The following is a 72,089-nucleotide window of genomic DNA, read 5'->3' on the forward strand; positions in this document are numbered from 1 at the left end:
TGCATGGCAAAAGCTCATTTCCACTCAAATATGGTCTATGAAGAAGGCTGAAGTGAAGCCTTGCCTTGGTTCTTTGTGAATTATGATTTGTAGCATGATATCATCCTTAGAATAAATGTGAAATAATGTGATTTTTAACCATGATTCCTCTTGCACAATTGATTCAAATGATGTCATTTTTAGATGCCTTGAACATGAGAAGCACTTTTCAAAAAGAATGAACCAATTTGAAGCATTATATCAAAAGTTATGCCATTTTGAATTTCCATGCATACTTTGTGACCAAATGACCATAACTCCTCAACCATCCATCATATGGACATGAATTAGAAATTTTTGGAAAGGGAAGACAAAGATATACAACTTTCATGTCCACCACAACTCCATTTGAAACTTCTTTGAAATTGAAAAGTCAAGTTGAAAGTGGGCCAAAAACTTGCCAAATTTGGAAACTTTGAATTATAGGTCATTTTCCATTTTTAGTAACTTTTGCCATGACCTTTGAATCTTCAAGATAGATGTTTAGAATGATGAATAAACCCCTTTTGAACATGATTGAGGTGTCTCAACTCATTTCCCCACCTCATAGCCCTCAGTTGACTGCACATTTGACTTTTGGTCCTCAGATGACCTTGAAATGCCTTGATCAACTTGAACCTCTGCCACTTGGTGAAATTGCTTCAAAATGAAACCCTAGCTCATGTAAGCTCCTTATAATAATCATGTGATCCTCATACCAAGAAAAATACCTCATCTCTTTGAGAAACCCTAGCTGGAAGAACTGCATTGATTAGGGTTGACCAGAGGTCACAACCCTAATCCAGAGGAACTTGAGGATAAACTCTGAAACCCTTAAAGATGATAGAACCATGATGATGGTGACATATCTTTGCAGACAAGATGATGCTCAAGACCTTTGAAGAATCAAGAAACCCTAATTGGAACCCATACCCTCAGATGGTTGATGAACAATTCATAAAGACCCTCAGGCTTGAATCTCCTAACTTCTCCATCTTTTGAAAAGACCTTGGAGGATGATCTTCTTATTTTCATATGAGATGCAAAATGCAATGCCTAATGCCCTAAAACATGAAATGTAATGCCCCAAACTAGTCTCAAGAAGAGGAGGGAAAATTTTGAGGTGTTACAGCTGCCCCTATTCAATCAACTGGAGACCCGAAAAGAAGATAGCAGCGGCTTTCGCACTTTCGAGGTATCAAGGGATTGAATACAATAAAAGCCTGAAAATTTGCACTGGAGTGAAGTGAAGTAACAATGCCTGTCAGAATCGGCAAAGAGGTGGTCTTGAAAGAAGAATCCGTCTGGTACGGAGAGAGTAGGTCTGAATACCGAAAAAGAATGTTAACCGGGATACCAAAATAAATGGTACACAGAAATAACCATGACCTGAATGCCGCTCATCAGTCTGAATACTGGAAATGACTTAGATCTGAGCATCGGACGTTATGAGATTATTAATATCGGTCTGAACACCGAGAGACTGGCCTGAATGTCACTTCAGTCTGAATACCTGAAGAATTGGCCTGAATGCCACAAGTTGCATCGACCTGAATGTCGGGAACTTCTTCGATCTGAACATCGGAAAATTGGCCTAAATGCCACTTCGGTCTGAATACCGGAAACCTGGCATGAATGCCACAAGTTGCATCGACCTAAACGTCGAAAACTTCTTCGATCTGGACATCGGAAAATTGGCCGGAATGCCACTTCGGTCTGAATACCGGAAACCTGGCCTGAATGCCACAAGTTGCCTCGACCTGAACGTCGGAAACTTCTTCGATGCTGCCCCTATTCAATCCACTGTGAACCTGTCGATATGAACAGCCTCGGCTTTTAGATGATCAGGGTGAAGATTGATTGAATACCATACCCTCAGATGGTTGATGATCAATTCATAAAGACCCTCAGGCTTGAATCTCCTAACTTCTCCATCTTTTGAAAAGACCTTGGAGGATGATCTTCTTATTTTCATATGAGATGCAAAATGCAATGCCTAATGCCCTAAAACATGAAATGCAATGCCCCAAACTAGTCTCAAGAAGAGGAGGGCAAATTTTGAGGTGTTACACCACTCAATTCCATTCTAGATCTCTAGATTGAGAGAAATCAGAAGTGGAAATTCTGTGGTGTTCATGTGAACTTCATGATTTTCAAAAATTGAAAGCATAGCAATGTTGCCTCTATGCAGAGGACTTCAGATCACACAAGAACAAAGCAAATAGAGCAATATACAAGCTGGTTCGAAGCAAATAATAGTTGAAGTAAACCTTTGAATTGCAAGAAGTTGAGTCAAGATCTTTGGATTCTTTTGCAAACAGTAAGCACTATGGATCAAGTAGAGAAGGTTTAGGAACTTTGAGATCTGAAGATTGATCAATGAAATCAAAATTCAGATCTGAAAAATTGGAAGAGAAATTAAATAGTTCCTTTAGTAATGGCTAGGATTTCAATTCATCAGCAATTGGGGCGCCTTTAGGTTACCAAAATGAAAGGCCAAGGCATTGTATTTATAGCTGAAGCAATGCTGAATGCATGAATCAAAACTTGCATGAATGGAAAGGGCCTCCATGCATGGGCCTGTACAGGCGCATGGAGGGCCCAATTCCAACTTTAAATGAAAGCTTATGCATGATGTAAGTAGAATGGACGTGCAGATTGGATTGTATGAGCTCATGCATGGCAATTGAAATGATTTTCACAAAATGCACTATTACATTCAAATCTTCAAAAATGCCATGTCCAAAATTGAAATGCAACCTTACAAAGCTTATTGCATAAGGAACAAATGTCATGTTGATCAAAACTCCATTTGGGCCTTGGAAATTAGTGAAAATTGAACTTGAAGTGTAGGGTGCAAAACATGCATATGTGAAATTTTCAAAATTGGCCAAAGTTCAAGCCCTTCTGTCTCAAGATTTTCTAAATGACAAAATCTTCAACATGAAAGTTGTATATCTTTTCAAGGAAATCAATTTGGACTTAAATTTTGCATCATTTGGATTTTCAATGAAGAAGTTATGGGCACTTGAAGTTGGACATTTTCACATTTCAATGCATTTGGTTCAAAGTGACCTATAATGTTTTGCATTATCACATGTATTTATTTTGCGATTTTGCAAATTTGCTAAACATAACATTTGAAGTAGACATCTTAATATTTCCAATTCATTTTGTCTCACTTTAAAATTAATAAAAATGAATGAGTTATGTCCTTGGGAAGTTGACCCAAAATTAGGGTTTCAGTCAAAATGGCCTATAATGTCTTGGAATGGATGATGACCTTCCAAGATTCAAATTAGGGTTTCACTCAAATTTTGATGAACATGAAAGTTGTTCATATGGTTCTTAAGAACATTTTTTCTCTTGGGGTCATATCCATTTGACCAACACATAAAAAGTGAGGTCTCAGTGTTTTTCCAAATAGTCAGATGAATTGATTGATCAACTTCTCAAGTCCAAACCTCATACCTTGATGAAAGGATAATTGAGGACACTCAAATAAGTTCAAATATGCATGAAATGGTGAATTAAAGAACTTCACTTGATTGTATTTGACCATGGGCTGAGGTTGCTTCATGAGCAAGGCACAGTTGATGAATAGATGAATTAGGGTTTCCTTGGGAAACAAACCTCAAACCCTTTGATTTGCTTTGATCAAAATGATGAACTAAGATACTTGGGAGGAATATTTGATGGATGAGAGCTTTGAGAACCATAGCCATGCTTGCCTTCATCTTCTCTTGACCATATCAATGCATATAGGATCTCCTAGAAGCTTTTGACCTTGTGACTGCTCAAGCTACAAACAAGAGATGTTAGTGACATATTTTTGTGCTTTTAGTTAGTGAATAAAAATGAGAAAAGAAATAATATACAATTCAAGAATGCTTGGTGATCTCAAACCAACTCACAAGAGGTTCCACCCAAAGGTAAGAAGCCAAGATGTTTATGATCCTTGAGGCAATGTGAATGCAATGCTATGATGTCATGAGGGATCTTAGGGTCAAAATTAGGGTCTTACACTCGGAACCCAAGTCGACTAATTCAATCTACTCTTCGAATGGCTGAATGGCTTTTTCCTCGTGCTCAAGAAGACGAGACAATTCACCACTTACTTCTTCATCACTTTCCTCCTCAGCCTCAAACACAGGGAGTTCAAAATTTGGAGAAGGAGAAGGATCATTGTATTCAATGGGGTTAGAAACCAACCTGCATAATGATTTGATATTTTGATTTTAGAGAAGTGAATTGTGACCAAATATTATGCAGATGGACAATTATATTATTTATTTATGTTTTTTGTGATTACCATTTTCAGAATAAAGCAAAAAAAAAACATCATAGATGTGGATGAATAGAATTATATTTTAGTGATGATCAACTTTGAAAATGCCCAAACAATATTCACTTCTCCCTTAGGCATAGGAGAAGAATTTTCAAAAACAAATAAAAGCAATTACTTAGATTGATGCACAATAATAGGAACATCAATACTAGTCCAATTGTTGCAAGCTTTTCCATGCGTCACAAAATTGGTGCAGTCTTCATCTTCATCACCCTCTAGCACCACAACTAAGTGTTGTTCATTACCATGAATAAACCCTTCGCTACGGAAACTGGGTTGTGCATCTTCGGATCTAATCACAGATGAACTTTGTTAGAAACCCAAACCAGTTCTGCTCTTGTTGTCGGAGACCTCTACCATCTGTCCCCACTGATCAGACTGACCCTCTTCAACAACTTTTTGTGCATATTTGAATAAGGACATGGGTGCCCTAACTCTATTTTCTTATAGACAAGGCTTGGAACAGAGTTCCAACCTCATCCTCAGCTTCTACATAAGAGAAAGATGACAGGTGGCTGACCAACAACGCCTTCTCCCCACCAACAATAACAAGTTTTCCATTCTTAACAAATTCTAGCTTCTGATGCAATGTTGAAGTAACGGCTCCTGCCTCATGAATCCATGGCCTTCCCAATAAGCAGCTATAGGCCGAGTGGATATCCATTACTTGAAAAGTAATTTGGAGGTCACTCGGCCCTATCTTCATTGGAAGGACCACTTCACCGATCACGGTCTTGTGAGAATTGTCAAATGCTTTGACGATCACACCGTTATATCTCATAGGCACTCCTTAGTATGACAGCCTAGACAAAGTTGACTTCGGAAGTACATTCAATGAAGACCCGGTGTCTACCAATACATTCGACAGGGCGTCATCTTTGCAATTCATTGAGATGTGCAGAGCCAAATTATGATTTCTGCCCTCCTCGGGGAGTTCTTCGTCACAGAAACTGAGATTATTGCAGGAAGTGATGTTAGCCACATTCTGATCGAACTGATTCATCGTAACATCATGTTCCATGTAAGCTTGCTCTAGAACTTTTGGTTGTGCTTCTCCTAGCGCTTCTGAATTCATTAACACAGACAGTAATGAAACCTTGTAGGGAGTTTGGAGCAATTGCTCCACCATATTGAACTCGCTCTTCTTACATAAGGCCCCCTCTGCCTCCCAACAGATACTGCATTAGTCTCTGCTTCCTTCTTCTTACCAAAACTATTACCATACCTTTTGTTGGATGACGCTTCCTCCTTAGATAACCGTCCCTCTCGGACACCTTCTTCTAGCCTCATCCCCATGTTTACCATTTCGGTAAAATCACTAGGGGAACTGGAAATCATCCGCTCATAATAAAATGAGCTCAGAGTCTTAAGAAAATTTTTGGTCATCTCCTTCTCTTCCAAAGGAGGTGTAATCTGAGCAGCAAGCTCCCTCCATCTTTGTGCATACTCTTTAAAGGTCTCCTTTTCCTTCTAATACAACGACTTCAACCAATCCCTATCTGGGGCCATATCAACATTATATTTGTATTGTTTCACGAATGCTTCTCCCAAATCATTGAACGTGCGGATGCTTGTACTATCCAATCCCATGTACCACCTCAGAGCGGCACCGGTAAAACTGTCTTGAAAATAATGGATCAACAACTGATCATTATCAGTTTGAGTACACATTTTTCTGGTGTACATCACAAGATGACTGAGTGGACAGGTGTTCCCCTTGTACTTTTCAAAGTCAGGCACTTTGAACTTCACCGGGATCTTAACATTTGCAACTAAACAAAGCTCCACAACACTATTTCCAAATAGTTTCTTACCCCTCAAAGTTTTCAACTCCTTACGCAGCTCAAGGAATTGGTCCTTCATTCCGTCCATCTTCTCATACACATCAGGGCCCTTAGACGACTCACAATGATAGATGGTGTCTTCCATACGGGGCAGAGTACGTACAACTGGTGGCGACACATACATGACCAAGCTAGATGCTGACATAGAAGCAAATGTAGGCACAAAACCTTCAGGCACAAAATTTGACGGCATTCCCCACGGGAATCCAGCAGGCATGTTGGGTGCAAAGTGAGCAGCAGTTGCAGGAATGGTAGAGGTAGCAACCTCGGAAATAACAGTCCTTTGAGGAGGAGGAGTTGTAGGCGTCGGAGAAGACTGGCTCTGAGCGGCTAGCACTAACTCTATCATGACAGTCAGACGGGCGATCTCATCCTTCAAGTCTCTGTTCTCTTGTTCTAGATGCTCCATAATCTTTGACTTATTGGTGCGGGTATTGTATCGATGAGTCAGCTTGGATGAAGCACAAAAGAAATACCAACAAGACATCTGGCGAAAGAGAAACCTGCTTATGCGAATGATGCATGAAATGCAATGCTTGATTGTTCTTATTTTCAAGGAACTTACTATTTTATTTGCGAATATATATATATATATATATATATATATATATATATATATATATATATATATATATATAATATATATATATATATATATATATATATATATATATATATATATATATATATATATATATATATATATATATATATATATATATATTCAACAATAATTGCAACAATTTGATATGACCATAAAATCTCTTTTATTTATATAATTGGAAGGATTACACTAAGTACAATTTCAGAAACCAAAAATACAAAATACAAGAGAAAAGGAGATTAGTCATCCTAAGGATCCCTAACAATAACATCAGAAGATCTGGCTGCATGCACGTACTTCCTTCGAATGCGTCGGATCTCGATCTCAAAAGAAGCCTTCATCTGAGTCTTCTCAATGACAAGCTGGTCAACAATCCTCTTCCAAGCACTAGGAGGCTACTAGAGGAAAATGAAACCTCTGGTTCTCTCTGTCTCTTTGTTACTCGGTCTTCAAGTAGCTCAATAAGTGCATCTTTGTCTTTAGACTCAAGTTGCAACTCCTCATGCTTTCTGCTCAAAGCATGGAATCGCTCTTCCCACATATCCTTCTCTTTTTTCATCTTGGCGAGTGCGTCTTCCAACTCCTTTAGATCTTGGTTAGGGAGAGTTAATGGCTCAGCCACAACCATAGACATAGGTCTTTCGCAAGCATAAGTCATCTTCAACTCCAAAGCTCTCTTCTTCACCCAAAGAGTGTAAGCTTCCAAAGCTACACAATTGCGCGGACCAAGCTCAGATCTTCTTTTCCTATGCACAATCTTCTGCTTCAAATGTTGGGGATCTTTACCCTCTTGATAGAAAAGACCTTCTAACAAAATGTTATTAGGTTTGTCTCTCAAGGGGAACCCAAGTTGTCGACGAGCCAAAGCAGGGTTGTAGTTGATTCCTCCTTGTGTACTAATGAGGGGCACATTAGAGAATTCACCATAATAATCAACAATATCCAAACTTCTCAATGAAGTATCATACCAAACTATATCATCATTAGTGAGAGACATAAGTCTGTGAGACCACCGTAGACATTGTTTGTTCTCCACAAAAGCAGGGGTCTGAGGCAAGTGCGAAATAAACCACTTGTACAGAAGAGGAACACATCACACAATAGTCCCACCACCTTTAGAATTCCTTAAATGCAAAGATAAGTACATATCTCCTAACAGAGTAGGCACAGGATTCCCAATCAAGAAAATTCTAATGGCGTTAACATCAACAAAACCGTCAATGTTAGGGAACAAGGACAAACCATAGATGAGCAGCACAAAGATAGCTTCAAAAGTATCCTCACTACCGGCTTGAGCAAAGGCAGTAACTTCCTTGATGAGGAACTCAGAAGTCAACCCAAACAAACCTCATTTCTTCATCCAATGAGCCTCTATCTCAGACTTCTTCAAGTGAAGGGCTTCAGCAATAATATGAGATCTGGGAATCTCTACAATCCACTAAAAGGCACTTTGTTAGAAACTGGTATTCCCAAGAGATGGGCATACTCCTCCAACGTAGGCACAAGCTGATAATCAGGAAAACTGAAGCAATGGTAGATAGGGTCATAAAACTGAACCAAAACACTCAAAAGTCCTTCCACTACATCAGTAGATAAAATAGATAGAAGCTTCCCATGACGTTGCTTGAAGTCCAAGGGATCTAATACAAAAGACGCTAGCTTCCTTAACTCTTTCAAATCTGGACACCTGAAACTATACTTCTTAGTGTTCCTTCGTTCACAATCCATGGTCTGAAAATATTTGCAAATAATACCTCAGTTCCTTGAAATTTTGTGTGATGAATGTTATGATGCGCATGAATGCATGAATACAACAGTCACAAATAAGGGATCATACACAACGCAAACAAACAGAGGTCAAGGGATGAATCAAGTCATTGTCAATATCAATCATCCATTTTGGTGGATTATGGTTTACACCTTATCAACACCCAAGTTACATTGATATTGACAAGACTTGATTGGATCAACCAAGAATCAAGGGTTTATTGTGAGTCACGAGCATGGAGTCTGGGTAAGAACCATCCCAAGGGAGTGAACTAAGGATAAAAACCTTTAGATCATGTTCTAAAAATTTCCCAGAGTCTCAATTCCATCTATCGGATATTATAGGTTAGGATGATTGACTTATCGACCCATAATATTCTCAAGAGAAACCCGCTTGAGTGTAGTATCACGTAACAACTGTTATCAAGTCTACACTTGAACAGTCTCCGCATTACGTCCTAAATAGGCCAAGAGGGGTTAAATGTTCTATGATCCTCAGCTTCTCGGATCCCAAATCAGAGATAGTAATGTCGTTCAGTGTTGCAATTTGGGCAGTTGTTCAGTGATGCTTCAATGAAATTCATTAGACACGAAGCTGCCAAAGCAAACACACACGTGGTCACGGTGTTTGACCGTACTAAGGTTGGTACAATGTTGTTAAGTCCATGGATTACAATGAAGGCATGTCGATGGGACAATACATAGTGGAACTAGATAGAGGTTGGTGCGACTGCGGAAAGTTCCAAGCCTTTCGTACGCCCTGCTCCCATGTCATTGCGGCATGTTCAAAGGTTCGAAGGGATCCATCCTATTTATTATCTGACGTTTACAAAGTCATAAGCCTATCAAATATTTACAAAATTAGTTTTTCATTAGTGGCAAAAGAGGATTACTTGTTAGAATATCAAGGGGACATTGTCTGGCACAACGAAGTTATGCGAAGAAAGAAAAAGGGTCGCCCAAATAGCACCCATATTCGAACCGAAATGGATATACAAAATGGTTAGATTATGTAGTTCATGTTGTCAGTCAGGTCACAATCGTACTAACTGTACTAGTGTTGGAACGAGCACAACATGATAAATTTACATGTACCTCTTTTGCAATATATAAAAGATAAAGTTTATTTCATATGATAAGTTTGTGAGGAAATACCATCACAAACAAATACAAGACATTCAACACACAAGCAACACATAAACAACAACACAAACAACTAAAAAAAATTAAAATACCATTACAATAACTAAGTGATTACAACCATCAAAATAATTTTGAACATATTATGCATCATCCTATGAACGTCTATGTCAGTCTTAATATCCACTCATTCACGCACTTCTCCATTTTGGTTGAACGTGGACACAAGCCATTGGATTCTTCTAATCCTTTCACCATCTCCAATTTCTCCATCTAAGCAACGGTTCAACGTCTGATTAAGACGTTCAAACAAATCTATATTCCAAAGTCGAATCTTTATCGGAGACGTGACGACGGAAAAGATTAAATTGGCATTTCTCTTGTGAATGTCTTCAGACATGGTTAAAAATCAAAAATTTGAAGGAGATTGAAGTAGAATGAAAGAAAATGTGGGTGGGGTAAAAATTGTGTGAGAAAATCTGGGTGAAGGGCGAGGTATTTATATAAGAACTTTCAAAATGCATGCGCCAAAGGACTAGGCGCCACACATCTGATGCACATGCATGCGCCAGAAGCATGAGCAAAAACACATGCATGCGCCAGCAACATTGACGTCTCCTTGCATTGCTTTTAAAGCATGCATCAATAGTGTTGGCGTCTCCTCTTCCTTTTAAATAGATGCGTACGCATCTGTTTGAAAATATGATTATTTCGATAATTTTTTTAAAATATTAATTATTTTAGAAATTAATTTAAAAAATATGATTATTTAAAAAAAAACTCGAAATTCCCGAGTTCAATGCACATATTTTACAAGATTGAAACTAATAATAATAGTAATAATAAATTAATTTAAATTAGAATTAACCATGTGTGTTAATTACAAACCACGAGATCATGCTCACGCTCTAGTGTATAGTATAGTAAACCACCGCATTTAAGACGGTTTCTCATGAAACGTGTATGGTATATCTTAATTACTCGCAACAATTTCTATTTCTCTTTTCTGCCGCACTCTTGCTCCTCTCTATAGCTTGTGCTTCAAATCAGGAAGAATAATTAACAACAGCATGAATAATGTCACCATTGTTGGTAGTGGCAATTGGGGCAGTGTTGCGGCAAAGCTTATTGCGTCTAACACCATCAACCTCAGATCCTTCAATGGTATTCATTTCCTTCTACCTTTTTATTTATTTTATTTAGGTCATGCATGCAGTGTGAAGAAGTATTGCTTTCGAATTGGTTGCTTCTTGTGAATCAGTGTGGTTTCTGAATGTTGAGGGTATAGATGATAACCTATAAATACAAATTATAGCAAATATATGAACGGTGTACCTTTTAGAATTTTAAAGATTGTCGTTGAGAGGATCAGTCTCTCATTGTAGTATATTAATGTTTAATGTTGTAATCTTAAATAGCGAAATGGTTGAGGATAGAGACGTCTCATTGGTTAAGAGAATAATTCAATTCATCACGTTCATTCACTCAAATAATTGATTCATAATTAGAGTTTAATAAAAATTCATCATAATATAATTAATTAATCTAAAATACTATTCACACGCAATTATGATTAATTGCATGAACTCATCCATGTTTTTTTTAACCCTCATATAGAAAATAAACAAACTTTTGATTTCCTATTTTAATAGCATGCTTGAATATATAATCAGATGAAGTTAGAATGTGGGTATATGAAGAAACTTTACCAAGTGGGGAGAAGCTCTCAGATGTCATCAATCAAACCAATGTAAGAACTAGCCATGCATTTCAATTCAATGAATATTAACTATTATTATGAAATAACAACTGTTTCTTCATGCATGACAGGAAAATGTGAAGTATCTCCCAGGAGTGAAGCTTGGTAAAAATGTAGTTGCGGATCCAGACCTTATGAACGCAGTGAAAAATGCGAACCTGTTGGTATTTGTAACACCGCATCAGTTCATGGAAGGAGTATGCAAAAGGCTTGTTGGGAAAATAAGGAAAGACGCGGAGGGGATTTCGCTTGTTAAAGGGATGGAGGTTAAGAGGGAAGGACCATCCTTGATCTCTACTTTAATCTCCAATCAATTGGGAATCAATTGTTCTGTATTAATGGGAGCCAATATAGCAGATGAGGTAGCTAGAAGAATCTATGAACCTTTTTAATCTAAAAGAATCTTATATCATATACTCATTGATTGTTTAATTGTACAAATTTTTTAACAGATTGCGAAGGAGGAATTTAGCGAGGCGACTGTTGGATACCGTCGTGACAAAGCAGCTGCGGAGAGATGGGTTCAGTTGTTCAACACTCCTTATTTTAGTGTGACGTCTGTGAGTAGTGTAGCATAGCCTTTTCTTGATAGTTACATATTTAAACAGTTAAGTTAGGAATGCTGAAATGAACTATAGGTTTATGATTTTTGCTTTATTATTTAATACAGGTTCAGGATGTTGAAGGTGTTGAAATGTGTGGAACCCTGAAAAATATAGTGGCTGTAGCTGCAGGTTTAATTGATGGCTTGAAGATGGGAAATAACACAAAAGTAAGCATAACAGTTTTAAATTGCAGTTTGCAATATAACAGTTTTGTAAGTCTTTGTAATAGCATTGCAACCGCGGTTGCGGCTGCAAATTGTCTGCATTTTTCCACAATATACGGATTTTAAACCATGATGATCTTTACTATGTGTAGGCTGCAATCATGAGAATTGGTCTGAAAGAGATGTTAGCATTTTCGAAGTTGTTGTTTCCATCTGTTAAAGACAGTACCTTATTTGAAAGCTGTGGTGTAGCTGACCTTATCACAACATGCTGTAAGGAAAATGATTTAGATAATCCTATTTTTTTTTTCTCACTGGTTTTCTTGGTTTGATTAAGACAATGACTTATTTGTGGCAGTGGGTGGAAGAAATAGGAAAGTTGCTGAGGCTTTTGCACTAAATGGGGGAAAGAGGTTTGATTTTCTCTCTTTTGTCCACAGTACTTGGATGCAACTTTTTACAAACCATCCTGAACTAGACGGTTGAATAGAGAACCGACCAATTTGTCGGTTTGCTTGATTCTGGTTGTCTCAAAGTTGATGTAACTATTTTTGTGTTTCTTTTCCCTATAGGTCTTTTGATGAACTTGAAGAACAGATGCTCAAAGGCCAGAAATTGCAGGTAATATACATTAAACCAACATACTGATAAATCCAAATGTGTATATTCATAAATAACTCTGATAAATTCAATGAGTATAAGGAATCACATATGAATAGAGTCAATTTGTATTGATCAAAATCCAAACAGTACTTATGTAAATGATTCATGAGTCATCATTCATCAAATTTTGTTGAATATTGAAGGGAGTTTTAACTGCAAAAGAGGTTCACGAGGTTATGGTTACTCGCGGATGGGTAGATATGTTTCCTCTCTTCAAAGCAGTGTATGAAATCAGCTCAGGTTTCCTTCCACCAACAGCTATAGTTGAGTTCAACAATAACATCCCCCACCATATAAAAAACAAGCTGTAGTTCTCCGTCAATCATCATCATTCGTGGACGCCTCAAAGGTCATTGCGACTCGGCTTTATTATGTCAGTTATAATTTGTTAGAATTATTTTGATATTGATTTAAGGTAATTTTAGTTAATTATAATCTATGAAGCACTGACACCTCTAGGAGTAGGTGTGTCGCGGTGTCCAACACGCGTCGGTGTCCGACACTTGTATGACACCCGTACGACACGTGTTGGAAAAGTCAAAGAAGTGTCAGAAAAGTAAAAAACATGAGTTTTTTCTTTGTTTCAACACTCTTTGAATCAATGGTTGACATTCGTATGACATTCATAACACATGTTACACAATTGAGACAAATATTTCAAACAAAAATTTATTTATTTTGGTCAAATCTTATACAAATTTAAATTTGTTAAACGCGTATTTATGCAATATTATCAATAAAGAATTAAAAATATTAATTTTCATTAGAATAGATGGCTAAATAAAGCTGAAATACTCTCTTATATATAACAGTATAACAGTGTCACTGTCCTATGTTTTGACATTAGCGGTGTCGGAGGGTCTGTGTCGGAGTCCATTTCATAGGTTATAATTAGTTTCTAGTTGGCTATTTTAGTTACCTTAGAATCACTGTATAAAGTGCATTCTACACATATTATAATCATTATTTCATTCTATCAATTCTATAATCAATATTTCTCTCATTTTATTCTTCGGTTTGTTGAAAAGCTCTTTCATGCTTCTTAATACATAATTGAAGTCCATAGATAGCTGTTCCCTTTGAAGGCAGATGAAATCTAACTCTTGTTGTTTGAAGTTTCATGCCGGGACACACATTTTCAACTAATGGATGCAATATGCAATAGACTTAGATGTATGAAACAGTCATTTGAATCCCTCCATTAACTATATTTACCATTTTTGAGAAAATGTTAAACACACAGAAAGAGGGTATATGATCTGAATGAAAAGTGCATCCATTGTAACATCATGCCAATAGTTACCATATCTGACATAAGCCAAAGTATAGTATACTAAACAACCAATAGACCAATATATAAATAAATAAAAAATAACAAAAAAAACCAATACCGCGTCCCCAAATATAATTTGAATACAACAAGAATTAACCAGTTCTTATTCTGTCGAGTCGGTCAACACTCTTCCTTCCTTTCTCTAATTGATGATCAATGCTTTTTCGAGACTTCTCATGACAGTCAACACTTCTTCGAGATCTCTCTTTATGATCAAACGTCATTCTTAATTTCTCCAACATATCTCCGCCATTACTAGAAGACAAGTTTTTGACCTTCTCTGGTTTGTCTGTGCTTTTCCTTGGCTTTTCTCTACGGTCGGTGCTCTTTCTACTCACTTCGAAAATATCCGTACTCTTTCGAGGCTGCTCAAACTGCTGGTCTGTACTCCTTCGGAAACTGTATCGTTGCGACGGAGACTTCTCAATTGTTGTTATGAACTTCTTCAGATGCCTAATGTACTCTGGAAAGAGCTCCAAATCACAGTGGTTACCTCCTTTGAGCCACAACGGTTCATATTTCTCTTTACAAAGTTCCCAGAGTTGCTTACCGTGGGAGCAATCTACAACTTCATCTGAAGTACCCTACAAATGAGATGAAGCTATGTCCATGAAACCAAGATACAGTTGCAGTTTACATAGCATAATATACATATTTGAAGCATACTTACATGAACTATGAGAACTGGACAATTAACTAGTGGAATTTTGTCGATATTCTGCATATACAAACACAAAACAACATCTCATGAGATTCAGGAACTTTATCGAAACTCTGCATGATAAACAGTAACGATACCTTAAATATGTCAAACCAGTATGAACGTTTTACTGGATACATGACCCTTAAGCCAGAAAGTATTGGACTGTGCAAAACAACAGCTCGTAATTGAGGCAACCGAGCCGCAATTTCCAAAGTCGGGCCACTTCCAACAGATTGTCCGTAAAGGATTACATCTTCCTGCTTAGCACCATAACTTTCTTCTAGACACTTGTATACAGCCTCAATATCTGAATATGTATTCTGCTCACTTGGCTACAGCTCATTCAAAACGGTGTTAATTGATCAGATCTATGTATGCACGATGCAACTTGAACACGCAATTACATATAAAACACAAACCTTTCCCGATGATTGCCCATACCCAGAATAATCATACCTGCAACAAATTATAACTTCAGAGTAAGAAAAAAAACTACCATTTTTCACTCCTATGCATGCTTCCATAATTTTTCTTCACAAAGGGTACTCAAGTGTCAGAAACATGATAAACTTGAACAGAAGACAAAATGCTTAAAACTAAGAAGAATATACAAATTGGAAAATGCTAATGATTGCCCCTGAGCACCGGTTAACTGCACTGAAAACCAAAATAATCAACTTTTTAAAAGAATATTGTGTGTATTCAAATGCACAGAACATAAAATAATTAACTGCAATGAAAAATTAACAAGTTTATTGTTAGTAATACAAGCCCAGAAAACAGCATTAATCCCATATTCATGAAATCCAACAAAACAGTTTATCATAAACTCCATATCTTCCAATTCATACTTCATTTGAAAAATTAGATATACATAAATAATCAATAACAGAACACCCAAAATTTGAACTTATCTAATGACATAAGCACTTCTGATACTGTTGGGAAAAGCTTTCAGAAACAACTTATGATGTTATAAGTTGGTTTCAGCTTACTTCCAATAGCTTATGAGAAAACAACTTGCAACTTATAAGAAAATAATTTCCCTGAACTTTATCTTTTTTTTTCTTTCTAAAAATAGCTTATTTATAAGCACTTAATTGAGTTGATTATCCAATCAAAATCACTTCACCAAAAGTTCAAACTTTCAAATCACCCATGAATCCTCATTTCTCACTCTAAGCAAGCAAAAAACAAAAAACCCAGAAACCAAAAACCAAAAAGAAGCAAAATTTACAGAAAGCCAAAAAGCAAAAGAAGTTGAAAAGAAAAGTTCCAAAAAAGAGAGAGATAAGATACCCCATGAGATTAACGCGCAAGTGGATGCTAAGCTCAATGAAAAGCTCATACATCTGACCAAGATCAGCAGCGTTTCCATGAGAGTAAAGAAGAGTAGAAGTAGCCATTGGGTGACGAACATAAACCGCCACAATCTCCGTTCCACGGCGCGTAGGAAGCTTAAGAATCTCAACGTTTTCACGGTGAGGGAAAGGAGTGATGAGAAGAAGAGAAGTTAGTTCGTCTTTGACAAGATTGTATGATGGTGGGCTTGGTGGAAAGAATGCAAATTTTGCTGCCATTGATGAAGTAACTCCACCCATGACACAAGACAGAGAGTGTTTTTGTGTGTGTAATTTGTATGATTAAGTGTGTTTTTGAATTGATTCAGATCTTGTTGTTGTGTGAATTTCTAGAAGATGAAGAAAAAGGGAAAGATGGTGACAGTGAAAGAGAAGTTATTTGTTTCTATGGTGGGAAGGGAATGGAATGGATCATGCTATGCTATGTATGAATGATTATTGTGTTATGTTATTGCTTCTTTCTTTTTTTTTGAGTCAGAGTGCTTTATTTTATTACTTTTTTTTAAAATTAAACTTAATTATTTGCTTTATTGGTTCATTGGGCCACTCTTGCATCCTATTGCCATTCATATAATTTGCATAACTTTTTTTCTTTTTCTACTTTTTTTCATAACAAAAAAATTTATATGAATTAGCTTAAAATTCATAGAGCTTTTTCGCATTTAATATAAGAGTTGAACACACTCTTTTACTGGACTTTTTTTTAAATAATCAAGTTTTTTAAAAAAAATCGAAAATAATCAATTTTTCAAAAAAAATACACCAAAATAATCAGGTTTGGTAGAGGATGCGTCAGATGAATTGGCGCACCCACATACCTTTAAGAAGAGGCGCCAGAAGCATTGGCGCACATGCATTGGGCCTCATGAAGAGGCGCCAATGCTTGTGGCGCTTGCATTGGCCCTCAAAGAGGAGGCGTCAATGCCTCTGGCGCCTGTGTGTGTTTTGTATGGTGGGTGTATGCGCCAATTCATCTGGCGCATACACCCCCTCCTAGTATTTTTTATTTTATTTTATTTTAATTTTTTTTAGTTATTTAATTTTTTAAAGTATTTTTTGTTTTTAATATTTATTATTTAATACATAATAAATAATAATAAAAAATAAATAAATTCATTAAATATGTAACAATTGGTTACATTAGAAAGACCAAAAACCTAATGACCCGCCCGATTATAACGTCTCCCGGTTCCATATCCCAGTGCGTTAGTTTGTCTCCGAGGTCTCCCACGATTTTCTTGAGGTGTTTGTGGTCTTTGGGTGCTGACCTGATCGAGTGATGGCTGGTTGGAAGGTTCGGCGGAAGTTCCGGCGGTATTTGACAGATGTGTCATCATTTGCTCCCAATATCCGGAGGGGCTCTGGCCAACGACGCTTCCGTCGGACAATACTATACTGGCATAATATTGTTTAAGATATTTTAAATTTATACCTTGCTCCCTTGCTTGACCAGATGTGTCTCCCTCAGTTTCGTCGTCTAACAAAGGGGCACCCAATAATCCATTGCATATATTGTTGTCTTGGTTAACTTGCCCATTCACCGCCTTTCCGTCTATACGAAAACCCAACAACATGTACACGTCCTCAAGTGTGACGGTACACTCACCAATCGGAAGGTGAAATGTGTGGGTCTCGGGTCTCCACCTCTCCAACAAAGCCAGAATGAACTTGTAGTCCACCGAGTACGAAACAATGTTTAATAGATTTCCAAATCCGCATCCTCTAATATATGGTTCTATTAAAGGATCGTGGGGTACATATTCATGTACACGGCATCTAAACCGCTTCGGATCCTAATAACAAAAAAAAGAAAATACAATTAGAAGAAGAAATACATACTCAACAAACACACATCTATAAGAAGTAATCCAAAAATAGAAACTAAAAAGAGAGAGATTACAAAGGTATAACACAAAGAAGATATGTATAAGAAGTAATCCTAAAATAGAAACTAAAAAGAGAGAGATTACAAAGGTATAACACAAAGAAGATATGTATTAGAAGTAATCCAAAAATAGAAACTAAAAAGAGAGAGATTACAAAGGTATAACACAAAGAAGATATGTATTAGAAGTAATCCAAAAATAGAAACTAAAAAGAGAGAGATTACAAAGGTATAACACAAAGAAGACATGTATTAGAAGTAATCTAAAAATAGAAACTAAAAGAGAGAGATAACATACAAATGCCGAGATATTCTCGATTGTGCCTTTGTGTTCATCACCCATAGTCAACAAAGACATGATTTGAATTTGCAAAGCTTGAGTTTGGTAGATGAAAGAAATGTGGTAGAAGAAAATACTTGAGTATTGATGAAGATGATTTGATATTGTTGATATAAGAGAGTATTTATAGATGAATGAGTGAGTAGGTTTGGAACCTAAAAAGAGTGTGATTGGTTGCATGGAAAGGCAAGAGGAGACAAGAGAATGACAAAATTCAGCATGGAAGAGAAAGCTAGCATGTGAGGAATCTTCTTGGCACATGTGAAGAAAACACATGCAAGGGAAGAGGAGCCCTTGAGTTTGGCGCTTACATGTGATTTCTCACATGCAAGGAAGAGGCGCCCTTCTGTCGCATCCGCAAAAAACAACCGGCGGGAAAAGACACAAACAAACAGAGCCGCCACCGTGCGTTATTTATCCCAAAGGAGGGAAAGGAAACGCTCGAAGTAAACCTGGAAAGGAAATGGTCTTACGACCGGAGATTGCAAGGATCGGGAGTCGGTTACGCAAAAGGAAGGTATTAGCACCCCTCACGTCCGTCGTACTCGACGGATCCACGCTCAAGAGAATAGAATAAGGTTGCTGAATAACTGCTCAAAAGAATGCACGCACACTGGAATAAAACACAGATGGAAGAAGAGGGGAACGGGCTCGCTAGGATATCGCATCTTATGCCTACGTATCTCATCTGGAATGAGAATCAGAGCTACCGTAGTTCGGCTAACGCACGCCGAAACAAAACACACGCAAAGACGCTGAGACGTCAAAAGAAACTCGCAAATGGAAACAGACTGCCAATGGTTGGCCTTACGTCCGACTCCAAACAAAAGAAACACCAACGGGAAATCGAATGCCAATCGCTGGACTTACATCAGACTCCAAACACACTACAAATAGGAAACCGAATGCCAATCGCTGGACTTACATCAGACTCCAAACAAGAAAACACACACAGGAAACCGACTGCCAATCGCTGGACTTACGTCAGACTCCAAACACACACAAGAGGGTTGAAAAAAGAAAAGGGCGCCCGGAGAGATCTTCTCATCTCCTGCCTACGCACCTCATCTGGTATGAGGATCAGGGCGACGTAGTTCCCCTTAAAAGGGAAAGAACTTCTATCCTAACCAGAGACTAGGGAGATAACAGACTACTAGGGAGACTACGACTCGAGCCTAGAAGTTGTCATGCATACGATCCCTATGTTGAAGTCTCTAACAAGAGTTTGACTCACACAGGCAGTGAGTCAACTCAAGTCTATCTCTACGTACGTTCAACTTCCTCGAAAGTTGATCGTACGACTCCTACAAAAAGGAGATGAGAAGCAAAAACAGATAAACATCAAAAGCAAACAGCACACACTATACGCAAACAAGTGGGCTCAAGCAAGGTTGGGCTTTAGTCAAGGGGTCACATCGACCTTGACAAACAAGCCAAATACTGGAAGGGTGGTCAGGCTCTTAACCTCTAACATTGAGAGTTAGGGTGAGCAGATGAAATGGAGATGAGGGTTATGCCTCATAGCTCTTAACCCAGGCCTGGGTGAGCTCGAATCAAAGAATGTGTGGGAGTCCAGAATGTGGAACTCTATTCCACATGACTGACACAACAAGATTTTGGGTTTTTATTCAAAGTGCATCAACACATGGTGTGAGCACGATGAAAGACACAACTGAATAGCAGGGGATGGACTGCACATCCCTTTTATCTGCCAATGCCTCTTCACTTAGGAGGTCTTTGAATGTACAAGGCACAAAAATAAACAACCACAAACATTGCCTCTTAAGGAGGGCTTCAGACAAGTGCCTGCCAAAATAACATGACAGGTCTTCCAGACTACATGAAGAATAGGGATTATACCTAAGTGGTATGCCAACCACAAGCAAGGCAAAGTTCAGATGAACTTAAAGCAACTTAGGTACCTGTGTAAACAACTAAACAAATCAGTACAGCATTCAGACAAACAGACAACAGTCAACAACAAACAGACAATCCCAATGTACAACATGTAAGCCATAAGACAAACTCAAGTGAATTATCATCAAAGCCTACAAAACAACCAAATGTTAGCAATCAACAGCAAATATCAACATTCACATGATGAAGCAACATCAACCATGGAATTTGGGTGCTTGGTCCTGAAATTCAAAGCTCACATGTAAGTACAAACCACTAGGTCAAAGCCTAGGGTCAAAGGTGAAGAAAAAATTCAAAACAGGAGCTAATATTCAACACAATGCAACTTCAAACACATATGAATATGTCCTAAAAAGGACCAAAACAAAATCATCAAGAAAAGGCATTTCATGTGCAAGGGAAGTCAAAGACAATTTCAAAGCACATATTTGAACATTGAGAATGAAAATTCCAAATCAAAACAGAAATGATTCAAATAATTCTCGAAATATTTATGAGCATTCAACACATCCCATGCAATCATCATACAAAAAATCAGAATCAACAGAAGTCATTTGATATGGAAATGAAATTGCACAAGTTAGACATCCAAATGTGTGACATGCATTGTCACACCATGTTAACATGTACATAAAACAGGGATGGAACATGAGAAAAATACAAAACCAAGCCTAAAACATCCATTAACATGTTAGGAACAATCATGCAAAATTTCATGGCATTTGGATCAATATTGAGCATTTTATGATAAGATGAATGGAGCAAGGTCACAAATGTACACATGTTCACATATTCTAACACAATTCAAAATCCAGCCATGCACAACTTCAGAATTTAACACCATGAAATAGAGGACATCTCAATGAACAAGTAGCAAAAAACCAGGGATTATTTGGAGCATTTTTCAAATTGTTATGATTTTTCAAAGTTGGAAAAAATAATTTTGAAATGAAATGAACACATGTACAAAATTTGGAGGGAAATGGCATATGAAGCATTTATTTGAAAAATTGAAGCACGCTGGGATCGAACCATGTACACATTCAAATGTGAAGCGCGCCTGGACCAAAACACTGTCGTTTTGCCAATGTACATGGAATCTGCAGAAAACCCTAGCGCACAAGTAGCGACGGACGCTAGGTCGTCGCTACACAGTCTTCCTCGCGAAGACGATGATGAACAGTACGAAGCTCAAAAATATTTTTTTCAGAATTTCAAAATAAGTACATCATTCGAATCCTTATTCCATGTAGGTTACAAATCAGGCATTGATTCATGTTAATTCATCACCAATCGTGCAAATCGAAGCAAAAAAGTTTGATGCTCAAAACTTCAATCACACATATCTCATTCAATAATGCATCAAATCATGTGAAATTTAGCTCAGAATTATCAGCAACACAAGATCTACATGAACATACACATAAAACAGAGAATTAAAAGGATCGAAAATGTGACCTCTTGAAGAACAGTTCTTGAAAACGCACGATCTAAGGCCTTGTAAGCTGCAGCTCTACTCCAGAATACTTGCTATGATGTTTGATGAGGAAATTGAAGCTTGAAACCGTGTAGATCTAGCTCATCAATCAACTTCCATTCTTGAGTTCTTGAGCTTGCTATGCACAAATTCTAACCAAAATCAATGATCCAAAGCTTGATTCTCCATCTACTACACTCAATGATTCAGAATATCAAAGAAAAATGCAAGGTTATGTGAAGAAATTGCAAGTTTTGGTTGAGAGAAAAATTTTGATGTGAGATGAAAACTAGATCTAAAATGGTGAATATGATTAAGCTCCTTGAAATTCTGTTATGATTATCAATATATACTCTGTCCTAATCTCATTTTAATTAAAATTAATCATGGTTAATTTGAGATTAAGCAAAATAAGGGTGTTTGGCAAAAATTTGAAAATTGCATGGTGCATGTAGTAAATGGACGTGAACAGTGCCATGTGCTTGATCAAAGTCACTCAAAATCATCTTCCAAACACAATGGCAATGGTAGAAAGTTCCCATGATGCACCATTTTTGAATTGGCCATTTTCCCTCCAAAATTGACTTGAAATAGCAAATGATCATATGATGGAAGTTCATGCAATGTGATGAATGTTTTGGAAACTTCATGTTATGAGAAGCATTTTAGAAAAAGAGGCACCAAATTTGGAGTTATGAATCAAAAGTTATGGCCATTTGAAGTTCCATGTACACTTGGCAATCATTGGACCATATCTCCTCAACCATTCATCAGATGCTCATGATCTTAGACTTTTTGGAAATGGGAGAGAAAGATATTCAACTTTCATGTTGGACAAAATTTCATCTGAAGCTTCTTTGATGATGTAAGATCAAGTTGAATTTGGACTAAAAACTTTCCATTTTTGGAAACTTTCAATTACAGGTCACTTTCCATTTTTGGAAACTTTTGATCTGACCTCAAATTCTTCAAGATATGCATTTGACATGATGAATAAGCCTCTTTTGGACATGAATGAGATGTTGAAACTCATTTCTCCACCTCCTAGCCCTCAGTTGACTTTCTGTTGACTTTCTGGTTGACAGATGACTTAGAAGTGTTCTGATCAACTTGAGTCTCAACCACTTGAGGAATTGGCTCCAAAATGAAACCCTAGCTTGTACAAGCTCAATAAAATCACATGATGATATCCATCTCAATAAAGACCTCATCTCCTTGAGAATCCCTGGTTGGGAGAATGCCATTGATTAGGGTTGACTAGAGGTCAAAACCCTAATCCTAAGGAACATGATCATGAACAATGAGCCCCTTGAGAATGACATAACCATGATGATGATGATGTACCCTTGCCAATAAGATAATGCTCAACCTCCTTGAGAGATCAAGAAAACCCTAATTGAAGCACATACCTTTGGATGGTTGGTGATCAATTCAATAAGACCCTCAGGCTTGAACCTCTTAACCCCTCTATCTCTGACAAGACCTCAGAGGATGACTTGCTTGTTCTCATATGCTATGCAATATGCAAATGCCTAATGTCCTAAAAAAATGAAATGCAATATGCTAAGCTAGTCCCAAGAAAGGAGGGCAAATTTTGAGGTGTTACACCTTCCTCTTGGCGCCTTAGTGTAGGGCAATTGGAAGGGGCGCCCTTCCTAGTGGCGCCTAAGTGTTGTTTTGTGAAGAGGCGCCCAACCCTTTGGCGCCTTCAAATGATCAGGGTGAAGAGTTATTGAATACCAAGAACAGACGAACAATTTGCACTCCGCTGGGGAAAATAATTAACAATGCCTGTCAGAATCGGCAAAGAAGCGATCTCAAAAGAAGAACCCGTCTGGTACGGTGAAAGTCGGCCTGAATACCGAAAATAAATATTGACCTAGATACCAAAATAAATGGTAACACAGGAATACCCATGGCCTGAATGTCGCTCAGCAGTCTGAATACCTGAAACCTGGCCTGAATGCCCCCTTCGGCCTGAACACCGGAAACCTGGTCTGAATACCCACCTCGGCCTGAACACCGGAAACCTGGCCTGAATGCCGCAAGCTGCATCGATCTGAACTTCAGAAGCTTCTTCGATCTGAGCATCGAAAAATATGGTCTGAATACCCACATCGGCCTGAACACCGGAAACCTGGCCTGAATGCCGCAAGCTGCATCGATCTGAACTTCGGAAGCTTCTTCGATCTGAACATCGGAAAATCTGGTCTGAACACCCACCTCGGCCTGAACACCGGAAACCTGGCCTGAATGCCGCAAGCTGCATCGATCTGAACTTCGGAAGCTTCTTCGATCTGAACATCGGAAAATCTGGTCTGAATACCCACCTCGGCCTGAACACCGGAAACCTGGCCTGAATGCCGCAAGTTGCATCGATCTGAACTTTGGAAGCTTCTTCGATCTGAACATCGGAAAATCTGGTTTGAATACCCACCTCGGCCTGAACACCGGAAACCTGGCCTGAATGCCGCAAGCTGCATCGATCTGAACTTCGGAAGCTTCTTTGATCTGAACATCGGAAAATCTGGTCTGAATACCCACCTCGGCCTGAACACCGGAAACCTGACCTGAATGCCGCAAGCTGCATCGATCTGGACTTCGGAAGCTTCTTCGATCTGAACATCGGAAAATCTGGTCTGAATACCCACCTCGGCCTGAACACCGGAAACCTGGCCTGAACGTCGCAAGCTGCATCGATCTGAACTTCGGAAGCTTCTTCGATCTGAAAATCGGAAACTGGCCCGAATGCCACATCGGTCTGAATACCCGAAAACTTGTCATGCCTGTCAGCATCGACAGAAATAAGGGACAGTGATAAATGAGGCGGCACGCATGCCAACTACCCATGCTGGGGATAACAAGCCATGAGCATACTATCCTCTATTCAACCCTAGCAAACGAACAATTTGCGCTCAGCTGGGGATTTTCCCTCTTTATTTTTCTCTTTGGACCCCAAAACTTCTTTGATTATCATTTCCATCTCCGCCCGACAGAAATCCTTCCTCCAATATCGCACTACTGGGGAATATTGTTGATCCAAATCACGATGCCAAACTCCTCAGAGTAACATCTTCACCATCCGGCTAAACCATTTCTCAAACGGTAACCACGGCTTGAGACTAGCTTATGCTTGCAATGCCGATGCATGACGATTTTTTTTAGCGTAATGCTCCATAATCATGGAAATGCTACGCAATTTATGATGCAATATGCTATGCTTATCTAAATGATGAATGCATAAAAAGTATCCCCCTCAAGGGACTCTTCTGGGGAGCTCGAGGCACTCTGCTGAGGAACTCGACAACACTCCAATCTCCACCCTGCTGGGGAATAGTACTACTGCTGGGAAAAAGACCACCCTCACCAGGGATAACCTCCTCTGCACCCGACCCGCCTGGGGACTTCGCTGGGGAAGAAACCACCAAAACACTCTGCGGGGAAAACAATAATCTTGACCTGCTGGGGGAAACAGCTACCAACAGACACCTCTATTGGGGAAATAGCAACCTTCAGGCCTGGCTGCTGAGGAAAAGCTAGCAACGGACACCTCCGTTGGGGAAATAGCAACCTTCAGGCCTGGCTGCTGAGGAAAAGCCGATCTCAAACCTACTGCGGAGATAACCATCCCGACCCTGCTAGGGAAGACACAGACCTTGAATCTGCTGGGGAGGTAACAATCCCGACTCTTCTTGGGGAAATAAGGAAAGTTTGGCACAGAACATCCGTCGACTCGTCGAACCCTAGTATTCAACATCTAAATCCAGTGTCAGCTTTCCATTTTTGAGAGCTCCCAGACTTGTCTGGACTTTTCTGATTCATCACCTTGTATTCCCGACTTCTCCGTACTCCACGGAGATCGAACTCCCTGAATTCATACAAACTTTCCAGTCCTCAGACTTTGAAGAGTCTTCTTGATTAACCCTCTAGGATCGTCGCACGTTTCTCGCCGTCCTTTCACCATTCTCGACTCCTTGTCCCTGATCGGACTCCACGGGGGTCTTTTGTCACAAAGCTTCACGTTACAACCTGCAAGTGAGTGAAAATATCTAACAGCACCTACAACAGAGATCGTTAGATAAAAACGTGCCCCAGGCGTGCCAAAATTTCAACACCTAGGTCACTCAACCTTCCGAATAAGATTTCAAGCTTTCAATCTTATAAACATGCATTGGAAGGGATCTCCATGTCTCAAAATGCAAAGATTCTTTATCAAAATAAACTGATGTTTTTGCAATCAAAGCGGTTATGAAAACAAAAACAAAATTATTTGACTGAATATGCATTTTATTGATTGAAAAAGGTGTGGCTCGAAACTGAGCAATACACAGGAAGTAATTCCTGAAAAGAGGTAATTGCGCACAAAAGGAAAAATCTATCCTAATGGCAATGTGAACCCGCGATCTCATCGAGCTCCAACTCGGTTACACCCCATATGTCCTCAAGACTCTCCGTGCTTTCTGCCTTCTGAACAAGACGCTTCCGACCGATCCCTGCCGAGGATTATCCACAATGTCATATCCAAAGTACAAACGATCATGCCAGACGCAGTTGTTCGTTTCAATCCCTCTTTTGCCTGGACCGCCCTTTCGGGTTTTCAGTCCACCGGGATACCCTTTTTTGCCCAAGCCGCCCTTGTGGGGTTTTCGACTTGCCGGGTGTACAGTTTTTTCTTCTTTATCCCTAACTTTTGCCCGAACCTTTTTCATTTTTTCTTGGTTCGCCGGGATGCCCATTTTTGCCTGGACTATTTTATTCTTTTCGTCCAGCGAGTCTCTTTATACGAAGTATTTTTTAACTGCGTTCGCATTCACAGGGGATGGAAAATCCTCGCCATCCATGGTCGTCAACAACAAGGCTCCGCCAGAGAAAACCTTCTTGACCACGAATGGACCTTCATAATTAGGTGTCCACTTGCCCCTACGATCGTTTTGAGGAGGAAGGATCCTTTTCAGCACCATATCTCCCACATGATACACCCGAGGTCGCACCTTTCGGTCAAAAACGCGCTTCATCCGCTGCTGGTACAACTGTCCATGACAAATGGCCGCCAACCTTTTTTCCTCAATCAGGCTCAACTCTTCATACCGGGTCCTTACCCATACAGCCTCTTGCAATTTTACGTCCATCAGGACTCTCAACGATGGAATTTGAACCTCAACTGGTAGCACCACTTCCATCCCATACACAAGTGAGAAAGGCGTTGCCCCAGTAGATGTACGTACCGAGGTTCAATACCCATGCAATGCAAATGGCAACATCTCATGCCAGTCCTTATAAGTCACGACCATCTTCTACACAATCTTCTTAATATTCTTATTGGCCGCCTCGACCGCCCCATTCATCTTCGGACGGTAAGGAGAAGAATTATGATGCTCTATCTTGAATTCCCGGCACAGTTCTGCCATCATCTTATTGTTCAGATTAGAACCATTATCAGTAATGATTCTCTCGGGAACCCCATATTTGCAAATGATGTCTCTCTTGAGGAATCTGGCCACGACCTACTTCGTCACATTCGCATAGGAGGTTGCTTCCACCCATTTGGTGAAATAGTCGATAGCCACTAATATGAACCGGTGCCCATTTGAAGTTGTAGGCTCAATCTTCCCAATCATATCAATGCCCCACATGGAAAACGGACACGGAGACGACATCAAACTCAACGGGTTTGGAGGTACGTGCACCTTATCAGCATAAATCTGGCATTTATGACACTTCCGCACAAAATTGAAACATTGGGCCTCCATCGTCATCCAATAATATCCGGCTCTTAATAGCTTCTTCACCATTGCATTTCCACTGGCACGGGTACCAAACGACCCCTCATGGACCTCCTTCATCAATTGGCTTGCTTCTTTGTCATCAACACATCTGAGCAAGACCCAATCAAAATTCCGCTTGTACAGAACCCCATCCTTGTTCAAATAGAACACCATGGCCAACCTCCTCAGAGTCTTTCGGTCTTTCTTGGATGCTCCCTCAGGATATTCTTGGGTCTCCAGATAGCGCTTGATATCATAATACCACGACTTCTCATCTTCAGGCGCTGCCTCAACAGCAAACACATAAGCCGGTCTATCCAGACGTCCCACCTCAACACTAGGGAACTGATTCCACCACCGCACCTTAATCAAGGCGGCCAGAGTAGCCAAAGCATCTGCCAAAGGATTCTCTTCTCTCGGCACATGATGTAATTCCACCTTGGTGAAAAACGTCAACAATCTCCTCGTATAATCCTGGTATGGAATTAAATGAGATTGATGCGTATACCATTTTCCGTTAACCTGATTCACAACCAAAGCTGAATCTCCATATATAACAAGGTTTTTGATCCGCAAATCAATCGCCTCTTCAATCTCCAAGATGCAAGCTTCGTATTCAGCTACGTTGTTGGTGCACTCAAATGTCAGCGGGGCAGCAAAAGGAATGTGGGATCCTTTCGGCGTAACCAAAACAGCACCAACACCGCTACCATTCACGTTAACGGCCCCATCAAACATCAAAATCCATTCGGATTCAGGGTTGGGCCCCTCCTCCGGGATAGGTTCCTCACAATCTTTCGATTTGAGAACCATGATGTCCTCATCAGGGAATTCAAACTTCATCGGTTGATAATCCTCAATGGGTTGCTGGGCGAGGTAATCAGACAATACACTCCCCTTGATTGCTTTCTGAGAGGGGTACTGAATATCAAAATCAGTCAAAATCATTTACCATCTCGCAACCCGTCCGATCAATGCTGGCTTCTCAATGCTGGCTTTTCAAACATATACTTGATCGGATCCATCTTGGAAATCCATAAAGTGGTATGAACCAGCATGTACCGTCTCAGTCGGCGAGCAGCCTATGCCAAAGTACAGCAAGTCTTCTCGAGTAGTGAATATATTGTTTCACAGTCGGTAAACTTTTTGCTAAGGCAAATTGCATGCTCTTTTCGACCAGACTCGTCATGCTGCCCCAGTACACACCCCATAGACCCCTCGAGAACTGTCAAGTACAGAATTAATGGTCATCCCTCCACAGGAGGCATCAGAACCGGAGGCTCCTGCAAATATTCCTTTATTTTTTCAAAATGCCGCTTGGCAATCATTATTCCCCTTGACCGTTCGATTTTTTCTCAACAGCTTGAATATGGGTTCACACGTGGCTGCTAGATAAGATATGAACCGTGAAATGCAGTTCAATCTACCTAAGAAACCACGAACCTCCTTTTCTATTCTCGGTTCAGGCACTTCTTGTATTACTTTTTTCTTTCTTTTTTCTCTTTTTTTTTTAGCAGGATCAACCTCGATTCCTCTTTCCTTCACAATAAGCCTCAGCAACTTACCGGACCGCACTCCGAAAGTGCACTCATTCGGATTCAACCTCAGTTTGAATTGTCTCAACCGGTCAAACAGCTTGGCCAGATCTACCAGATGCCCCTCTTTTGTTTGGGACTTTGCTATCATGTCATCAACATAGCATTCGATTTCATGATGAATCATATCATGAAACAAAGTCACCATAGCTCTTTGATGCGTGGCACCGGCGTTCTTGAGACCGAATGGCATCACCTCCGCTCTTGACACTCACCTCCAAGGCGGCCCCAACCTTCACTTCCCTTCAGACCTCCTTGGTGCCCAGATTAACAAGCTTAACTCGCTCTTCGTGCGGCTGAATCACCTTCTCCTCTTGTTTCAACAACCTGGCTAATTCCTCCGGCAGTTCACAATCGTCTTCGCCTTCATCTTCATCATGATAGATCGGATTGTCGAAGTCATACAAAGGTGTAACCGAATTGTTATCAATGAGATCCGGAGAATACAACAGTCGGAACGAAGCCAATCAAAAGGAGGGAAAAATGAAAATAAACATTGCCATTTTTATTTGTTTTTTAAACTGCAAAAATAAATGAAAAACAAGGAACACCGCTTTTAATGTGAAAAACATCCATTTATTAATGATGCAAAACGTTGCACAATGATGCACATGAGATGGCCCTTACAATGGACCATTACGTTTCGGGCAAAACGTATGGCTTTCATGCAAACAGAATTGAAAAACAGAAATACTACTCTTCATGATGAATGACAGTGATGATCTTTGAGGCCTTCCAGTTCCCTGGTACGCACGATTTTATCCACGAATCAAGCTCGCAGTCACTGTCAATTTCTTCACCCATCGCTCAGACGCGATCTGAATCTTCAGCGATTACACCCACCATCACCTGACCATGCGCTAGCATGGGATTGGCATTAACATTCAGTGATAATGTAAAATTGATGGCTTTGGAATCCACCAAGTCTTGGACGACATGCTTAAAAGCTCTGCAACCCTCAATGTTATGCCCGAATGCACCAGAATGGAACTCACACCTGGCATTCTCATCATAGTTTACGGGCCTCTGATCTGGTCTCAACGGAGCTAACGTCCTCAACTGTACCATCCCGAGATCCTTCAACTTCTTCAACAGAAGAGCATACATCATGGATGGCCTATCAAATTGACGATCAATCCCCTTTCCTCTCACTTGGCACCCAGCTCTTTGTGCTCTCTGTTGAGGGGGCTGTTGTTGTCATTGCACAGACTGATTACCAATAGGAATTGTTACCGCAGCAGTGTGCTGGTAGTAATGATCCCCACCGTATCCTCTCTGGGCATACACAGCACTCGCGTCATCCTCCTTCTTACGTTGACCATTACCAAAGGGTTTCTTCGATCCAGACGACGAAGCATTTCCTTGTATTTTCCCCTTCTTCAGCCAGCTTTCAATCCTCCCCACCTTCTCGGCAATTACTTTCTGCTCCAAGGCGAACCCTTGCATGATGTTAATCATCTCTCCCATCTTCTCTTTCAGCTCGAGAATGTCAGCGTTGGAAGAATCCATCAGTTTGGGTTTGTTGCGTCTGGTAGGGTATCTGTGCGGACGAGCTACGTGCAAGGGAATGATTCGGCGTGCGCGAGCAATGATTCCTGTGTCAATCAAACACGTTAAATACCGACACCTGCAAAACAGAAGACAGGTTAATATGATGATGATGTTCAACATATGTTTGACAGTAACGAATATTCTGGTTACAACGATATAAAGTTGTATATATTACCACATCAACAACAAGAGTCTCAGTACATTGATCAGTCACAAGTGTTTTGTGAGACTGATGACGAACAAGCTGAGGTGAATGTTCCAGACGATGAAGAAGAGGAACCTGAGATTATGGTTGACTTGATGGTGAACGCTGAAGAGGAAGAGGAGCCAATACCAGCAAGTCATGTATATTGCCCACCCCAACACATGACAAGGTTAAATTTGGGTTCAGATGAACCTTCGGCAGATGTATGGTACAATCCTTATGTGCAAATGCAAGAATCTCTGAAACAAGGAGACATATTTCGCACAAAAGAGGAATGTGTAAGAGCCATTAAGAAATTCCACATACAACTATCAGCAGATTTCAGAGTAGACAGAACTGACGCATCGAGGTATAAAGTTTATTGTTCGAATGAGCACTGCCTTTTTAGGTTGTTAGCTTCGTACCGGAAGAGGAGCAAGTCTCGGGAGATTGGATCAATGGGTCTAGATCACACATGCATGCTGACATACCCAATGCAGGATCATCGTAAATTAAGCTCTCAGCTAATATGCGATGAAATATTGTCTGTCATTGGCGATAATCCATCGTTAAAGATGAGTACAATAATCTCATATATTAGGGCAGAGTACGAGTACACTCCATCATATAGGAAGGCATGGATAGCTAGAAAAAAAGCTGTTGAAAAAGTGTTTGGCAATTGGGAGGAATCTTACAAACAACTTCCAAAATACCTGTTGGCTCTAAAATACTATGCTCCCGGGACAACTTTCAAGATGGAAACATTGCCCGCATATACACCAGATGGTACGTGTGCTGTTGGAAATAGAATATTTTACCATCTATTTTGGGCGTATCAACCGTGTATCATAGGTTTTTATTTCTGTAAACCAATTATACAAATTGATGGTACATGGTTGTATGGAAAAATACAAAGGAACGTTACTGATGGCAGTGGCACAAGATGGGAACAACAATATTTTTCCGATCGCCTTTGCCCTAGTTGAAGGGGAGACTGCTGAGGGATGGAGTTTTTTCCTAAGAAATCTCCGATTGCACGTTGCACCTCAACCTAACTTGTGTTTGATCTCTGATAAACACCCCTCAATCATCAGTGCATATAATAACATTGACAATGGCTGGCAAAATCCTCATTCGACACATGTGTTTTGTATTAGACATATTGCTCAGAATTTCATGCGGGAAATCAAAGATAAGACGTTGCGTAAGAAGGTTGTCAATGCAGGTTTCGCATTATCAGAACCTTCTTTCAAACACTACTGCGAGGAAATAAGATTGTCGAACGAAGATGCGGTTCGGTGGATCGATAGTATTCTGTTGGAGAAGTGGACTAGGGCATACGACAGCGATCAGCGTTGGGGCCACATGACAACAAATCTTGTGGAATCAATGAACTCTGTCTTCAAAGGAATTTGTAACCTACCAATAGCCGCTTTGGTGCAAGCTACATATTTCAAGCTAGGGGCGTTGTTTGAAACCAGACGCTCAAAATGGAGTTCCGTGTTGCAATCTGGACAGTTGTTCAGTGATGCTTCAATGAAATTCATCAGACATAAAGCTGCCAAAGCAAACACACACGTGGTTACGGTATTTGGCCGAACTAAAGGTCGGTTTAGTGTTGCCGAGTCCATGGATCACAATGAGGGCATGCCGATGGGAAAATACAGAGTCAAACTAGATAGAGGTTGGTGCGACTGCGGAAGGTTCCAAGCCTTTCGTACACCCTGCTCCCATGTCATTGCGGCGTGCTCAAAGCTTCGAAAGGATCCATCCTACTTGCTATCTGAAGTTTACAAAGTCGCCAGCCTTTCAAATATTTATAAAATTAGTTTTTTGGTAGTGGCAAAAGAGGATTATTGGCCAGAATATCAAGGGGGCATCGCTGGCACAACGAAGTTATGAGAAGGAAGAAAAAGGGTTGCCCTAACAACACCCGGATTCGAACCAAAATGGATACGGCGAACAAAATGGTTAGACTATGTAGTTCTGCCGTCAACCAGGTCACAATCGTAATAACTGTCCTAGTGTTGGAACGAGCACAACCAGATAAATTCAGATGTACCTCTGTTGCTATATATGGAAAACTAAATTTATTTCAAAGTACCTTTGTTGCAATATATGGAAAACTAAATTTACTTCATAGTAGACGTTTGTGACGAAAAGACAGTTGTTCATAAAAAATAACACAAACAATTAAAACAACTAGAATACAAAAACTATGTGATTACAACCATCAAAACAATTTTGAACATGTAATGCATCATCCTACGAGCGTCTTGGTTGGTCTTAATATCCACCCATTCACGCACTTTTCCGTTTTGGTTGAACGTGGACACAAGTCATTGTATTCTTCTAATTCGTTCACCCTCTCCAATTTCTCCCTCTAACCAACTGTACAACGTCCGATTAAGACGTTCAAACGTATATGTGTTCCAAAGTCGAACCTGTATCGGAGCCGCAACGGCAGAAAATATTACATCAGCATTTCGTTTCTGAATGTATGCAGACATTGTTGAAATAAAGAAAATTGAAATTGATGGTTGAACTAGATTAGGAGATGAATTTGAGTGAAAATAATTGTATGGAAGGCGTGATATTTATAGAGACGGAACATCTATTGGACAAAACACGTGGATGCCAGTTGAATTGGTGCCCATATGACCATTACAATCAGGCGCCACAATCATTGGCGCCCACCACACAAAAAATCAGTTGAGATATATGGCTTGACACTTACAATCAGTTGAGATATATGGCTTGACACTTACAAAAAATTTCAACATGTTGAAATTTCCAAACTTCCACCTCAAAATTCACCATGATCCAAGTTCCAAATGAAAAAGTGTCCAACATCAAATTTGTTCCCTTTGATCTAAGCTTTCAAAAGAACCCAAGTTCATGCATTTTGGATGAGATTTGCTAGGGTTGCGCATGGCTTTAAGATGTCTGCATTATTGGAAGAAATCAAATGCCAAAAATCACATTTCAAATTGCCTTGACATCCAAGCCTCATTTGAACTTCATAATGATTGTACATGGATCAAATTGGATTGCTTCTTAGGCCTGTACAGGCCCATGCAAGCTTGTGCATGAAATGTCCAAATTTAGGAATTTTTCAAGTGTGTAAATAACAGTCCCAATTTCTATACATACAGGCCCTTAGAGCTCAATTCAAACACCCCTTGCACGCAAGCTTTGTCCCCCAATTGAAACCCTCACCATTCAAAGGAAAACCTGAGAATTTTCAACTTGAAAATTGAGTTTGAATCTCACTGTTTGGAGATTCAGAAACTCCAGCATCCAAAGCTTTGTACCATTGCCAAACCTCTCCTGGAAGCTTCTCAAGTGTGATCAGATCAAGGTTGAAGCAAGCAAGATCCATTTCTGTACAACATTGAAGGTAAATTTTAGAAAACTTCATCTCTTCGATTCTCACTCAATTCTCATCAATTCTCTTGGATCTTTGGTTGTCTGAAGTCCTACCAATGTAGGCAAGAAGATTGAGTTGCTTTGAGGTCAAATCGAAGCAACTCAGTTGTCACAACTCAAAATTCAACTCCTCATATATTTTATATATATTTGGAGTTAGTTGAAATTGAGATCAGATTCGTGCTCTACGCCATTTTTTCTTTCAGATCATGTCCTCCTTTTTTAATTTGGTGATGGTGGAGGGTGGACCAGTCCAGTGAGGTCCACCGGAGAAGAAAACCGGAGCTCTGGCTTCGGCAGTGTGTTGGCACGTCTCTATACCACAAGATCCATTTGAAATGTTTTAATCTTAGGCGTTGGTTTTGATTACCACGCTTGTGGCACGCTGACTAGGTTCCGCCATGGAACGTACGCGCTGATCCACTTGATCTGCCACCTCAATTAATGAGGGAGATCAAGTGGCTCACATTTTTTTTTTGAGTTTTTGATTTTTGTTTTAATTCATTTGATTTTCTTTAATTCATACTAATTTTAATATTGATCCAAAAAATATGAGAGTTTCACCAAAAAAATTTAAATAAATTACTCTTTCATATTCTGAATTAAAATTATTTTTTGGATCATTATTAATATTTTTCATGATTTTTCATGATTTTGTGATTATTTTTAATTGTTTAAAAATACTTTTAAGTCTTTAAAAATTCTGAATTTTTTTCCAAGGACCTTCGACCTTGTTTGACATATGTTAAATCTCATGGCCATTTCTTTGGTGTTTTGATGAGGTTTTAGGAATTTGAGAAACCATATTAAATTTAAATACATTATTTTAGTATTTTTTTAATTGAATAAATGCCAAATAATTGTGTTGACCTCTTGTGATGGTTTATGTAAGTTTGACTTATGTTGTTGGGCCTTGGTCATGGTTGATTTGACTTTGCTAGGTTAATATCATTGGATTTAGGGGATTGATGGAATGTACATTCCATCTTCCAAAATGAATGAATGGTATTAATTTGGTAAAAGTCCTCCTTTGACCAATTTGAATTATGATCCATTCCTCTCCCTCTTCATCTAATTCCCCTTCTTTATGCATCCATTTCATTTGGTCTCTGATGTCTCTAAATCCTAAGGCTAGTTGATTGCAAAATTGACATAAGTATGGATGAGATTAGGCCATCTCTTTTGCATATTCTCTTTGTGTGTAGTATGTTTCATGAGCATAGTCCATTATACTATGTCTCTAACATACATTAACACCAAAATTCTATTGCCCGGTCTCAAATAGTTATGACTTCTACATAAGTCCAATTACGATTGCTTAACATAGCGCTAAATTTTTGACACAAAAAGGCATAGTATTCTAGTTAGTGAGATTTTAAGTCTCCCCTCTTTCATGGTATTGTGTGGAAACTTGGCCTTTTTTCCTTCCTTTGGAAGATGTCTTGGTTCAAAAAGAACTAACTCACTCACACCATTTTTTAGGCCTTTGTGCCTTTCAAACTTAATTTTTGTTAAAAACAATGCATCCACTTTGACCCTTCATCTTCATCTTCTCCCCATTTAATTTTGTGCATAGGATTAATCCCTTCATCTTCTCCCCATTTCTTTAATTTCAAAATCTCTCCCTCTCTTTTTCAAAATCTTCTTTGATTGAACTTATTTTGTTCTAAACTTTGACCACTTTGCAAAAAGATAGAAACTTTGGCCTTATGCCATTGCATTTTCAAACTTATTTTATTAAATCAAACTTGTAAATAAACTTAACTATACTTGACTTAAACTTTCAAAAAACCAAAAAGAACTAACTCATTCAAACTTTTTCTTGGGCCTTTGTGCCTTTCAAACCTAATTTTTGTTAAAATCAATGCATCCACTTTGAAATTTGTATCACGAACTACAAGGTTTTGATCCCTCATTCTTATGTTGGTACGTAGGCACAAGTTCGAAGGTCTTGTCAAACACAAAAATATAATTAATGAATTCTTTTCTCATCCCCCATTCTATTTGTTTGTAAACATCACTTTTGTATAAAATACATATGCACACAAGAAAGGGCTCCCTAGGAGTACCTAGGACACTTTGGGTACTAACACCTTCCCTCTGTGTAACCAACCCCCTTACCTGTAATCTCTGATATTTTATTAGTTGTGATTTGAAAACTTCTTACTTTTGGGTTTTGTTCGTGCTTTTCCCTTTTCCCTTGGAAACAATATAAGCACGGTGGCGACTCTTGTTATTTGATATCTAGCTTATCCATAGCTTTATGATCATGAATTTACCGCTACAGAAGTTAAGTGGTGACTCTGCTGGGGAGTAGTCTCCAGTGGGTTTAGCCTACTTTCCTGTGTGTATATAATTGTATATATGTGATGTATGTATATTTATTTGTGTGGTATAATCTGCTTGTTGTGCTTGGTGATCTCTGAGTGGTGAGATAAGTTCTAACCCGAACTCGAGTGCAATTAAGATAGGAGGATGGTATAGTCATGTTCGACTTGTGTGGAGTAGTCCTTAACAAGTTGGCTTGAGATCCATCTGCTCAGTGGAGACCCTTTTGGATTTGTTAATGTTACACAAGTATTTATGGTTAGGAATTACTACCTCTAATTTGGGTCCGAGAAGCTGAGGACCATAGAACATTTACCCCCTCCTGGCCTATTTAGGACGTAGTGCAAAGACTGTTCAAGTGTAGACTTGATAGCAGTTGTTACGTGATACCACACTCAGACGAGTTTCTCTTGAGAATATTATGGGTCGATGAGTTAATCATCTTAACCTATAATATCCGATAGATGGAATTAAGACTCTGGGAACTTTTTAGAACATGATCTACAGGTTTTTATCCTTAGTTCACTCCTTTGGGATGGTTCTTACCCAGACTCCATGCTCGGGACTTACAACAAACCCTTGATTCTCGGTTGATCCAATCAAGCCTTGTCAATATCAATGGAACTTGGGTGTTGATAAGGTGAAAACTATAATCCACCAAAATGGATGATTGATATTGACAATGACTTGATTCATCCCTTGACCTTTGCTTGTTTTCCTTGTGTGTGATCCCTTATTTGTGATTGTTGCATCCATGCATTCATGCATATCATAACATTCATCACACGAAAATTTCAAGGAACTAAGGTATTGTTTGCAAATATTTTCAGACCATGGATTATGGACGAAGGAATACTAAGAAGTACAGTTTCAGATGTCCCGACTTGAAAGAGTTAAGGAAGCTAGCATCTTTTGTGTTAGATCCCTTGGACTTCAAACAACATCATGAGAAGCTTTTGTCTATCTTGTCTGCTGATATGGTTGAAGGACTCTCGAGTGTGTTAGTGTAGTTCTATGACCCTCTCTACCGTTGCTTCAATTTCCCAGATTATCAGCTTGTGCTTATAGTGGAGGAGTATGCCCATCTCTTGGGAATACCTGTTTCTAGTAGGGTGCCTTTTAGTGGATTGGAAGAGATTCCTCGATCTAATCTTATTGCTGAAGCTCTTCATTTGAAGAAGTCCGAGATAGAGGCTCATTGGGTGAAGAAAGGAGGTTTATTTGGGTTGCCAACTGATTTCCTCATCAAGGAAGCTACTGCCTTTGCTCAAGCCGGTAGTCTGGATGCTTTTGAAGCTATCTTTGTGTTGCTCATTTAAGGATTAACTTTGTTCCCTAACATTGACAATTTTGTTGATGTTAACGCCATTAGAATCTTCCTGATTGGGAATCTTGTGCCTACTTTGTTGGGTGATATGTATTTCTCTTTGCATCTAAGGAATTCTAAGGGTTGAGGAACCGTTGTCTGTTGTATCCCTCTTCTGTACAAGTGGTTTATTTCGCACTTGCCTCAAACACCTGCTTTTATGAAGAACAAACAATGTCTACGGTGGTCTCAGAGACTTATGTCTCTCACTAATGATGATATAGTTTGGTATGATCCTTCTTTGAGCAACTTGGAGATTATTGATAGTTATGGTGAATTCTCCAATGTGCCTCTCATTGGTACATAAGGAGGAATCAACTACAACCCTGCTTTGGCTCGTCGTCAACTTGGGTTCCTGTAGCGGGGTATTCGTTACCATTAGAGATATTGACTAAATCCAAGGTAAACCATACAACTCGAGTCGCCACCGCACTTCTATTTATCCAAATGAATGGTTAGAAAGCGAACAAAAACCTAAAAGTTTTATCAAATCAAAAACTAGTAAAAATGTCAGAGATCGGGGTAAGGGGGTTGGTTATGCAATGGGAAGGTTTTAAGCACCCAAAACATCATAGGTACTCCTAGGGAGCCCTTTTCACATTTGTTGTAAGGTTGGTATTTTGTGAACATTTGTTTTGTGCAAACATGATTGAAGAGATGAGAAGAGAATATACAAGTTATTTACAATTTGTGTTTGGATGGATAAACCCATTGCCTACGTACCATCTTAAAAAAGATTAGGATCAAAACCTCGTAGTTCGGGGTAAAAATCTCAAAACAAGTTGGTGAATTGATTGGTCCAAAAGCCTTAAGGTCTTTTGTTATCCAAGGGAGAAAACTCAACCTAAAACCACAAATCCACCATGTAAGGATGGCTTCAACATGGTAGTGAGGGGTTAACCCTTTAATAAGCATGGAAGACTCATTGTCCATCACTAAGGATATAGGTGAGTATTACATCTACCTCAAGGATAACTCAAACCTAATAGCTAAAGGTTATGAAAAAGTTTTGATTAAGAAAGTGGCTATTGAAACCACAAAAGTATTTGAATGGGTTATATTTACCAATGAAAAGTATTTACAAAGATATGGTCAAAGTTGACTTAAAGATTCAATTCAAATAAGTGTTATAAAAAGAAAGTTAGAAAATCAAAAGCATAAGGCTTAGATTTCTAATGTTTGAAAAAACAAGTGTTAATGTTTGCACAAAAGTTTTGGCTTGGGTTAGAATGGAGGGAAGAAGAAGAATGGCTAAAGTCCTAATCGTACAAGAGATGAATGATAAGAAATAAGACCACAAATGGAGTTCCTCTCTTGAGATTATATGGATGATCCAAGTAGCTCCCATCCTTTGGAATATGTAAGTAAAATAAGTGTTAGCTCAAGCAATCAACATAATCAAACAAGCTCTTAGAAGATCCCCAATGGCTCTTGTATCTTTCACTTTGGATGAACATAGCAATGGTTCTTCAATTTGGCTCAAATAGGATTCCCTAGCACAAAAGCACACACATCAAAAAGTTCCATGAAGTAAATCAAGAATGGACAAGAGTGAGTTTAGGTATTTGGTCCTTCTAATCCATCTTCAACATTTAGGTCTATTTTACTCCAATTTTGCATAGGGAATGTCCTAGAGACTAAGTCCGTTTGTCCATTTCTTTGCATTTGGTCCACAACAATCAAAATAAAACACAAGCACAATAATATATACACAATTATGTGCTCAAGTGAGCAAAAGGCAAATCGCATTAACATAAACATGTGCTCAAGTGAGCAAAGAGCAAAACAAATGAATATTATATACAAGAATAGTAAATTGCATAAATGTAAATAGCAAGAATTAAATTTTAATGGTTAATGGTTAATGTTAGTAGTTAGTGTGCCATAAGGCGATTTTAGCGCTATGTTAAGCAATCGTAATTGAACTTATGTAGAAGTCACAACTATCTGAGGCCGGTCAATAATAATGTAGGCAACAACACAAGTTAGAGATTTTGATTAGTGAATCAAACTCCAACAACTTGCCATGCCAAAAAGAAGATGAGAAATGATCTTGTATTGGTTTAGGTTCTTTGCATGATTTAGGAAGCAATCTATCTTTAATGCAAAGCCATTCACTTGATCCATGATCAAGATGAATTAGATTTGAATCAAGGAAGATTAAACCTCCATGTATCAATGCTAACCACCAATCTTTAACTCATTGATCAAAAAAGAAAAAGAATAAGAAGAAGAAGAAGCATTAACGTGCATTAATGGAAATGGTATGTATTAATCAACAAGTGTTGACCAAAGATAGAGAAGATCAAGTTCAAACAATAGAAAACAGAAGCAAAATGAAGATTAGAAGTCAAGAAACAAATAAAATATTTTTGGCATTTTTAATATTAAAATAAAACTTGAATTAAAATAGTAAAGAAAGGTCAAACTTCAAACTCACTTCAAATCAACTTTGAAAAGTCCAAGTGAATTACCCCGAGTTCAACAAGGTCAAACAAAGTTTGACAAAAAATTTCAGCATTTTTAAAAGTCAGAAACTATTTTAAATCAATTAAAAATGCATAAAAATAACCTAATTGAACTAAAATCTCAAATAAATCTCAAATCAATTAATAAATTGATGAGAATATTTTTCATAGATCTATCATCATTCAAAGAGGTTGGAAAAATATTTTTGTATTTTTTGGATATCAAAAACTATTTTAAATGAATTAAAAATAACTAGAAAAGAGAAAATTACTAAAAAATATCAAATGATAAAATAAAAAATATTAAAAATCATTTTTAGAAAGTAGAAATTAAAAGGAGAAGAATGAAATTGGTCCCATAATTTTTGGACCAATAATGAGAGAGATATAAATTTTAGAAATAAAATGGAATTAAAAGAAATAAAAGAAATTAAAATCAGAAAATAGAAAATTGGAAAAAGCGTGAGCCATTGGATCATCCTTCATTAATTGACGTGGATCATCACACGGCCTAGAAGCGCTCGTTCACCAAACACGTGAGTTAAACGAGATACACCCAGCCTTTAATGAAGTTATAACAATGGATGCACAAGATTCAATCTGGAAAAACAAATGGAAGGTCCTGATTGAATCTGGAGACCAGACGGTGGCCAGCGCCACCGTCTTCTCCGGCCAGCTCCGGCGAGGTTCAAAAATTGCAGAGGAAAAAATGGCAACCAAAATGCACGATCCAGGCATCATTCGAAAGCTGGGGTGATGTACATCACCCCTGTACCACTCAATTCCATTCTAGATCTCTAGATTGAGAGAAATCAGAAGTGGAAATTCTGTGGTATTCATGTGAACTTCATGATTTTCAAAAATTGAAAGCATATCAATGTTGCCTCTATGCAGAGGACTTCAGATCACACAAGAACAAAGAAAATAGAGCAATATACAAGCTGGTTCGAAGCAAATAACAGTTGAAGTAAACCTTTGAATTGCAAGTATTTGAGTCAAGATCTTTGGATTCTTTTGCAAACAGTAAGCACTATGGATCAAGTAGAGAAGGTTTAGGAACTTTGAGATCTGAAGATTGATCAATGAAATCAAAATTCAGATCTGAAAAATTGGAAGAGAAATGAAATAGTTCCTTTAGTGATGACTAGGATTTCAATTCAGCAGCAATTGGGGCGCCTTTAGGTTGCCAAAATGAGAGGCCAAGGCATTGTATTTATAGTTGAAGCAATGCTGAATGCATGAATCAAAACTTGCATGAATGGAAAGAGCCTCCATGCATGGGCCTGTACAGGCGCATGGAGGGCCCAATTCCATCTGGAAATGAAAGCTTATGCATGATGTAAGTAGAATGAACGTGCAGATTGGATTGTATGAGCTCATGCATGGCAATTGAAATGATTTTCACAAAATGCACTATTACATTCAAATCTTCGAAAATGCCATGTCCAAAATTGAAATGCAACCTTATGAGTAATGGTTGGAAAGCTTATTGCATAAGAAACAAATGTCATGTTGATCAAAACTCCATTTGGGCCTTGGAAATTAGTGAAAATTGAACTTGAAGTGTAGGGTGCAAAACATGCATATGTGAAATTTTCAAAATTGGCCAAAGTTCAAGCCCTTCTTTCTCAAAGATGCAAGCTCCAAATGACAATATCTTCAACATGAAAGTTGTATATCTTTTCAAGGAAATCAATTTGGGCTTAAATTTTGCATCATTTGGATTTTTGATGAAGAAGTTATGGGCACTTGAAGTTGGACTTTTCACATTTCAATGCATTTGGTCCAAAGTGACCTATAATGTTTTGCATTATCACATGTATTTATTTTGAGATTTTGCAAATTTTCTCAACATAACATTTGAATTAGACACCTTAAGCTTTCCAATGCATTTTGTCTCACTTTAAAATCATGAAAAATGAATGAGTTATGTCCTTGGGAAGTTGACCCAAAATTAGGGTTTAAGTCAAAATGACCTATAATATCTTGGAATGGATGATGACCTTACAAGCTTCAAATAAAATTTTGATGAACATAAAAGTTGTTCATATGGTTCTTAAGAACATATGTTCTCTTGGGGTAATCTCAATTTGACTAACACATAAAAAGTTAGGTCTCAGTGTATTTCCAAATAGTCAGATGAATTGACTGATCAACTTCTCAAGTCCAAACCTCATACCTTGATGAATGGATGATTGAGGACACTCAAATAAGTTCAAATATGCATGAAATTATGAATTAAAGAACTTACCTTGATTGTATTTGACCATGGGATGAGGTTGCTTCATGAGCAAGGCACAATTGATGAATAAATGAATTAGGGTTTCCTTGGGAAACAAACCTCAAACCCTTTGATTTGCTTTGATCAAAATGATGAATTAAGATACTTGGGAGGCATATTTGATGGATGAGAGCTTTGAGAACCATATCCATGCTTGCCTTCATCTTCTCTTGACCATATCAATGCATATAGGATCTCCTAGAAGCTTTTGACCTTGTGACTGCTCAAGCTACAAACAAGAGATGTTAGTGACATATTTTTGTGCTTTTGGTTAGTGAATAAAAATGAGAAAAGCAATAATATACAATTCAAGCATTCTTGGTGATCTCAAACCAACTCACAAGAGGTCCCACCCAAAGGTAAGAAGCCAAGATGCTTATGATCCTTGAGGCAATGTGAATGCAATGCTATAATGTCATGAGAGATATTAGGGTCAAAATTAGGGTCTTACAGTTCCCCTTGAGAGACAAACCTAATAACACTTTGTTAGAAGGTGTTCTCTATCAAGAGGGTAAAGATCCCTAACATTTGAAGCAGAAGATTGTGCATGCTTGGCATAATGTGCATAGGAAGGGAAGATCTGAGCTTGGTCCATGCAATTGTGTAGCTTTGGAAGCATACACTTTTTGGGTGAAGAAGAGAGCTTTAGAGTTGAAGATTCCTTATCCCTATGAGAGACCTATATCTATGGTTGTGGTTGAGTCATTAACTCTCCCTAACCAAGATGTAGAGGAGTTGGAAGACGCACTCTCCAAGATGAAGCAAGAGATGGATATGTGGGAAGAGCGTTTCCGTGCTTTTAGAAAGAATCATGAGGAGTTGCAATCAGAGTCTAAGGACAAAGATTCACTTATTGAGCTACTTGAAGACCGAGTGACAAAGAGACAGAGAGAGCCGGAGGTTTCATCTTCTAGCATGTCTCAGCCTTCCATTGCTTAGAAGAGAATTATTTCTCAGCTCGTCCTCGAGAAGATTCAGATGAAGGCTTCTTTTGAGACCGAGATTCGAAGGAAGTACGCGCCTACAGCCAGATCTTCTGACGTTGTTGTTAGGGATCCTTAGGATGACTAGTTTCCTTTTCTCTTGTATTTTATTTTTTGGTTTCTGAAGTTGTACTCAGTGCAATTCTTACAATTATATAAATGAAAAGAGATTTTTATGGTCATATCAAATTATTGCAATTGTTGTTAAGTATATATATTTGTAAATGATATAGTAAGTTCCTTGAAAATAAAAATAAACAAACAAGCATTGCATTTCATGCATCATTTGCATAAGCAGGTTTCTCTTTCGCCAGATGTCTCATTGGTGTTTCTTCTGTGCTTCAGCCAAGCTGAATCATCGGTACAACACTCACGCCAATCATCCGAGAATCATGGAACATCTGGAGCAAGAGAACAGAGAGTTGAAGGACGAGATTGCTCGACTGACTGGCATGATGGAGTCAGTGTTGGCTGCTCAGAGTCAATCTTCTCCAACGCCCGCAACTCCTCCTCCTTAGAGGACTGTTATTTCAGAGGTGGATACCTCTACCATGCCCGCTGCTACCGCCCATTTTGCGCCTGCTATGCCTGCCAGATTCCCGTGGGGAATGTCGCCAAACTTCAGACCTGAAGGCTTTGCACCTACTTTTGCTTCTATGCCGGTATCTAGCCAGGTCATGTCTGTGCCACCTCTCGTTGTGCATACCTTACCTCGTGTAGAGCACACCATTTATCATTCCGAGTCGTCTGAGGGAACGAATGTTTATGAGAAAATGGACGAGATGAATGATCAATTTCTTGACCTACGCAAGAAATTGAAAATGTTGAGAGGTAAGGACTTGTTTGGGAAAAGTGCTGCTGAGTTATGTCTAGTGCGGAATGTGAAGATTCCGGTGAAATTCAAAGTGCCTGACTTTGAAAAATATAGAGGGAACACATGTTCACTCAATCATCTAGTGATGTATGCCCATAAAATGTCTACCCAAACTGACAATGATCAACTGTTGATCCACTATTTCCAAGACAGTTTGACTGGTGCTGCGCTCCGTTGGTATATAGGGTTGGACAGTGCAAGCATTCGCACTTTCAATGACTTGGGAGAGGCTTTTATCAAACAATATAAGTACAACGTGGACATGGTGCCTGATAGAGACCAGCTAAGGTCTATGTCTCAGAAGGATAAAGAGACATTCAAAGAGTACGCTCAGAGATGGAGAGAATTGGCTGCTCAGATCACTTAAGTATGAGGTTCAGAAACTGATAAAGAGTGGAATGGTGTCCTTTGAGGACTGTGCACCAAACGTGAAAGCAAACCCACTACCCGCTCATGGGAATTCTTCCATTAATATGGTGGACGGTTGTCCTAGAGAGTTTAAAGTGTTTGATGTTCGTTTCATTTAGAGGTCCATGGTAACGATGCACAAGGACATTTGTATGGTGAGTGATTGTGAGCATGACCATGACGGTTGTGCTATCTGCAGTGTTAATTCAAGAGGTTATGAGATTGTGAAAAGGGACATCCAACGGTTGATGGATGAAGGCATGATTCAAATTGTTCAATCCCTTCATGTAGATGACGATGTCAATGTAATAGTTCCCGTTTTCAAGCAACCAGAAAGAGTAGTCATTCAGTACGACAACAACAATAGTAACAACTTCAGCAACAGATCGGTATCACCGTTGGTCATACGGTTAGCGGGTCCAGTCCCGTATTCATCTAATAAAGTTATTCCGTATCAGTATAATGCAACAATGATGAAGGATGGTCAAGAGGTCCTGTTGCCTATGACCAGCTCTGTAGTGAGCATTGCTGATGTTACCAAGGTGACCCGAAGTGGTCGTGTGTTTGGGCCGGTGTTCCCAAAAGACAAAGAAGATTCAACTGTCAGTAAGGAAGTGGAAGTGCCTGCTGTAGATCCGGTTAATGCTTCAAAGTATAAGTCTGGTGAATCCAGCAATTTGAAGGCTAATGATGATGATGAGGTACTTCGTCTGATCAAAAAGAACGAGTTCAATATGATGGAGCAGTTGCTCCAAACCCCTCAAAGATTTCAGTATTGTCTCTACTTATGAATTCAGAAGCACACAGAGAAGCACTGCAAAAAGTTCTTGAGCAAGCATTTGTGGAACATGATATTACTGTGGATCAATTCGATCATATTGTGGCTAACATCACTGCTTGCAACAATCTTAGTTTCTGTGATGAAGAACTCCATGAGGAGGGTAAAAATCATAACTTGGCTTTGCATATCTCTATGAATTGCAAAGATGATGCTTTTTCCAATGTGATTGTAGACACGGGGTCTTCATTGAATGTGCTGCCGAAGTCAACTCTGTCAAAGCTATCATACCAAGGAGCGCCCATGAGATATAGTGGTGTAATCGTCAAAGCTTTTGACGATTCACGCAAAACAGTTATTGGTGAAGTGGACCTTCCAGTGAAGATAGGTCCGAGTGACTTCCAAATTACTTTCCAAGTAATGGATATCCACCCGACCTACAATTGTTTGTTGGGAAGGCCATGTTGCATCAGAAGCTCAAATTACCTCCATGTTGCATCAGAAGCTCAAATTTGTCAAGAATGGCAAGCTTGTCATTGTTGGTGGGGAGTGGTTAGCCATTTGTCATCTTTCTCTTATGTTGAAGCCGAGGATGAGGTTGGAACTTCGTTCCAAGCCTTATTTATTGCTGTTGAAAAGAGAGTTGGGGCACCTATGTCCTCATTGAAATATGCAAGAAAGATTGTTGAAGAAGGCAATGTTGATCAGTGGGGGCGCATAGTAGAGGTCTCCGACAACAAAGGAAGAACTGGTTTGGGTTTTCAGCAAGGTTCATCAACTGCAAGGTCTGAGGATATGCAATTTAGCTTCCGTAGAGGAGGGTTCATTCATGGCAATGAACAACACTTAACTGCTGTGCTAGAGGATGATGAAGAGGAAAACTGCACCAATTTTGTGACGCATGGAAAGGCTTGCAACAATTGGACTGCTGTTGATGTTTCTGTTATTTTGCATCGATATAAGTAATTGCTTTTATATGTTTTGAAAAATCCTTCTCCTATGCCTAAGGCAGAAGTGAACATTGTTTGGGAATTTTGAAATTAATCATTAATAAAATTAATTATATTCATCCACATCTATGATGTTTTGTTTTTACTTTTTGCTTTATTCTGAAAATGTTAATCACAAAAAACATAAATAAACAATATAATTGTCCATCTGCATAATATTTGGTCACAAATTCACTTCTCTAAAATCAAAATATCAAATTATTATGCAGGTTGGTTCCTAACCCCATTGAATACATTGATCCTTGTCCTTCTCCAAATTTTGAATTCCCTGTGTTTGAGGCCGAGGAGGAAAGTGATGAAGAAGTGAGTGATGAACTATCTCTGCTTCTTGAGCATGATGAGAAGACCATTCAGCCGTTTGAAGAGAAAATTTAGTTAGTAAACTTGGGTTCTGAGGATGACATGAAGGAAGTCAAGATTGGGTCTCGACTGTGTCCAGATGCGAAGAAGGGGTTGGTTGATCTTCTTCGAGAGTATTTAGATGTGTTTGCTTGGTCCTATCAAGACATGCCTGGTTTGGATTCTGAGATTGTAGAACATAGATTGCCATTGAAGTCAGAATATCTGCCAGTCAAGCAAAAGTTGAGAAGAACACATCCTGATATGGCTGTGAAGATTAAAGAGGAAGTGCAGAAGCAGATTGATGTCGGTTTCCTTGTGACCGCTGAGTATCCGCAATGGGTGGCCAATATTGTGCATGTGCCGAAGAAAGATGGAAAAGTCCGCATGTGTGTCGACTGTAGATATTTGAATAAAGCCAATCCAAAAGATGATTTCCCTCTCCCACACATTAATATGTTGGTAGACAGTACTGCTAAGTTCAAAGTCTTTTCGTTTATGGACGGATTTTCCGGATATAATCAGATCAAGATGGCACCCGAAGATATGGAGAAGACCACATTAATTACACCCTAGGGAACATTCTGTTATAGAGTGATGCCTTTCGGTTTGAAGAATGCTGGTGCAACTTACCAGAGAGCAATGACTACTCTTTTCATGATATGATGCATAAAGAGATTGAAGTTTATGTCGATAACATGATTGCTAAATCAATTGATGAAGAGGAACATGTTGAGCATTTGTTGAAAATATTCCAGCGTTTGAGGAAGTATAAACTCCACTTGAATCCCAACAAATGTACTTTTGGTGTTCGCTCTGGTAAGTTGTTGGGCTTTATCGTCAGTGAGAGGGGTATTGAAGTTGATCCTGCCAAGGTCAAAGCAATACAAGAGATACCTGCGCCCAAAACTGAGAAGCAAGTCAGAGGTTTTCTTGGCCGCTTGAATTATGTCTCAAGATTCATTTCACACATGACTGCCACATGTACACCTATATTCAAGCTTCTTCAGAAAGATCAGTCTTGTGATTGGACCTAAGACTTCCAGAAAGCTTTTGAGAGCATCAAAGAGTATCTCCTTGAACCCCGATTTTGTCTCCACCTGTTGAAGGAAGACCGTTGATCATGTATTTGACTGTGCTTGAGGATAGTATGGGTTATGTTCTTGGTCAGTAAGATGAGTCTGGGAAGAAAGAATTCGCGATTTACTACCTCAGTAAGAAGTTCACCAACTGTTAGACTCGGTATTCTATGCTAGAGAAAACTTGTTGCGCATTGGCTTGGGCTGCTAAGCGTCTGCATTAGTATATGTTGAATCATACCACTTGGTTGATATCCAAAATGGATCCAATCAAGTATATATTTGATAAGCCTATTTTAACTGGGAGAATTGCCCATTGGCAGATGTTGTTATTAGAGTATGATATTGAATACCAATCTCAGAAAGCAATCAAAGGTAGTATCTTGGCTGACCATTTGGCTCACCAACCAGTTGAAGATTATCAGTCAGTGTAGTACGATTTTCCTGATGAAGAGATCTTGTACTTGAAAATGAAAAATTATGATGAACCATTGCTTGAAGAAGGGCCAGAACCTGGTTCCCGTTGGGGCATGATATATGATGGAGTTGTTAATCAATATGGAAATGGCATTGGGGCAGTGATCATTACTCCTCAAGGCACGCACTTTCCATTTAAAGCTAGATTGACTTTCAAGTGTATAAACAATATGGTAGAGTATGAAGCTTGCATTATGGGGCTCGAAGAGGCCATTGATCTCAGAATCAAGCACTTAGATGTCTTTGGAGATTCAAATTTGGTTGTGAATCAGATCAAAGGTGAATGGGAGACGAATCAACCCGGTTTGATACCGTATAAAGATTATGCGAGGAGGATTTCAATTTTCTTTATAAAGGTTGAGTTTCATCATATCCCTCGAGATGAAAACCGGATGGCAGACGCTCTTGCAACGTTGGCATCAATGATCGTAGTGAAGTATTGGAATAAGGTTCCCAATTTGACTGTGATGCGTCTTGATAGACCAGCTCATGTGTTTGCTGTTGAGGAAGTCAAATACGAGAAGCCGTGGTATTACGACATCAAGTGTTTCCTTCAAAGTCATATTTACTCGTCTGGGGCATATTTGAAAGATAAGAAGACTTTGAGAAGGTTAGCCGACAATTTCTACTTAAATGGCGATGTATTGTACAAGAGAAACTTCGACATGATTCTGCTCAGATGCGTGGATAGACACGAAGCAAACTTGTTGATGACTGAAGTACATGAAGGTTCCTTTGGTACTCATTCCAATGGACATGCAATGGCGAAAAAGATGTTGCGAGTAGGTTACTATTGGTTGACAATGGAATCTGACTGTTGCAAATTTGTGAAGAGATGCCACAAGTGTCAAATATATGCAGATAAGATTCATGTTCCTCCGACACTATTGAATGTTATTTCCTCCCCATGGCCCTTCTCCATGTGGGGAATCGATATGATTGGGATGATTGAGACTAAAGCTTCGAATGGACATCATTTCATTTTAGTGGAAATTGACTACTTCACAAAATGGGTTGAAGAGGCATCATATGCAAATGTAACCAAGCAAGTTATTGTAAGGTTTATCAATTATATGCCGGTATGATGTGCCAAGTAAGATCATGACGGATAATGGATCTAACTTGAATAATAATATGATGGAAGCTCTTTGCAAAGACTTCAAGATCGCACATCATAATTCTTCTCCCTACAAACCTAAGATGAATGGGGTTGTTGAAACTGCGAACAAGAACATCAAGAAGATTATTTAGAAGATGGTTGTCATGTATAAGGATTGGCATGAGATGCTCCCATTTTCTTTGCATGGGTATCGTACATCCATCTGCACTTCAACAGGGGGTATCGTACATCCATCCGCACTTCAACAGGGGCAACCCCTTTCTCTCTTGTATATGGTATGGAAGCAGTGCTCCCCGTAGAGGTTGAGATTCCATTATTGTGTGTGCTCATGGAAGCCAAGTTGACTGAGGCTGAATGGTGTCAGACCAGGTTTGATCAGTTGAATTTGATAGAAGAGAAGATATTAACTGCCATGTGTCATGGTCAGTTATATCAGTAGAGGATGAATAAAGCTTTTGATAAGAAGGTCAGACCTCGGGTGTTCAGAGAAGGTGACCTTGTGCTCAAGAAGATTTTATCGTTCAAACCAGACTCTAGGGGAAAATGGACTCATAATTATGAAGGCCCATATGTTGTTAAGAGAGCCTTTTCATGCGGTGCTTTGATTCTTACAACTATGGATGGTGAAGAGTTCACTCGTCCTGTGAACGCAGATGCAGTAAAGAAATACTTTGCCTAAAAAGAAAAAGAACAACTCACTAAGTTGAAAACCCGAAAGGGAGGCTTAGGCAAAAAGGAGCATCTCGGTGGATTGAAAAACCGAAAGGGCGATCTAGGCAAAAATTAGATACATAAAACAGAAAAATATTCTGATAAGTTAAGTACCCCATCCTGGGGTAACTTATGCAAAAATTAGGGATTATGGCAAGTAACTGCATGCTACTGATCGTCCATTATTGGAGAGACTTTGTTGAGCACAAGGGTTAACGGTGATTCATTATCCCCAGTGGTGGTCAAAAGCACAACGGATATCAAGAGTTGGTAGAAGGATTAACGGTCAATTGTATTTAATGTAACCCTTTTCCACGTAAATTACCATTTTCAACTTTGTAAAGATCTATAGAGTCTTGTCATTTATAGACTACCATTCTATTAAATAAAGTTGAGCTTTTATCCAATTATTTCTACTCTTATTTATTTCATCCAAATAGTTTTAAATTTTATTATGATCATTTTTGAAATTAAATTTTTTAATCAAAATCATTTTTCCTAGACATATAAAAGCAAGAATTTTTCAGAGGCAGTTTTAAAGCAATATCAACAACATTTCGAAAAACAACAAGTCTTAAGTGTGGAGCTCTATAGGTCCCCCAAGCAGATAACCCTTCAGGTATCCTAAGCCGAATTCGTTGATCCAGTTCCCCCACGGAGTGTTTGATCCCCAGCGGAGCTTCTATACTTTTCCCAGATGAGTTGGTTGATTCAGTCCCCGACAGAGTTTGTATGTTCCTCAGTAGGGTTGATTTTGTATTTTGGTCTTCAGTAGAGTAAGATCATTTTCCCCGGTGGATCGCGTTGGTTTCTCCGCTAATAGCCATATGGCTCACTCCCAGTCAGAGTTTCCTCCTGGTTTCTGAGCAGCTATTTGTGTTTATCCTCTGTAGTGTTGTCTCCCATTTGATATGGCGTTGACCTAAAATTCCCTGCAGATTCGATAAAATTTCCTTTCCTCAGCAGATCTCCTCCTTCCCCAGATAATGTTGAGCCTTTGGGATGTTGATCTCCCTGTTCTCCGGCAGTTGTATCCCTTTGTTGTGGATTGGCCGAGGATTGTACCGATGATTCAAATTTTTGTGACACCTTTGTATCCTTTGCGATCGTTTTGTCAGCATAATCATCATACATATACATATACATATACATATACATATACATATACATATACATATACATATACATATACATATACATATACATATACATATACATATACATATACATATACACTCATATAGTTTCATGATTACATATTTTTGCATAATCATATTTGTTGATTCATTATCTGAGATTCTTATTATTTGCTATGGCGGTACTTCATCCTAATACAAGTGCGGTGTCTGTCCTCTCAATGGTAGAAGTGTCGGCCCCTTAAGCAGAAAGATTTTAACCTTTCTCCTTTCCCCACTGAGTTATTTCCTCATGGATGATTATTGTTTCAGTTTCCTCTCCAGTTGATTATCTGGATGGAGTTACTCCCCTTGAGCTATATCCTCATTGGGTTGAGTCTTGATTGACCTTTTCTTTCTAGATCTTACCTAGATAAATGCTTTTGGTCCCCTGAGAGCCTATTACCCAGTAACTGGTAATTTTTTCTCATGTTTTTCACTTTTTCCCAATACCCGGCAAGAGCAACTTTTCCTCTCCAGCAGATTCGTTTTCACGTTTCCCCAGGAAGTGTATCCTAGATATGTTCATCCTACCGATGACTGATATTTTCTTCCCTTCCTTGGGTCTATCCTTGATATGTTCATCCTAACCGATGACAAATATTCTCATCCTTGGTATTCTACCCAGTAAAAAGGTAGTTTTAATCCCTATTTTTGTTCCCCAAAGGACTAATCCTTGATATGTTTATCCTAACAGATGACAGATTTCCTCCTCTTTGCGGTGTTCTACCCAGTAACCGGTAGTTGTAAATCCTGCTCTTCCCCTCAATAGAGTCTATCCTTGATATGTTCATCCTAACCGGTGACAAATTTTCTCTTTGATGGTCTTCTATCCAGTATTTGATATATGTAATTCCTACCTTTTGTTCAGTTGGTTTATCCTTGATATGTTCATCTTAACCGATGACGGGTATCCTCCTTAACAATTTCCAGGCAAGACTATCCTTGATATGTTCATCTTAACCGATGAGAAATTTTCTTTCCTTTGAGTCTATCCTTGATATGTTCATCTTAACTAATGACGGGTATTCTCATCTTTGATCTTCTACCCAGTAACTGGTAGTTGTAAATCCTATTTCTCCAGTTTTCCCCCAACAAGGCTATTCTTACCCAGTAACTGGTAATGAATATTCCCTCCTGGTGGTTCCCAACGAGTCATCCTTGATATGTTCATCCTAACCGATGATGGGTGTCCTCTCTGTCATACTTTTATTATCTCCTTACCCAGTGACATGTAATGGATAATAGATTTCTGTTCCTCCTGCTTTGAAGTTTATTTCTTCCCCAGTTGATTTGAGTGCGCTTTTTCTTAGTGAAATCACTTTTCCCTACATTGATTCAAGAACTTCAATTTTATCCTGATCTACTTGTAATCTCCTGTAGATGTTTTGCTTCCCCAGCTGAGTCTTTCCATGTTTATGGAATTCCTCTAGTCTCCCAGCAGCTTTTAAGTCGTAGCCTGTTGATCGCGACTTTATGAGTCGAATTTGGGGTACAAACTGCAAATGCACAGTTCTATCGCGTAGTTTTAAAAGATATCGATCCCACAGGGACTTATGAATCGATATACCGTTATCTAAGGTTACTTCGTAAAGCTAAGGCAGGTAATACTTTGATTGTTTGGGGGAAAAAGCTAAAACTAAAATAAGATCTAAAATTAATATCTAATAAGCGGATATCGGTATGTAGTTCGTCGTAATTAGGGAATCAATTCTTTGTCGGTTTCTTGGTTTTAAAATAAATCGTTTCAGTTAACTTTATTGATTAAAGGTTTTATCTCAAACTCTCGCTCTGTTGAATAAACCATGACTTTATGTTAATGTAGCTGTCACTTATAATTAAGTCAAAAACCACTTTTTGAAAGCAATAAAGTTGCAGAAACTCTTTTTAAGAAAACACTGACCGTTTTAAACACCCTTATCTCAAACTCTCGCTCTGTTGACTTAGGTTATACAATTAAACCCGAATGCTTAACTCTCGTCCTCACATTCAATCTTTAAGAATACTTTTTGGAAAAGGTCAGAATTTAATTAACTCTAAAACTTGCTCTCGCCCTGATCTAGAATTAATGCCTAATTTACACTGTCCAGTTAAAACCTCAAACTCTCGCTCTATTGATTTTAACTTCTTTATGTCTTTTACTTTTGTAAAAAATTCTTGTTATTAAACCTGTAAATTGAGACCGTAAAAAGATTGATTTTAATTTTAAGTTTGATTAGACCGACTTAGTCTTGATCCCTTATTTCGCTTACTTTACATACCGATATCTAGGCGAATTAGCCAGACATGCTAAACAAACAAAAATACATATCATGCATAAACAGATTCATCCCAGGCAGATAATATAAATAAGTAATAAAACAAAGCATTAAATAATAATTAAAGAACCTGAATGCGTTAAACAATAGTCTTGAACACTCTACCACAAGCCAGTAGGATTTGTTCTTGGATTCTTCAATTAAACAACAAATTAAAACGAAGGAAATAAAAACTAGATTCTAACGTAAGGTTAGATCCGGTAAAAGTTGCACAATAGTTTCCGGTGTAGAAACTATTGTGCGAAAAGAATTAATTAAATGCTAGAAAAGAAAATAGAATTGCAAAAAGGTAAAACAATAAAAATTCTGCAAAGTAATACTATAAAAATATAAGCCTAAACTGCTGGAAGAAGAAAAAAATGCGAAAACGGCAAAAGGCGTGGAAAATCTCCGAACCGAGAGCTTTCCCAATTAGCTGCTATTTATACTGCTACTTGTGTAACTGCTTTCCAAGGGTTTCTGTATACGCGGTCTTTTCGTTCCGAGGGTCAAGCGTGGAAATAGCTTTCAACGTGGTCAGTTGCGTTCATAGTGCCAAAAATATAGGGGAAAGGTGTGACGTCCGTCACACCATGTGTGACGCTCGTCACAGGAGTGTGCTTAGTGTGACGCTCGTCACAGGAGTGTGCTTAGTGTGACGCTCGTCACAACCTTTGTGACGCTTTCTTTGGGCTGGGCTTGGTCTTTGTTATTTGTTTCCTTTTTATTCCTTCTTACACCTCCTTTTCTTCCCTTTTTCACTTTTGCTTCAAAATGGATACCTGACATAAATAGAAAGGAAATACCGCATAATATCTGATAAAATGAGATAAATTAAAGTAAATGATAATATAATCTAATTGAATTAAGTCCTAAAATGTGATATAATTTCATGTTATCAAACTCCCCCATACTTAGATCTTTGCTTGTCCTCAAGCAAAATTCAGTATAGAACTTGTTTTGAAAATTTTAGCCAGATGAAATTTCACAAACACATCAATTCGTAATAGGTTGCAAGTGGATTTTGTTTAGAAGCAACTTGAGTTAAATCTTGATATCAACAACTACCGTCACAACCTTGATAACCCTGCATTGTGCAAATCAGTTCAAGTACCCTATGATAGCTATCCTGGTTCCCTTATTCTTATTTCACCCGTTTTCATTCTAGCGAAATCACATTAAGCCCTTTATCTTTTCGCGCACATAGTGGAGTAACCGGTTAGTGATTATGATCCCCTTTTAGCTAGAAGTTCTGGTACATAAGTCGGATAACTTCGTTATTCAGTCCAATGCAAATTGCGGGGGATCGAACCGTAGTCCGCCCTACCGAGTTCAGTACCAGATACCTACTGAACCAACTCATAATGGATCTTTCATATTGTGTTTTTGTATGATCTGCAACCTTTAGATTAAATGATCTGGTAAGGATCACCTAACTTAATTAGTGAATTTCCTGATATATATATATATATATATATATATATATATATATATATATATATATATATATATTTTGTTTTTTTTTTTTGGGAATCATTCACTTATATTCATCGGCTCTCCACGTAGTTTGCTATTAAGATGGTGCTGACTTCTCGTATAAACTATTTTGGGGTTACTATAAAACTAAAAGTTCAAGGAATTGGTATAATAGGTACTTATCCTGATCTAACGTGTTGAGGTTCGTTTAGAGTGTTTGGCGGTAGTAGTCTTTGTCTTGATTCAACTCAAGATCGATAAGATGAGCAACCTTTATACTTATTGGGTGTTGAATTTTTGTTGTTGTGGCTCATGAAAGTTTAAGGGAATAGATAATGGAAATTTTTGTTCACACTCGGGACTTAACTTAAGATAATAGATTTTTTTTTTTTTTTTATAATTAAAAACAAATAATAATTGAAATAGCAATGAAAGGAAAAGTACATACTTGAAGAAATGGAAATAGAAGGAGCATGGTTTCCCCCCCATACTTAAACTAAACATTGTCCCCAATGTTTTAAGGGAATGAAATACAATATGGAAAGGAAAGAGAAACTACAACTAAGGTTGTCTTCCGCCTCTGGTTCTTGGACCTGGTGATCTCGGACGTAAGTCTAAGTTGTCGAACCTGCTGAACAACTCAGTAAACCGCTGGTCGGTTATGGCATTCCTAGCATCCTGTTGTTGTTGCATTTGATGCATTATCTGCATCATCTCGACATTCTGTGCCTGCATACCCTCAATAACGTCCATGATGTCGTCGTTGGTTGCAGGCCTTCTTCGTCGACGACGTTGGGAGGATGGGCCAGTTGCATTGCCGGAAGGGTTGAGCGGGACTGACTGTTGTGTAGGCAGATGATCACCTTGCTCCATTGCTTCAAACTCGTCTGTGTGCGGGTTTGTTTGTGAAGGCTCGGTGGCTTCGGGAGCGTTTAGATCATAGAGGTGGCGGTCGGGGTTTGTGACATCAGTTAGGGCGATATTTGGTAGAACAACGCTTGGGACTGCCTGATTGTTCACCATAAGATAATATCCTCCGCCTACTCTGTTCTTAATCAAGCGGCTGGATCGACAGTAGCTGATATCCATAGATAGGGGAGGTAGAGATTCTAAAGTTTGGAGTTTATCCCCTAGGTTTAGGCCAAGTGCTATGGTGGTGATTAATCCACCAATTATAAAAGGTTGCCGGCCTCTAGCACATAAGGTGCGGATATGATGAAATAGAAAGGAGGCGGCGTTTACCTGAGTATCTAGTTCGAAGACGCACTGGAGGAAGAATAGCTCCTTTGAGTTGACCTTGTTGTTGTTTGGTCTTCCGAAAACTGTGTTTTGCAAGATGAGGATAAAGTACCGGATAGTGGGGTTATGTATATGGGAGAGAAGGAACTCTTCCCAGTTGTAGGTATCTATACCGGAAATTTTCTTAAAAAGGCCGAAAACGCCAACTGTGTTCCAGTTTGAGTTTGGAGGGATTCTGGGGTGTAGCAGACCTTCTATAGGGAATTGTAGCATGGTGCTCAATTGGTTTTGGGTTAAGGAGTACTCGGTGTTAAACATACGGAAGGTTGCGGTACCGGTTAAAAATTCGTCTTCACCGGCGGGAGTGGTGTAGTCGTATGAACTTAATAATTCTAAGGTTAGAGATGGGTAGGTGGGTTGATTATGAGTGCAAAGGAAGGTTAAGTTGGCTTGACGGAGCATCCATTCGATACCTTGGAGTAATCCTAATTGTTGTAAACAAGTTAAATCGGGGTACCTGGTGGAAACGACGCCTCGCTGTTGGAAACGCTCGAATTGCTCCCTTTGATAATTTTCATCTTCGGATCGGAAGATGATATTTCCAAAATTCTGATTTCCCGCCATTGTGATGAATGAATTTTGAAGGGGTGATTTGGAAAGAAAAGAAATGTATTTGATAGGAGAGAATGGTTTGTGGTGAATGAAGGAAGGTTTGGTGGGTATTTATAGGAGAAGAATTTGGAAGTTTGAAAGAAGAAGTGGTTGAAAAGTAATTAAGTGTGGTTGAATGGAAATTAATGGGGAAGGTAAAAAATAAAAAGGTGTAACGTTCGTCTCCAACGGCTCCTTAACGTTCACTAGTCTGGAGGGTGTTACGCTCGTCACAGGGGTGTGACGTTCGTAACAGGCACTTGGTGTGCCGTCCGTTATGGATTTGTGTGACGCTCGTCACACATTCCATTTTGGCAAGGCTTCAGTAGCGTTTCACAGAATCAATTTGGTAAAGGATTTTATTTTTGTTATTTATTTTGTTTTGTTTTGCTTATGATTGGTTTATTTTGCAATTTAATTTATCGTGCACGCTTAATCTGCTTTGTATAATAATAAGTCATAGGTAGCAACATTAGAGCATAATAGCTATTGCATAATAAAATTAAATAAACAGCTTCAATAAAATGATCATAATGTAATACAGGAAAGGAAAACAATGAAATGAAAGAGAAATAAATGTGAACATGAATTCAAATAACATTAATGAATAATCTAACTTAAAACTAAATAACTTAGAAAAATAACTAAATTCTATCCCTCTGTACGATCTCTGGCCGGAGGAGCAAAAGAGTTAACACGATGTAGCAACTCGTGAAACTGATCTGTCATACTGCTCATGTATCCTAGAACTTCGTGTCTCATGTTAGTAAATTCTCCTCTGAGGGCGTCTTGTTCTGACATCAAAGCTTCAATGGCGGTGTTATAATCAGTTCCGGGCATATGATGCCGGAGGTCGGATATGGCTGATTCTTCGGTCTGAACAGGCTGAGAAGGAGGGTCAATATCATAATAACCGGATGGTGTCTGAGGGTCAGATTCAGCATGAGGGATCTGGTCATCACAAGTCTCATAGTCATCACAAATCTCATAGTCCTGGATGGATTCAGTGGATCTAGCAGGAGTGGGAGTTTCGTTCAGGTTATAGAGCCAGTTACTGCGGTTATGAATGCTAGTCCTAGGATCGGGCATGGTGAATAGGCAAAGAACCTGGTTATCAATAATAAGCTCAAACTCGTCAGACCCTAGGTTTGCTATAAACATAGTGTTGAAGAGGAAGGGTATACTCATAGTAGTAATGCCACAAAAAGGGCTTAGGTCAAGCATAGGCTGACGTAATCCAATAGCATTACCTATCATAGTTATCAAACCGCCTATTCTAATGGGTGCTCGCTCATCCTGGATAAGGTGGTCCAAATTAACTAACATAAAAGTGGCACCGTTTACTGAACGGTTCTGGGAAGCACAAAATATGATGAAGAGTTCATCACGTGAAACTGAAGTACTATTTGGCTTCTTCCCAAATAAAGTGTGGGTCAGGATCTTATGGAAATAGCGAAAGGTCGGGTTGTGTATGTTTCCAGAGAGAAACTCATGTTCTTCAGGCTCATCATTTCCAGTCAGCTTACCCCAAAAGTGTTCAAGTTCTCTATGTTCAAAAAGTTCTTCCTGGCTTACTGTGAATGTGTCAAAGGAGGTAGGAAAACCCAAAAGATTGGTAAAGTCTCTAATATTAAATTGGTACTCCATATTGAACATTCTGAACTGGATAAAACCTCTGCTAATTCCTTTTCCATGGCTGGGTAGATAGATTAATGAGCTAAGGAATTCTAGTGTGAGTCTCCGGTAGGTGGTGAAATGTCTCAGGATAGGGGATGTCTCCCATCCTATCTGGTTCAGCAAATACAGGACACTTTGTCTAAGTCCAAGGGCAGTCATAGCCCAATCATCAACATATAAACTAGGTAGCATCTCTCTAGTGGCTAGTTCTTCAAACTTTTGTTTCTGAGCCATTCCTCTGAATTTGATACTCATACGATCAAAATGTCCCATCTGGTTAGTGTCAGCTAGAGAAAAGAAAACATGAGTTTTAGTCAGGATTTGGCCAAATGCCGAAAGGAGAAAAAATTATTATTATTATATTTTTTTTTCTTTTGAATTAAAATAAATCAGGAATTAATACTAAACAGAAATTAAAAGAATAATTGAGGAAAGAAAAATAGGAAAATGATAATAATAGAATAAGAAAATAATTGTGGGTTGTCTCCCACTAAGCGCTTTGTTTAAATGTCGCAAGTTCGACAAAGAAACTGTTAAGTATAATCTATAGGTCCTGGGGGCATTTCGTCTAAGTGTAGGATTTACGAATCTCCATTGGTTTCCGCATAATGATAGTGTTTTAGACGTTGCCTGTTTACGGTAAACGGTTCTGTGGATTTGCCTTTAATTTCTATTGCTCCACTGGGGAAGATGTTAGTGATATGAAAAGGTCCTGACCATCTGGATCGTAGTTTTCCCGGGAATAACTTTAGTCTAGAGTTAAATAAAAGGACTGCGTCGCCTTGCTTGAAGATTTTCCTTGATATACGCTTGTCATGCCATTATTTTGTTCTTTCTTTATAGATTCTGGCATTTTCATAGGCGTCTCTTCTGAGTTCTTCTAATTCGTTTATGTCAAGGATTCTCTTTTCACCGGCGGCTTTATAGTTTAGATTCAGATTTCTAATAGCCCAATAGGCTTTATGTTCTAATTCTACTGGGAGGTGACAGGATTTTCCATAAATGAGCTTAAATGGGGTCGTCCCTATGGGGGTTTTATAAGCAGTTCGGTATGCCCACAAAGCTTCTGGTAATTTCAATGACCAATCTTTCCTTGAAGTGGCGACCGTTTTTTCTAGTATTTGCTTGATTTCTCTGTTAGATACTTCCACTTGTCCACTGGTCTGAGGGTGGTAAGGTGTCGCTATCCTATGTCTCACTCCATATTTAAATAATAATTTTTCGAGTACCTTGGATATAAAGTGCGATCCACCATCACTGACTACTATTCTTGGGATGCCAAATCTCAGAAATATTATATTCTTAAAGAGTCTAGTTACTACTCGGGTGTCGTTTGTTGGGGAGGCTACAGCTTCGATCCATTTTGATACGTAGTCAACTGCCACGAGTATGTATTTGTTATCGAAAGAGGATGGAAAAGGTCCCATGAAGTCTATTCCCCACACGTCGAAAATCTCTACTTCCAAAATACCTTTCTGTGGCATCTCGTCACGTCTAGATATGTTTCCCGTGCGTTGACATCTGTCACATTCCTTAATAGCCGCATGTACGTCCTTCCATATAGTTGGCCAATAAAAGCCGGCTTGTAGGATTTTAGAGCAGGTCTTGGATGTACTTGTGTGTCCACCATAAGGAGCGGAGTGGCAGTGTTGGATTATATTTTCTACCTCTTCTTCGGGTATACATCGACGGAAAATACCATCGGGGCCTCTTTTGAAAAGTAAGGGATCATCCCAGTAATAGTGTTTTATGTCGTAGAAGAATCGTTTCTTCTGCTGGTAAGATAAAGTAGGTGGAACTATTCCGGCAGCTAAATAATTGACTAGATCAGCGTACCATGGTGTGGCAGATATAGCTAAGGTGGTTTCTACTTGCAGGTCGGAGTTGTTCTCTTCCAAAGTAGCTATAAGTTTGTCATACGAGAAATCATCATTAATTGATGTTCTTTCCGGTTCAAGGTTCTCAAGTCTAGAGAGGTGGTCTGCTACTACGTTTTCAGTTCCTTTCTTGTCCTTGATTTCTAAGTCGAATTCTTGTAGCAACAAGATCCATCTTTGGAGTCTAGGTTTAGCATCCTTTTTTGTTAAAAGGTACTTGATAGCAGCGTGATCAGTGTAAACTATTATTTTAGCTCCAACCAAGTAAGAACGAAATTTATCTAGCGCAAATACCACTGCTAGGAGTTCTTTCTCGGTAGTGGCGTAATTCATTTGCGCTTCATCCAGGGTTCTGCTTGCGTAATATATAACGTGAAGCTTTTTATCCTTTCGTTGTCCTAAAACAGCACCTACAGCATAATCGCTGGCATCGCACATTATTTCGAATGGTTCATTCTAGTCTGGTGTCTGCATTATGGGTGCGGAGATCAATGCTTGCTTAAGCGTTTGAAATGCTTTTAAACAGTTATCTTCGAATATGAATTCGGCATCTTTCATCAACAGTCCGGTTAAAGGTTTAGTTATCTTAGAGAAGTCTTTGATGAATCGTCGGTAAAAACCAGCGTGTCCTAAAAAGCTTCGTACTTCTCTCACGGTTCTTGGGGGTTGAAGATTTTCGATTACCTCTATTTTGGCTTTGTCTACTTCAATTCCTCTGTTCGAGATGATGTGTCCTAAAACAATTCCTTCTTGTACCATAAAGTGGCACTTTTCCCAATTAAGTACTAAGTTTACTTTTACACATCGCTCAAGAACTCTTTCCAGGTTTTCAAGGCATTCTTCGAAACTTTGTCCGTATACAGAAAAGTCATCCATAAATACTTCCATGATGTTTTCGAGAAAGTCGGCGAAAATTGCCATCATGCATCTTTGAAAGGTTGCAGGGGCATTACACAGACCAAACGGCATTCGTCTATAAGCGAAGGTACCAAAAGGGCACGTGAACGTTGTCTTTTCTTGGTCATCAGGGTGAATTGGTATTTGAAAGAAGCCTGAATAACCGTCTAGATAACAGAAATGTGAATGTTTTGCTAATCGTTCTAACATTTGGTCAATGAATGGTAAAGGGAAATGATCTTTTCGGGTTGCTTTGTTTAGTTTCCTATAATCAATGCACATTCTCCATCCTGATTCGATTCGTTTAGTTATAGTTTCCCCTTTTTCGTTTTCAATAACGGTTATGCCTCCTTTCTTTGGTACAACGTGCACAGAACTAACCCATTTGCTATCAGATATAGGATATATAATACCTGCTTCCAATAACTTGGTTATTTCCTTCTTTACTACCTCACTCAGGATCGGATTTAGTCTTCTCTGGTGTTCCCTAGAGGTTTTACAGTCTTCTTCTAACATGATGCGGTGCATACAAATAGAAGGACTTATTCCTTTAAGATCGGTGATGTGGTACCCTAGTGCGGTTGGATACTTCCTTAAGATATGTAGGAGTTTTTCTGTTTCGAGTCTTCCTAGGTCTGCATTAACTATCACAGGTCGTTCAAGTTCTAAGTCTAGGAATTCATATCTCAGATTTTTGGGAAGTGTTTTCAGGTCAGGGGTTGGTTTGTTAAGACATTGCGTAGGATCCGGTGTTATTGCCAAACATTGGTTAGATCTGTCTTCTACAAGGCAATCAGATGATTTGTCTTCTTCTAACTCCGCTTCTTTTATGCATTCATCGATGATATCCATGAAGTAACATGTATCTTCTATTGCAGGTGCTTTCAAGAATTGGGAAAGAATGAATTCAATTTTCTCTTCACCTACTTCGAAGGTGAGTCGTCCTCGTTTTACGTCTATGATTGCACCGGCAGTTGCTAAGAATGGTCTTCCCAGTATAATGGGTGTAATATCATCTTCTCTAATGTCCATAATTGTAAAATTAGTGGGGATGTAGAATTGACCTATGCGTACGGGAACGTTTTCAAGGATTCCTACAGGATATTTGATGGAACGATCTGCTAGTTGCACAGACATTTTGGTTGGTCTTAATTCTCCCATTTCCAGTTTCTTACATATGGATAAAGGCATAACGCTAATTCCGGCTCCTAAATCGCATAAGGCTTTGTCGATGACAAATTTTCCTATGTGACAGGGTATAGAGAAACTACCTGGATCCTTGAGTTTAGGGGGCATGTTTTGGATTATAGCGGTACATTCGGCAGGGAGTGTAACGGTTTCGCTATCCTCAAGTTTCCTCTTATTAGAAAGGATTTCTTTTAAGAATTTAGCATATGAGGGCATCTGCGTAATAGCTTCGGTGAACGGAATTGTAACGTTTAATTGTTTAAGGAGATCAACAAATTTTCTAAATTGGCCCGCATCTTTGGTTTTAACAAGCCTTTGAGGGTAAGGTATAGGTGGTTTGTAAGGTGGTGGAGGTACATAAGGTTCCTTCTTTTCTAGGGTTTCCTTATTACTCTCTTCCTTTTCCTTAGGTTCACTTTCCTCAGTTGATTTCTTAGGGTTTTGGTTTTCTATCCTTGGATCAGACGGTCCTTCCACTTCCGTTCCACTTCTTAATATAATTGCATGAGCGTGGCTTCTCGGGTTAGGTTGGGGATGTCCAGGGAATGTACCAGTTGGGGCAGCAGTAGGTGCTTGTTGTTGGGCTACTTGTGATATTTGTGTTTCCAGCATTTTGTTATGGGTAGCCAAGGCATCTACTTTGCTTGCTAGTTGTTTAAGTTGTTCGCCAGTGTGTACATTCTGGTTTAGGAAATCTTTATTGGTTTGTTGTTGGGAAGCTATAAAGTTTTCCATCATGATTTCCAAGTTGGATTTCCTAGGGGCGTTATTGTTAGGTATGGATGGGTTCGGTTTCTGATATCCCGGAGGTATAGCTGGGGCTTGATTTGGAGACTGTCCAGGTGCGTACAAAGCGTTATTGCTCTTATATGAAAAGTTTGGATGGTTCTTCCAATTTGAGTTATAGGTGTTCGAATAGGGGCTTCCTTGAGCATAGTTTACTTGCTCTGCTTGGATTCCTGTCAAGAGTTGACAGTCCGTAGGAGTGTGGCCTTGGATTCCACAGACCTCGCAATTCTGAGTTATAGCAACCACGGCGGCTGGAGGTGATACGTTTAAACTTTCAATTTTCTGGACCAAAGCATCCACTTTTGCGTTAACGTGATCAAGGTTACTTATCTCGTACATGCCAGTTTTCGTTTGAGGTTTTTCCACCGTTGTTCGTTCGGTTCCCCACTGATAGTGGTTTTGGGCCATGCTCTCGATAAGCTGGTAAACATCAGCATAAGGTTTGTTCATTAATGCACCACCTGCAGCGGCGTCTATTGTTAACCTTGTGTTGTATAAGAGACCATTATAAAATGTGTGAATTACTAACCAGTCTTCCAAACCGTGGTGTGGGCAAAGTCTCATCATGTCTTTATATCTTTCCCATGCTTCGAAAAGAGACTCGTTGTCTTTCTGTTTAAATCCGTTTATCTGGGCTCTTAACATAGCTGTTTTGCTTGGCGGAAAGTATCGGGCAAGAAAAACTTTCTTCAACTCGTTCCATGTGGTGACTGAGTTGGAAGGGAGAGATTGAAGCCATCTTCTAGCGCTATCTCTTAATGAGAAAGGAAAAAGACGAAGTCGAATTGCCTCTGAAGTGACACCATTAGCTTTAACAGTATCGGCGTATTGGACAAATACGGATAAATGAAGGTTTGGATCCTCGGTAGGATTTCCAGAGAATTGGTTCTGTTGCACCGCCTGCAACAGCGAAGGTTTAAGTTCGAAGTTGTTTGCTTCGATTGCGGGCGGAGCAATACTTGAATGCGGCTCATCTTGCGATGGAGCGGCGTAATCTCTAAGAGCACGAGCTGGTTCTGCCATCTCGGTTATCGAAGGAAAAAGGTTTTTGAAATCAGGAAGTTCTTTAGGAGGGAGATTGTTTGCAGCACGATATTCCCGAATTCGTCGTAAGACTCGGAGATATAGTTCGATATCGTTGATTCGTAAATAGAGCGGTTCGCCTTGTGAGCGAGTGCGTGGCATACAAATCAACGAAAGAAAGAATAGAAGAAAAAGAAACCTTAGTCTCTACAGCGTAACGGAAGAGTTACGATATCGATTAAATAAAAGTCCCCGGCAACGGCGCCAAAAACTTGATCGCGACTTTATGAGTCGAATTTGGGGTACAAACTGCAAGTGCACAGTTCTATCGCGTAGTTTTAAAAGATATCGATCCCACAGGGACTTATGAATCGATATACCGTTATCTAAGGTTACTTCGTAAAGCTAAGGCAGGTAATACTTTGATTGTTTGGGGGAAAAAGCTAAAACTAAAATAAGATCTAAAATTAATATCTAATAAGCGGATATCGGTATGTAGTTCGTCGTAATTAGGGAATCAATTCTTTGTCGGTTTCTTGGTTTTAAAATAAATCGTTTCAGTTAACTTTATTGATTAAAGGTTTTATCTCAAACTCTCGCTCTGTTGAATAAACCATGACTTTATGTTAATGTAGCTGTCACTTATAATTAAGTCAAAAACCACTTTTTGAAAGCAATAAAGTTGCAGAAACTCTTTTTAAGAAAACACTGACCGTTTTAAACACCCTTATCTCAAACTCTCGCTCTGTTGACTTAGGTTATACAATTAAACCCGAATGCTTAACTCTCGTCCTCACATTCAATATTTAAGAATACTTTTTGGAAAAGGTCAGAATTTAATTAACTCTAAAACTTGCTCTCGCCCTGATCTAGAATTAATGCCTAATTTACACTGTCCAGTTAAAACCTCAAACTCTCGCTCTATTGATTTTAACTTCTTTATGTCTTTTACTTTTGTAAAAAATTCTTGTTATTAAACCTGTAAATTGAGACCGTAAAAAGATTGATTTTAATTTTAAGTTTGATTAGACCGACTTAGTCTTGATCCCTTATTTCGCTTACTTTACATACCGATATCTAGGCGAATTAGCCAGACATGCTAAACAAACAAAAATACATATCATGCATAAACAGATTCATCCCAGGCAGATAATATAAATAAGTAATAAAACAAAGCATTAAATAATAATTAAAGAACCTGAATGCGTTAAACAATAGTCTTGAACACTCTACCACAAGCCAGTAGGATTTGTTCTTGGATTCTTCAATTAAACAACAAATTAAAACGAAGGAAATAAAAACTAGATTCTAACGTAAGGTTAGATCCGGTAAAAGTTGCACAATAGTTTCCGGTGTAGAAACTATTGTGCAAAAAGAATTAATTAAATGCTAGAAAAGAAAATAGAATTGCAAAAAGGTAAAACAATAAAAATTCTGCAAAGTAATACTATAAAAATATAAGCCTAAACTGCTGGAAGAAGAAAAAAATGCGAAAACGGCAAAAGGCGTGGAAAATCTCCGAACCGAGAGCTTTCCCAATTAGCTGCTATTTATACTGCTACTTGTGTAACTGCTTTCCAAGGGTTTCCGTATACGCGGTCTTTTCGTTCCGAGGGTCAAGCGTGGAAATAGCTTTCAACGTGGTCAGTTGCGTTCCTAGTGCCAAAAATATAGGGGAAAGGTGTGACGTCCGTCACACCATGTGTGACGCTCGTCACAGGAGTGTGCTTAGTGTGACGCTCGTCACAGGAGTGTGCTTAGTGTGACGCTCGTCACAACCTTTGTGACGCTTTCTTTGGGCTGGGCTTGGTCTTTGTTATTTGTTTCCTTTTTATTCCTTCTTACACCTCCTTTTCTTCCCTTTTTCACTTTTGCTTCAAAATGGATACCTGACATAAATAGAAAGGAAATACCGCATAATATCTGATAAAATGAGATAAATTAAAGTAAATGATAATATAATCTAATTGAATTAAGTCCTAAAATGTGATATAATTTCATGTTATCACCTGTCCTACGCGCGACCTTTTATCCCCCCAGAGTCTCTGTCTCCCTAGTGAGTTTTCCTTACGGAATGTATTATACTCCTGCGGATCTTCGGTCTCTCTGATTTCTTTTCCTTTGTGGCAACATTTGCCACAGAGAATTTGCTTTTTTACACTCATATCATATGCATCATGAGGTCTCCTAGGGACAAAAATTTGTTTCTATGTTGTTATTTAAGCCCATTGTACTGAGTCGATATGAAGATTTTAACCTTCACCTCCTCAGTTAGAATGTCCTTAAATAGAGGCAGCTGTAAGACCCTAATTTTGACCCTAAGATCCCTCATACAATTTCATCATATGCATCAGCATTGGGATCACACCTTGGCATTCTCCTTACCCCTTTTTCATTGGGTTTGTTTTGGGAGATATCACCAAGCACCATGTGATTGTATCATACTTGTATATTATCATTTTACTAACCAAAATACCAAAAATATGTCTAACGCTTTTGTAGGTAGGGCATGATCATCAAAATTTATCAAGTTCACACCTATGGTTTGCACAACCAAGGATTGATCCACGATGTCTCTAAGCATCATATATGAGTACCAATGATCTCTACATGTTATATTGATCAAGCATTCTTCAAGAGTTTGGAATTGATTTTCCTTGGAATCCCTAGTTTGACTAGGTATCTTAAGTAACTTCTCCAACAAGACATCTCACCAATTGATCAAATTTCTCAAGGGAAACTTCAAAATTCATCATCTTACGCATATATGACCTACCATGAGCCTAAAAAGTCAAGAGAATTGAAGGTTAGCAAGTTGGTTGATGGTGGTTGGCCAGATGAATTCATCTAATCAAAACTGGGCCTCCCTAGACCCTATCTCCTACAATTTTCACCATATGAAAATTATTCCAATAGAAACATTACTCTAAATGACATTACAAACAACTTTCATGTTGAGACCTAGAGCTAGTTTTGCTTGGAAAATCATTTTCTATGTTGAAACATTATAGGTCATTTTGTCTAAACCCTAATTTGAAAGCCAACTTTCCAAGGCCATAACTTGCTAAATTTTAATGAGATGAAATATTTCCAAGTTGCATAATCAAATTCAATATGTGTACTTCAACTTTGATTTTTGGAGTGAGAGCTAAATCAACTTTTATGAGCATGGGATATGAGGATACATTATAGGTCATTTTTGACCTATACCATTGAACAAGTGATTTTCCTCAACTTCAAAAATGCATAACTCTATCATTTTAAATCCAAATGAAATGATATTGGTGACCATTTTGAAGTTATTTGAAAGAGCTACAACTTTGGTGAAGATACATTTCTCATCTGAAGCTCACATAAAAAGTTAAGCAAGGTGCAATATTGAGATATATGGCTTGACACTTAGAAACATTTTCAACATGTTGAAATTTCCAAACTTCCACCTCAAAATTCACCATGGTCCAAGTTCCAAATGAAAAAGTGTCCAACATAAAAGTTGTTCCCCTTGATCTAAGCTTTCCAAAGAACCCAAGTTCATGCATTTTGGATGAGAATTGCTAGGGCTACGCATGGATTTAACAAGTTCATGCATGATTGGAAGAAATCAAATGCCAAAAATCACATTTCACATTGCCTTGACATCCAAGACTTATTTGAACTTCACAATGATTGTACATGGATCAAATTAGTTTGCTTCATGGGCATGTGCTTGCCCATGCAAGCTTGTGCATGAAATGTCCAAATTTAGCAATTTTTCAAGTGTGCAAAGAATAATCCTAATTGCTATAAATACAGTCCCTTGGAGCTCAATTCAAACACCCCTTGCGCGCCAACTTTACCCCCCAATTGAAACCCTCACCATTCAAAGGAAAACCTGAGAATTTTCAACTTGAAAATTGAGTTTGAATCTCACTGTTTGGAGATTCAGAAACTCCAGGATCCAAAGCTTTGTACCATTGCCAAACCTCTCCTGCAAGCTTCTCAAGTGTGATCAGATCAAGGTTGAAGCAAGCAAGATCCATTTCTGCACAACATTGAAGGTAAATTTTAGAAAACTTCATCTCTTCGATTCTCACTCAATTTTCATCAATTCTCTTGGATCTTTGATTGTCTGAAGTCCTACCAATGTAGGCAAGAAGATTGAGTTGCTTTGAGGTCAAATCGAAGCAACTCAGTTGTCACACCTCAAAATTCAACTCCTCATATATTTTATATATATTTGGAGTTAGTTGAAATTGAGGTCAGATTTGTGCTCTACGCCATTTTTTCTTTTAGATCATGTCCTCCTTTTTTATTTAGGTGATGGTTGAGGGTGGACCAGTCCGGTGAGGTCCAGCGGAGAAGAAGACCGAAGCTCTGGCTCCGGCTGTGTGTTGGCACACCTCCAGACCACAAGATCCATTTGGAATGTTTTATTCTTAGGCGTTGGTTTTGATTACCACGCGTGTGGCGCGTTGACTAGGTTCCACCATGGAACGCGCACGCTGATCCACTTGATCTGCCACCTCAATTAATGAGGGAGATCAAGTGGCTCACGCTTTTTTGATTTTTTGATTTTTGTTTTAATTCATTTTATTTTCATTAATTCATATTAATTTTAATATTGATCCAAAAAATATGAGAGTTTCACAAAAAAAATTTAAATAAATTCCTCTTTCATATTTCGAATTAAAATTATTTTTTGGATCATTATTAATATTTTTCATGATTTTTCATGATTTTGTGATTATTTTTAATTGTTTAAAAATACTTTAAAGTCATTAAAAATTCTGAATTTTTTTCTCCAAGATCCTTTGACCTTGTTTGACCTATGATAAATCTCATGGCCATTACTTTGGTATTTTGATGAGGTTTTAGGAATTTGACAAACCATATTTAATTTAAATGCATTATTTTAGTATTTTTTTTAATTGAATAAATGCCAAATAATTGTGTTGACCTCTTGTGATGGTTTATGTAAGTTTGACTTGTGTTGTTGGGCCTTGGTCAAGGTTGATTTGACTTTGCTAGGTTAATATCATTGGATTTAGGGGATTGATGGAATGTACATTCCATCTCCTAAAATGAATGAATGATATTAATTTGGTAAAAGTCCTCCTTTGACCAATTTGAGTTATGATCCATTCCCCTCCCCCCTCTTCATCTAATTCCCCTTCTTTATGCATCCATTTCATTTGGTCTCTGATGTCTCTAAATCCTAAGGCTAGTTGATTGCAAAACTGACATAAGTATGGATGAGATTAGGCCACCTCTTTTACATATTCTCTTTGTGTATGGTATGTTTCATGAGCATAATCCATTATACTATGTCTCTAACATGCATTAACACCAAAATTCTATTGCCCGGTCTCAAACAGTTGTGACTTCTACATAAGTCCAATTACGATTGCTTAACATAGCGCTAAATTTTTGACACAAAAAGGCATAGCATTCTAGTTAGTGAGATTGCAAGTCTCCCCTCTTTCATGATATTGTGTGGAAGCTTGGCCTTTTTTCCTTCCTTTGGAAGATGTTATGGTTCAAGGATCCATGCTTGTGATAAGTGGGTTGAGTGTTCTCCAAAGAGTGACTTAAAACAAAAAAGCAAAACAATACTAACTTCTAACTTATTAATAACTAACATTTAATTTTAAGTCCTTTATTTTAATGCACTTTAATTTTTAAGCTCTATTCATTTGCCATTATTTATACCATTCTAATTGTTTATGTTAAATGTCAGTTTCCCTTTGTCCATTTGGACCATATTGTATGATATATCTTGCTTGTGTATATTTTGTTTGTTTGTGTGGTCTTGGACCATTAATGTACATAATAATAACAAAAAACTCTAAAAAGCTTTTGTGTGGACTGTTAGCTTGATCTTGGACTTAGAATCTAGGCAACCTCCGTATGCTAAAGGACTTGGTCAATGCCAACTTTCATGTAACCAAGTGCTTGCAATTTGGAATTTCATCTGATACATCATTGAAGATCCCTTTGAGTTCATTTGCAACATGATCATTATGAAGCTGTTATTTTGAACCTGTGACTTGTGGAACTCATCTACTACATGGGCTAATTTGAAAGAGATCATAGAGTGGCTGAGGCTTGGATGAGGCTATCTTTATTTAAAGCCTTTCTCTTCAAGATAATATTGTATGCATTGTTTGTTGCTTGACTCTAATATCCAAGGGAATTTGGGGTTTCTATAAGACATTCTTGTCTATTGGATTGCTACCCATTGGTAAGATCTTTTCAACTCTTAACTCTTAATTTTGTGCATAGGATTAGTCTCTTCATCTCCTCCCCATTTCTTTAATTTCAAATCTCTCCCTCCTTTTGAAAATTCTTCTTTGCTTGAACTAGTTTCGTTCTAAACTTTGACCACTTTGCAAACTAGAAACTTTGGCCTTATGCCATTGCATTCTCAAACTCCTTTTCTTAACCAAACTTGTAAATAAACTTAATTATACTTGACCTAAACTTTCAAAAAAAGAGTAAAAAAGAACTAACTCATTCAAACCATTTTTTTAGGCCTTTGCGCCTTTCAAACTTAATTTTTGTTAAAAACAACGCATCCACTTTGAAATTTGTATCACGAACTACGAGGTTTTGATCCCTCATTCTTTTGTTGGTACGTAGGCACAAGTCCGAAGGACTTGTCAAACACAAAAATATAATTAATGAATTCTTTTCTCATCCCCTCATTCTATTTGTTTGTAAACATCACTTTTGTATAAAATACATATGCACACAAGAAAGGGCTCCCTAGGAGTACCTAGGAAACTTTGGGTGCTAACACCTTCCCTCTGTGTAACCAACCCTCTTACCTGTAATCTCTGACATTTTATTAGTTATGATTTGAAAACTTCTTACCTTTGGGTTTTATTCGTACTTTTCCCTTTTCCCTTGGAAACAATATAAGCATGGTGACGACTCTTGTTATTTGATATCTAGCTTATCCATAGCTCGATGATCATAAATTTACCACTACAGAAATCATCAATATGATCTAGCTAAGCCTACTCATCCTCTAGTATCTCTTGATGAGTTGGTCTCGGCGAATCTCTTGGATAAGCATGCACCGTATGTGGATGTGACACTCTGAAGAACCATCTGATGTACCCTTCATCGTAGCTCCAGTCACTCT

The 72,089-nt window shown here is 38.7% G+C and overlaps 2 protein-coding genes and 1 pseudogene across 3 annotated transcripts; 2 read left to right on the top strand and 1 right to left on the bottom strand.

Annotated features, from left to right (window-relative positions):
• Positions 1-10,659: 10,659 nt before the first annotated feature.
• On the top strand, positions 10,660-13,543 carry LOC127129365 (glycerol-3-phosphate dehydrogenase [NAD(+)]). Its single transcript, XM_051058574.1, has 9 exons — positions 10,660-10,885; positions 11,395-11,471; positions 11,552-11,842; positions 11,933-12,040; positions 12,151-12,252; positions 12,402-12,522; positions 12,608-12,662; positions 12,822-12,870; positions 13,056-13,543. The coding sequence occupies exons 1-9, from the start codon at positions 10,792-10,794 to the stop codon at positions 13,221-13,223; spliced, it is 1,065 nt and encodes a 354-aa protein (XP_050914531.1). The 5' UTR covers positions 10,660-10,791; the 3' UTR covers positions 13,224-13,543.
• Positions 13,544-14,167: 624 nt separating this feature from the next.
• On the bottom strand, positions 14,168-16,766 carry LOC127128057 (uncharacterized). 2 transcript variants are annotated; one of them, XM_051057309.1, is made up of 5 exons: positions 16,248-16,766; positions 15,368-15,404; positions 15,044-15,280; positions 14,916-14,963; positions 14,168-14,829 (listed from the first exon to the last, which is right to left on the bottom strand). In XM_051057309.1, the coding sequence occupies exons 1-5, from the start codon at positions 16,547-16,549 to the stop codon at positions 14,338-14,340; spliced, it is 1,116 nt and encodes a 371-aa protein (XP_050913266.1). In that variant the 5' UTR covers positions 16,550-16,766; the 3' UTR covers positions 14,168-14,337. The 2 variants fall into 2 exon arrangements, with proteins under 2 accessions (XP_050913266.1, XP_050913267.1); XM_051057310.1 differs by having other exon boundaries at positions 14,244-14,819.
• Positions 16,767-64,478: 47,712 nt separating this feature from the next.
• Positions 64,479-64,578, top strand: LOC127134136 (uncharacterized; annotated as a pseudogene).
• The last annotated feature ends 7,511 nt before the right edge of the window (positions 64,579-72,089 follow it).

This window comes from Lathyrus oleraceus, chromosome 3 (assembly GCF_024323335.1).
Source record: "Lathyrus oleraceus cultivar Zhongwan6 chromosome 3, CAAS_Psat_ZW6_1.0, whole genome shotgun sequence".
Classification (NCBI taxonomy): domain Eukaryota; kingdom Viridiplantae; phylum Streptophyta; class Magnoliopsida; order Fabales; family Fabaceae; genus Lathyrus; species Lathyrus oleraceus.

What these genes read in the sequence shown, in the direction of transcription:
- LOC127129365 (XM_051058574.1), top strand. Translation starts at nt 10,792, where the DNA reads ATGAATAATGTCACCATTGTTGGTAGTGGCAATTGGGGCAGTGTTGCG. An exon ending in ATGTCATCAATCAAACCAAT is followed by an intron (nt 11,472 to 11,551) that starts GTAAGAACTAGC and finishes CATGCATGACAG; the next exon opens with GAAAATGTGAAGTATCTCCC. An exon ending in TCAAAGGCCAGAAATTGCAG is followed by an intron (nt 12,871 to 13,055) that starts GTAATATACATT and finishes TGAATATTGAAG; the next exon opens with GGAGTTTTAACTGCAAAAGA.
- LOC127128057 (XM_051057309.1), bottom strand. Translation starts at nt 16,549, where the DNA reads ATGGGTGGAGTTACTTCATCAATGGCAGCAAAATTTGCATTCTTTCCA. An exon ending in ATGGGCAATCATCGGGAAAG is followed by an intron (nt 15,281 to 15,367) that starts GTTTGTGTTTTA and finishes AATGAGCTGTAG; the next exon opens with CCAAGTGAGCAGAATACATA. An exon ending in ACTGGTTTGACATATTTAAG is followed by an intron (nt 14,964 to 15,043) that starts GTATCGTTACTG and finishes TTGTATATGCAG; the next exon opens with AATATCGACAAAATTCCACT.